Source organism: Linepithema humile, chromosome 1 (genome assembly GCF_040581485.1).
Source record: "Linepithema humile isolate Giens D197 chromosome 1, Lhum_UNIL_v1.0, whole genome shotgun sequence".
NCBI classification, from domain to species: Eukaryota; Metazoa; Arthropoda; class Insecta; order Hymenoptera; family Formicidae; genus Linepithema; species Linepithema humile.
Window position 1 is genome coordinate 14,429,599 of NC_090128.1, and position 72,089 is coordinate 14,501,687.

A 72,089-nucleotide genomic window follows, 5' to 3' on the forward strand; every position below is an offset into this window, starting at 1 on the left:
AATCCGCGACGACAGTGTCGCTTCTCGATACTTTAAAACGAGCAAGAAATTCAATTTCTTATATATTTCGATAGTACAGAGTCTGTAAATTAATTTGGTACCAAACACATACGAGCAACAAATTATTTCAACTAATTATAACGTTTTTAATCCGCGCCGTATCAATCCGCGACGACAAAGTGTCGCTTCTCGATACTTTAAAACGAGCAACAAATTCAGTTTCTTATTTTTTTGAATTGTATATTGTTCATAAATTAATTTGAGACCAGAAACATACGAAGAACAAATTATTTCAACTAATTATAACGTTTTTAATCCGCGCCGTATCAATCCGCGACGACAGTGTCGCTTCTCGATACTTTAAAACGAGCAACAAATTCAATTTCTTATATATTTCGAAAGTACAAAGTCTGTAAATTAATTTGAGACCAAAAACATACGAAGAACAAATTATTTCAATTAATTATAACGATTTTAATCCGCGCCGTATCAATCCGCGACGACAGTGTCGCTTCTCGATACTTTAAAACAAGACACAAATTCAATTTCTTATATATTTCGATAGTACAGAGTCTGTAAATTAATTTGGTACCGAACACATACGAGCAACAAATTATTTCAACTAATTATAACGTTTTTAATCCGCGCCGTATCAATCCGCGACGACAGTGTCGCTTCTCGATACTTTAAAACGAGCAACAAATTCAATTTCTTATATATTTCGATACTACAAAATCTGCATATAAATTTGGTACGAAAAACATACGAGCAACAAATTATTTCAACTAATTATAACGATTTTAATCCGCGCCGTATCAATCCGCGACGACAGTGTCGCTTCTCGATACTTTAAAACGAGCAACAAATTCAATTTCTTATATATTTCGATAGTACAGAGTCTGTAAATTAATTTGGCACCAAACACATACAAGCAACAAATTATTTCAACTAATTATAACGTTTTTAATCCGCGACGACAGTGTCGCTTCTCGATACTTTAAAACGAGCAACAAATTCAATTTCTTATATATTTCGATACTACAAAGTCTGTAAATTAATTTGAGACCAGAAACATACGAAGATCAAATTATTTCAACTAATTATAACGATTTTAATCCGCGCCGTATCAATCCGCGACGACAGTATCGCTTCTCGATACTTTAAAACGAGCAACAAATTCAATTTCTTATATATTTCGATAGTACAAAGTCTGTAAATTAATTTGGTACCAAACACATACGAGCAACAAATTATTTCAACTAATTATAACGTTTTTAATCCGCGCCGTATCAATCCGCGACGACAGTGTCGCTTCTCGATACTTTAAAACAAGCAACAAATTCAATTTCTTATATATTTCAATAGTACAAAGTCTGTAAATTAATTTGAGACTAAAAACATACGAAGAACAAATTATTTCAACTAATTATAACGATTTTAATCCGCGCCGTATCAATCCGCGACGACAGTGTCGCTTCTCGATACTTTAAAACGAGCAACAAATTCAATTTCTTATATATTTCGATAGTACAAAGTCTGTAAATTAATTTGAGACCTGAAACATACGAAGAACAAATTATTTCAACTAATTATAACGATTTTAATCCGCGCCGTATCAATCCGCGACGACAGTGTCGCTTCTCGATACTTTAAAACGAGCAACAAATTCAATTTTATATTTCGAAAGTACAGAGTCTGTAAATTAATTTGGTACCAAACACATACGAGCAACAAATTATTTCAACTAATTATAACGTTTTTAATCCGCGCCGTATCAATCCGCGACGAAGAGTGTCGCTTCTCGATACTTTAAAACGAGCAACAAATTCAATTTCTTATATATTTGGATAGTACAGAGTCTGTAAATTAATTTGGTACCAAACACATACGAGCAACTAATTATTTCAACTAATTATAACGTTTTTAATCCGCGCCGTATCAATCCGCGACGACAGTGTCGCTTCTCGATACTTTAAAACGAGCAACAAATTCAATTTTTTATATATTTCGATAGTACAGAGTCTGTAAATTAATTTGGTACCAAACACATACGAGCAACAAATTATTTCAACTAATTATAACGTTTTTAATCCGCGCCGTATCAATCCGCGACGACAGTGTCGCTTCTCGATACTTTAAAACGAGCAACAAATTCAATTTCTTATATATTTCGATAGTACAGAGTCTGTAAATTAATTTGTACCAAAAACATACGAGCAACAAATTATTTTAACTAATTATATCGTTTTTAATTCGCGCCATATCAATCCGCGAAGACAGTGTCGCTTCTCGATACTTTAAAACGAGCAACAAATTCAATTTCTTATATATTTCAATAGTACAGAGTCTGTAAATTAATTTGAGACCAGAAACATACGAAGAACAAATTATTTCAACTAATTATAACGATTTTAATCCGCGCCGTATCAATCCGCGACGACAGTGTCGCTTCTCGATACTTTAAAACGAGCAACAAATTCAATTTCTTATATATTTCGATACTACAAAGTCTGCAGATAAATTTGGTACCAAAAACATACGAGCAACAAATTATTTTAACTAATTATAACGTTTTTAATCCGCGCCGTATCAATCCGCGACGACAGTGTCGCTTCTCGATACTTTAAAACGAGCAACAAATTCAATTTCTTATATATTTCGATACTACAAAATCTGCAGATAAATTTGGTACGAAAAACATACGAGCAACAAATTATTTTAACTAATTATATCGTTTTTAATCCGCGCCATATCAATCCGCGACGACAGTGTCGCTTCTCGATACTTTAAAACGAGCAACAAATTCAATTTCTTATATATTTCGATAGTACAGAGTCTGTAAATTAATTTGGTACCAAACACATACGAGCAACAAATTATTTCATCTAATTATAACGTTTTTAATCCGCGCCGTATCAATCCGCGCCAACAGTGTCGCTTCTCGATACTTTAAAACGAGCAACAAATTCAATTTCTTATATATTTCGATAGTACAAAGTCTGTAAATTAATTTGAGACCAGAAACATGCGAAGAACAAATTATTTCAACTAATTATAACGTTTTTAATCCGCGCCGCATCAATCCGCGACGACAGTGTCGCTTCTCGATACTTTAAAACGAGCAACAAATTCAATTTTTTATATATTTCGATAGTACAGATTCTGTAAATTAATTTGGTACCAAACACATACGAGCAACAAATTATTTCAACTAATTATAACGTTTTTAATCCGCGCCGTATCAATCCGCGACGACAGTGTCGCTTCTCGATACTTTAAAACAAGCAACAAATTCAATTTCTTATATATTTCAATAGTACAAAGTCTGTAAATTAATTTGAGACCAAAAACATACGAAAAACAAATTATTTCAACTAATTATAACGATTTTAATCCGCGCCGTATCAATCCGCGACGACAGTGTCGCTTCTCGATATTTTAAAACGAGCAACAAATTCAATTTCTTATATATTTCGATAGTACAGAGTCTGTAAATTAATTTGGCACCAAACACATACGAGCAATAAATTATTTCAACTAATTATAACGTTTTTAATCTGCGCCGTATCAATCCGCGACGACAGTGTCGCTTCTCGATACTTTAAAACGAGCAACAAATTCAATTTCTTATATATTTCAATAGTACAAAGTCTGTAAATTAATTTGAGACCAAAAACAAACGAAGAACAAATTATTTCAACTAATTATAACGATTTTAATCCGCGCCGTATCAATCCGCGACGACAGTGTCGCTTCTCGATACTTTAAAACGAGCAACAAATTCAATTTCTTATATATTTCGATAGTACAGAGTCTGTAAATTAATTTGGCACCAAACACATACGAGCAACAAATTATTTCAACTAATTATAACGTTTTTAATCCGCGACGACAGTGTCGCTTCTCGATACTTTAAAACGAGCAAGAAATTCAATTTCTTATATATTTCGATAGTACAGAGTCTGTAAATTAATTTGGTACCAAACACATACGAGCAACAAATTATTTCAACTAATTATAACGTTTTTAATCCGCGCCGTATCAATCCGCGACGACAAAGTGTCGCTTCTCGATACTTTAAAACGAGCAACAAATTCAGTTTCTTATTTTTTTGAATTGTATATTGTTCATAAATTAATTTGAGACCAGAAACATACGAAGAACAAATTATTTCAACTAATTATAACGTTTTTAATCCGCGCCGTATCAATCCGCGACGACAGTGTCGCTTCTCGATACTTTAAAACGAGCAACAAATTCAATTTCTTATTTATTTCGATAGTACAAAGTCTGTAAATTAATTTGAGACCAAAAACATACGAAGAACAAATTATTTCAATTAATTATAACGATTTTAATCCGCGCCGTATCAATCCGCGACGACAGTGTCGCTTCTCGATACTTTAAAACAAGACACAAATTCAATTTCTTATATATTTCGATAGTACAGAGTCTGTAAATTAATTTGGTACCGAACACATACGAGCAACAAATTATTTCAACTAATTATAACGTTTTTAATCCGCGCCGTATCAATCCGCGACGACAGTGTCGCTTCTCGATACTTTAAAACGAGCAACAAATTCAATTTCTTATATATTTCGATACTACAAAATCTGCAGATAAATTTGGTACGAAAAACATACGAGCAACAAATTATTTTAACTAATTATATCGTTTTTAATCCGCGCCATATCAATCCGCGACGACAGTGTCGCTTCTCGATACTTTAAAACGAGCAACAAATTCAATTTCTTATATATTTCGATAGTACAGAGTCTGTAAATTAATTTGGTACCAAACACATACGAGCAACAAATTATTTCATTTAATTATAACGTTTTTAATCCGCGCCGTATCAATCCGCGCCAACAGTGTCGCTTCTCGATACTTTAAAACGAGCAACAAATTCAATTTCTTATATATTTTGATAGTACAAAGTCTGTAAATTAATTTGAGACCAGAAACATGCGAAGAACAAATTATTTCAACTAATTATAACGTTTTTAATCCGCGCCGCATCAATCCGCGACGACAGTGTCGCTTCTCGATACTTTAAAACGAGCAACAAATTCAATTTTTTATATATTTCGATAGTACAGATTCTGTAAATTAATTTGGTACCAAACACATACGAGCAACAAATTATTTCAACTAATTATAACGTTTTTAATCCGCGCCGTATCAATCCGCGACGACAGTGACGCTTCTCGATACTTTAAAACGAGCAACAAATTCAATTTCTTATATATTTCGATAGTACAAAATCTGTAAATTAATTTGAGACCAAAAACATACGAAGAACAAATTATTTCAACTAATTATAACGATTTTAATCCGCACCGTATCAATCCGCGACGACAGTGTCGCTTCTCGATACTTTAAAACGAGCAACAAATTCAATTTCTTATATATTTCGATAGTACAGAGTCTGTAAATTAATTTGGTACCAAACACATACGAGCAACAAATTATTTCAACTAATTATAACGTTTTTAATCCGCGCCGTATCAATCCGCGACGACAGTGTCGCTTCTCGATACTTTAAAACAAGCAACAAATTCAATTTCTTATATATTTCAATAGTACAAAGTCTGTAAATTAATTTGAAACCAAAAACATACGAAAAACAAATTATTTCAACTAATTATAACGATTTTAATCCGCGCCGTATCAATCCGCGACGACAGTGTCGCTTCTCGATATTTTAAAACGAGCAACAAATTCAATTTCTTATATATTTCGATAGTACAGAGTCTGTAAATTAATTTGGCACCAAACACATACGAGCAATAAATTATTTCAACTAATTATAACGTTTTTAATCTGCGCCGTATCAATCCGCGACGACAGTGTCGCTTCTCGATACTTTAAAACGAGCAACAAATTCAATTTCTTATATATTTCAATAGTACAAAGTCTGTAAATTAATTTGAGACCAAAAACAAACGAAGAACAAATTATTTCAACTAATTATAACGATTTTAATCCGCGCCGTATCAATCCGCGACGACAGTGTCGCTTCTCGATACTTTAAAACGAGCAACAAATTCAATTTCTTATATATTTCGATAGTACAGAGTCTGTAAATTAATTTGGCACCAAACACATACGAGCAACAAATTATTTCAACTAATTATAACGTTTTTAATCCGCGACGACAGTGTCGCTTCTCGATACTTTAAAACGAGCAACAAATTCAATTTCTTATATATTTCGATACTACAAAGTCTGTAAATTAATTTGAGACCAGAAACATACGAAGATCAAATTATTTCAACTAATTATAACGATTTTAATCCGCGCCGTATCAATCCGCGACGACAGTGTCGCTTCTCGATACTTTAAAACGAGCAACAAATTCAATTTCTTATATATTTCGATAGTACAAAGTCTGTAAATTAATTTGGTACCAAACACATACGAGCAACAAATTATTTCAACTAATTATAACGTTTTTAATCCGCGCCGTATCAATCCGCGACGACAGTGTCGCTTCTCGATACTTTAAAACGAGCAACAAATTCAATTTCTTATATATTTCGATAGTACAAAGTCTGTTAATTAATTTGAGACCAAAAACATACGAAGAACAAATTATTTCAACTAATTATAACGATTTTAATCCGCGCCGTATCAATCCGCGACGACAAAGAGTCGCTTCTCGATACTTTAAAACGAGCAACAAATTCAATTTCTTATATATTTCGATAGTACAAAGTCTGTAAATTAATTTGAGACCAAAAACATACGAAGAACAAATTATTTCAACTAATTATAACGATTTTAATCCGCGCCGTATCAATCCGCGACGACAGTGTCGCTTCTCGATACTTTAAAACGAGCAACAAATTCAATTTCTTATATATTTCGATAGTACAGAGTCTGTAAATTAATTTGGTACCAAACACATACGAGCAACAAATTATTTCAACTAATTATAACGTTTTTAATCCGCGCCGTATCAATCCGCGACGACAGTGTCGCTTCTCGATACTTTAAAACAAGCAACAAATTCAATTTCTTATATATTTCATGAGTACAAAGTCTGTAAATTAATTTGAGACTAAAAACATACGAAGAACAAATTATTTCAACTAATTATAACGATTTTAATCCGCGCCGTATCAATCCGCGACGACAGTGTCGCTTCTCGATACTTTAAAACGAGCAACAAATTCAATTTCTTATATATTTCGATAGTACAAAGTCTGTAAATTAATTTGAGACCTGAAACATACGAAGAACAAATTATTTCAACTAATTATAACGATTTTAATCCGCGCCGTATCAATCCGCGACGACAGTGTCGCTTCTCGATACTTTAAAACGAGCAACAAATTCAATTTTTTATATTTCGAAAGTACAGAGTCTGTAAATTAATTTGGTACCAAACACATACGAGCAACAAATTATTTCAACTAATTATAACGTTTTTAATCCGCGCCGTATCAATCCGCGACGAGTGTCGCTTCTCGATACTTTAAAACGAGCAACAAATTCAATTTCTTATATATTTGGATAGTACAGAGTCTGTAAATTAATTTGGTACCAAACACATACGAGCAACTAATTATTTCAACTAATTATAACGTTTTTAATCCGCGCCGTATCAATCCGCGACGACAGTGTCGCTTCTCGATACTTTAAAACGAGCAACAAATTCAATTTCTTATATATTTCAATAGTACAGAGTCTGTAAATTAATTTGGTACCAAACACATACGAGCAACAAATTATTTCAACTAATTATAACGTTTTTAATCCGCGCCGTATCAATCCGCGACGACAGTGTCGCTTCTCGATACTTTAAAACGAGCAACAAATTCAATTTCTTATATATTTCGATACTACAAAGTCTGCAGATAAATTTGGTACCAAAAACATACGAGCAACAAATTATTTTAACTAATTATATCGTTTTTAATCCGCGCCATATCAATCCGCGACGACAGTGTCGCTTCGCGATACTTTAAAACGAGCAAGAAATTCAATTTCTTATATATTTCGATAGTACAGAGTCTGTAAATTAATTTGGTACCAAACACATACGAGCAACAAATTATTTCAACTAATTATAACGTTTTTAATCCGCGCCGTATCAATCCGCGACGACAGTGTCGCTACTCGATACTTTAAAACGAGCAACAAATTTAATTTCTTATATATTTCGATAGTACAAAGTCTGTAAATTAATTTGAGACCAGAAACATACGAAGAACAAATTATTTCAACTAATTATAACGATTTTAATCCGCGCCGTATCAATCCGCGACGACAGTGTCGCTTCTCGATACTTTAAAACGAGCAACAAATTCAATTTCTTATATATTTCGATACTACAAAGTCTGCAGATAAATTTGGTACCAAAAACATACGAGCAACAAATTATTTTAACTAATTATATCGTTATTAATCCGCGCCATATCAATCCGCGACGACAGTGTCGCTTCTCGATACTTTAAAACGAGCAACAAATTCAATTTCTTATATATTTCGATAGTACCGTGTCTGTAAATTAATTTGGTACCAAACACATACGAGCAACAAATTATTTCAACTAATTATAACGTTTTTAATCCGCGCCGTATCAATCCGCGACGACAGTGTCGCTTCTCGATACTTTAAAACAAGCAACAAATTCAATTTCTTATATATTTCAATAGTACAAAGTCTGTAAATTAATTTAAGACCAAAAACATACGAAAAACAAATTATTTCAACTAATTATAACGATTTTAATCCGCGCCGTATCAATCCGCGACGACAGTGTCGCTTCTCGATACTTTAAAACGAGCAACAAATTCAATTTCTTATATATTTCGATAGTACAAAGTCTGTAAATTAATTTGGTACCAAACACATACGAGCAACAAATTATTTCAACTAATTATAACGTTTTTAATCCGCGCCGTATCAATCCGCGACGACAGTGTCGCTTCTCGATACTTTAAAACGAGCAACAAATTCAATTTCTTATATATTTCGATAGTACAAAGTCTGTAAATTAATTTGAGACCAAAAACATACGAAGAACAAATTATTTCAACTAATTATAACGATTTTAATCCGCGCCGTATCAATCCGCGACGACAAAGAGTCGCTTCTCGATACTTTAAAACGAGCAACAAATTCAATTTCTTATATATTTCGATAGTACAAAGTCTGTAAATTAATTTGAGACCAAAAACATACGAAGAACAAATTATTTCAACTAATTATAACGATTTTAATCCGCGCCGTATCAATCCGCGACGACAGTGTCGCTTCTCGATACTTTAAAACGAGCAACAAATTCAATTTCTTATATATTTCGATAGTACAGAGTCTGTAAATTAATTTGGTACCAAACACATACGAGCAACAAATTATTTCAACTAATTATAACGTTTTTAATCCGCGCCGTATCAATCCGCGACGACAGTGTCGCTTCTCGATACTTTAAAACAAGCAACAAATTCAATTTCTTATATATTTCATGAGTACAAAGTCTGTAAATTAATTTGAGACTAAAAACATACGAAGAACAAATTATTTCAACTAATTATAACGATTTTAATCCGCGCCGTATCAATCCGCGACGACAGTGTCGCTTCTCGATACTTTAAAACGAGCAACAAATTCAATTTCTTATATATTTCGATAGTACAAAGTCTGTAAATTAATTTGAGACCTGAAACATACGAAGAACAAATTATTTCAACTAATTATAACGATTTTAATCCGCGCCGTATCAATCCGCGACGACAGTGTCGCTTCTCGATACTTTAAAACGAGCAACAAATTCAATTTTTTATATTTCGAAAGTACAGAGTCTGTAAATTAATTTGGTACCAAACACATACGAGCAACAAATTATTTCAACTAATTATAACGTTTTTAATCCGCGCCGTATCAATCCGCGACGACAGTGTCGCTTCTCGATACTTTAAAACAAGCAACAAATTCAATTTCTTATATATTTCATGAGTACAAAGTCTGTAAATTAATTTGAGACTAAAAACATACGAAGAACAAATTATTTCAACTAATTATAACGATTTTAATCCGCGCCGTATCAATCCGCGACGACAGTGTCGCTTCTCGATACTTTAAAACGAGCAACAAATTCAATTTCTTATATATTTCGATAGTACAAAGTCTGTAAATTAATTTGAGACCTGAAACATACGAAGAACAAATTATTTCAACTAATTATAACGATTTTAATCCGCGCCGTATCAATCCGCGACGACAGTGTCGCTTCTCGATACTTTAAAACGAGCAACAAATTCAATTTTTTATATTTCGAAAGTACAGAGTCTGTAAATTAATTTGGTACCAAACACATACGAGCAACAAATTATTTCAACTAATTATAACGTTTTTAATCCGCGCCGTATCAATCCGCGACGAGTGTCGCTTCTCGATACTTTAAAACGAGCAACAAATTCAATTTCTTATATATTTGGATAGTACAGAGTCTGTAAATTAATTTGGTACCAAACACATACGAGCAACTAATTATTTCAACTAATTATAACGTTTTTAATCCGCGCCGTATCAATCCGCGACGACAGTGTCGCTTCTCGATACTTTAAAACGAGCAACAAATTCAATTTCTTATATATTTCAATAGTACAGAGTCTGTAAATTAATTTGGTACCAAACACATACGAGCAACAAATTATTTCAACTAATTATAACGTTTTTAATCCGCGCCGTATCAATCCGCGACGACAGTGTCGCTTCTCGATACTTTAAAACGAGCAACAAATTCAATTTCTTATATATTTCGATACTACAAAGTCTGCAGATAAATTTGGTACCAAAAACATACGAGCAACAAATTATTTTAACTAATTATATCGTTTTTAATCCGCGCCATATCAATCCGCGACGACAGTGTCGCTTCGCGATACTTTAAAACGAGCAAGAAATTCAATTTCTTATATATTTCGATAGTACAGAGTCTGTAAATTAATTTGGTACCAAACACATACGAGCAACAAATTATTTCAACTAATTATAACGTTTTTAATCCGCGCCGTATCAATCCGCGACGACAGTGTCGCTACTCGATACTTTAAAACGAGCAACAAATTTAATTTCTTATATATTTCGATAGTACAAAGTCTGTAAATTAATTTGAGACCAGAAACATACGAAGAACAAATTATTTCAACTAATTATAACGATTTTAATCCGCGCCGTATCAATCCGCGACGACAGTGTCGCTTCTCGATACTTTAAAACGAGCAACAAATTCAATTTCTTATATATTTCGATACTACAAAGTCTGCAGATAAATTTGGTACCAAAAACATACGAGCAACAAATTATTTTAACTAATTATATCGTTATTAATCCGCGCCATATCAATCCGCGACGACAGTGTCGCTTCTCGATACTTTAAAACGAGCAACAAATTCAATTTCTTATATATTTCGATAGTACCGTGTCTGTAAATTAATTTGGTACCAAACACATACGAGCAACAAATTATTTCAACTAATTATAACGTTTTTAATCCGCGCCGTATCAATCCGCGACGACAGTGTCGCTTCTCGATACTTTAAAACAAGCAACAAATTCAATTTCTTATATATTTCAATAGTACAAAGTCTGTAAATTAATTTAAGACCAAAAACATACGAAAAACAAATTATTTCAACTAATTATAACGATTTTAATCCGCGCCGTATCAATCCGCGACGACAGTGTCGCTTCTCGATACTTTAAAACGAGCAACAAATTCAATTTCTTATATATTTCGATACTACAAAGTCTGCAGATAAATTTGGTACCAAAAACATACGAACAACAAATTATTTCAACTAATTATAACGTTTTTAATCCGCGCCATATCAATCCGCGACGACAGTGTCGCTTCTCGATACTTTAAAACGAGCAAGAAATTCAATTTCTTATATATTTCGATAGTACAGAGTCTGTAAATTAATTTGGTACCAAACACATACGAGCAACAAATTATTTCAACTAATTATAACGTTTTTAATCCGCGCCGTATCAATCCGCGACGACAGTGTCGCTACTCGATACTTTAAAACGAGCAACAAATTTAATTTCTTATATATTTCGATAGTACAAAGTCTGTAAATTAATTTGAGACCAGAAACATACGAAGAACAAATTATTTCAACTAATTATAACGATTTTAATCCGCGCCGTATCAATCCGCGACGACAGTGTCGCTTCTCGATACTTTAAAACGAGCAACAAATTCAATTTCTTATATATTTCGATACTACAAAGTCTGCAGATAAATTTGGTACCAAAAACATACGAGCAACAAATTATTTTAACTAATTATATCGTTATTAATCCGCGCCATATCAATCCGCGACGACAGTGTCGCTTCTCGATACTTTAAAACGAGCAACAAATTCAATTTCTTATATATTTCGATAGTACCGTGTCTGTAAATTAATTTGGTACCAAACACATACGAGCAACAAATTATTTCAACTAATTATAACGTTTTTAATCCGCGCCGTATCAATCCGCGACGACAGTGTCGCTTCTCGATACTTTAAAACAAGCAACAAATTCAATTTCTTATATATTTCAATAGTACAAAGTCTGTAAATTAATTTAAGACCAAAAACATACGAAAAACAAATTATTTCAACTAATTATAACGATTTTAATCCGCGCCGTATCAATCCGCGACGACAGTGTCGCTTCTCGATACTTTAAAACGAGCAACAAATTCAATTTCTTATATATTTCGATAGTACAAAGTCTGTAAATTAATTTGGTACCAAACACATACGAGCAACAAATTATTTCAACTAATTATAACGTTTTTAATCCGCGCCGTATCAATCCGCGACGACAGTGTCGCTTCTCGATACTTTAAAACGAGCAACAAATTCAATTTCTTATATATTTCGATAGTACAAAGTCTGTAAATTAATTTGAGACCAAAAACATACGAAGAACAAATTATTTCAACTAATTATAACGATTTTAATCCGCGCCGTATCAATCCGCGACGACAAAGAGTCGCTTCTCGATACTTTAAAACGAGCAACAAATTCAATTTCTTATATATTTCGATAGTACAAAGTCTGTAAATTAATTTGAGACCAAAAACATACGAAGAACAAATTATTTCAACTAATTATAACGATTTTAATCCGCGCCGTATCAATCCGCGACGACAGTGTCGCTTCTCGATACTTTAAAACGAGCAACAAATTCAATTTCTTATATATTTCGATAGTACAGAGTCTGTAAATTAATTTGGTACCAAACACATACGAGCAACAAATTATTTCAACTAATTATAACGTTTTTAATCCGCGCCGTATCAATCCGCGACGACAGTGTCGCTTCTCGATACTTTAAAACAAGCAACAAATTCAATTTCTTATATATTTCATGAGTACAAAGTCTGTAAATTAATTTGAGACTAAAAACATACGAAGAACAAATTATTTCAACTAATTATAACGATTTTAATCCGCGCCGTATCAATCCGCGACGACAGTGTCGCTTCTCGATACTTTAAAACGAGCAACAAATTCAATTTTTTATATATTTCGATAGTACAAAGTCTGTAAATTAATTTGAGACCTGAAACATACGAAGAACAAATTATTTCAACTAATTATAACGATTTTAATCCGCGCCGTATCAATCCGCGACGACAGTGTCGCTTCTCGATACTTTAAAACGAGCAACAAATTCAATTTTTTATATTTCGAAAGTACAGAGTCTGTAAATTAATTTGGTACCAAACACATACGAGCAACAAATTATTTCAACTAATTATAACGTTTTTAATCCGCGCCGTATCAATCCGCGACGAGTGTCGCTTCTCGATACTTTAAAACGAGCAACAAATTCAATTTCTTATATATTTGGATAGTACAGAGTCTGTAAATTAATTTGGTACCAAACACATACGAGCAACTAATTATTTCAACTAATTATAACGTTTTTAATCCGCGCCGTATCAATCCGCGACGACAGTGTCGCTTCTCGATACTTTAAAACGAGCAACAAATTCAATTTCTTATATATTTCAATAGTACAGAGTCTGTAAATTAATTTGGTACCAAACACATACGAGCAACAAATTATTTCAACTAATTATAACGTTTTTAATCCGCGCCGTATCAATCCGCGACGACAGTGTCGCTTCTCGATACTTTAAAACGAGCAACAAATTCAATTTCTTATATATTTCGATAGTACAAAGTCTGTAAATTAATTTGAGACCAGAAACATACGAGCAACAAATTATTTCAACTAATTATAACGTTTTTAATCCGCGCCGTATCAATCCGCTACGACAGTGTCGCTTCTCGATACTTTAAAACGAGCAACAAATTCAATTTCTTATATATTTCAATAGTACAAAGTCTGTAAATTAATTTGAGACCAAAAACATACGAAGAACAAATTATTTCAACTAATTATAACGATTTTAATCCGCGCCGTATCAATCCGCGACGACAGTGTCGCTTCTCGATACTTTAAAACGAGCAACAAATTCAATTTTTTATATATTTCGATAGTACAGAGTCTGTAAATTAATTTGGTACCAAACACATACGAGCAACAAATTATTTCAACTAATTATAACGTTTTTAATCCGCGCCGTATCAATCCGCGACGACAGTGTCGCTTCTCGATACTTTAAAACGAGCAACAAATTCAATTTCTTATATATTTCGATAGTACAGAGTCTGTAAATTAATTTGTACCAAAAACATACGAGCAACAAATTATTTTAACTAATTATATCGTTTTTAATTCGCGCCATATCAATCCGCGACGACAGTGTCGCTTCTCGATACTTTAAAACGAGCAACAAATTCAATTTCTTATATATTTCAATAGTACAGAGTCTGTAAATTAATTTGAGACCAGAAACATACGAAGAACAAATTATTTCAACTAATTATAACGATTTTAATCCGCGCCGTATCAATCCGCGACGACAGTGTCGCTTCTCGATACTTTAAAACGAGCAACAAATTCAATTTCTTATATATTTCGATACTACAAAGTCTGCAGATAAATTTGGTACCAAAAACATACGAGCAACAAATTATTTTAACTAATTATATCGTTTTTAATCCGCGCCATATCAAACGACAGTGTCGCTTCGCGATACTTTAAAACGAGCAAGAAATTCAATTTCTTATATATTTCGATAGTACAGAGTCTGTAAATTAATTTGGTACCAAACACATACGAGCAACAAATTATTTCAACTAATTATAACGTTTTTAATCCGCGCCGTATCAATCCGCGACGACAGTGTCGCTACTCGATACTTTAAAACGAGCAACAAATTTAATTTCTTATATATTTCGATAGTACAAAGTCTGTAAATTAATTTGAGACCAGAAACATACGAAGAACAAATTATTTCAACTAATTATAACGATTTTAATCCGCGCCGTATCAATCCGCGACGACAGTGTCGCTTCTCGATACTTTAAAACGAGCAACAAATTCAATTTCTTATATATTTCGATACTACAAAGTCTGCAGATAAATTTGGTACCAAAAACATACGAGCAACAAATTATTTTAACTAATTATATCGTTATTAATCCGCGCCATATCAATCCGCGACGACAGTGTCGCTTCTCGATACTTTAAAACGAGCAACAAATTCAATTTCTTATATATTTCGATAGTACCGTGTCTGTAAATTAATTTGGTACCAAACACATACGAGCAACAAATTATTTCAACTAATTATAACGTTTTTAATCCGCGCCGTATCAATCCGCGACAACAGTGTCGCTTCTCGATACTTTAAAACAAGCAACAAATTCAATTTCTTATATATTTCAATAGTACAAAGTCTGTAAATTAATTTAAGACCAAAAACATACGAAAAACAAATTATTTCAACTAATTATAACGATTTTAATCCGCGCCGTATCAATCCGCGACGACAGTGTCGCTTCTCGATACTTTAAAACGAGCAACAAATTCAATTTCTTATATATTTCGATACTACAAAGTCTGCAGATAAATTTGGTACCAAAAACATACGAGCAACAAATTATTTTAACTAATTATATCGTTTTTAATCCGCGCCATATCAATCCGCGACGACAGTGTCGCTTCGCGATACTTTAAAACGAGCAAGAAATTCAATTTCTTATATATTTCGATAGTACAGAGTCTGTAAATTAATTTGGTACCGAACACATACGAGCAACAAATTATTTCAACTAATTATAACGTTTTTAATCCGCGCCGTATCAATCCGCGACGACAGTGTCGCTTCTCGATACTTTAAAACGAGCAACAAATTAAATTTCTTATATATTTCGATACTACAAAATCTGCAGATAAATTTGGTACGAAAAACATACGAGCAACAAATTATTTTAACTAATTATATCGTTTTTAATCCGCGCCATATCAATCCGCGACGACAGTGTCGCTTCTCGATACTTTAAAACGAGCAACAAATTCAATTTCTTATATATTTCGATAGTACAGAGTCTGTAAATTAATTTGGTACCAAACACATACGAGCAACAAATTATTTCATCTAATTATAACGTTTTTAATCCGCGCCGTATTAATCCGCGCCAACAGTGTCGCTTCTCGATACTTTAAAACGAGCAACAAATTCAATTTCTTATATATTTCGATAGTACAAAGTCTGTAAATTAATTTGAGACCAGAAACATGCGAAGAACAAATTATTTCAACTAATTATAACGTTTTTAATCCGCGCCGCATCAATCCGCGACGACAGTGTCGCTTCTCGATACTTTAAAACGAGCAACAAATTCAATTTTTTATATATTTCGATAGTACAGATTCTGTAAATTAATTTGGAACCAAACACATACGAGCAACAAATTATTTCAACTAATTATAACGTTTTTAATCCGCGCCGTATCAATCCGCGACGACAGTGACGCTTCTCGATACTTTAAAACGAGCAACAAATTCAATTTCTTATATATTTCGATAGTACAAAATCTGTAAATTAATTTGAGACCAAAAACATACGAAGAACAAATTATTTCAACTAATTATCACGATTTTAATCCGCACCGTATCAATCCGCGACGACAGTGTCGCTTCTCGATACTTTAAAACGAGCAACAAATTCAATTTCTTATATATTTTGATAGTACAGAGTCTGTAAATTAATTTGGTACCAAACACATACGAGCAACAAATTATTTCAACTAATTATAACGTTTTTAATCCGCGCCGTATCAATCCGCGACGACAGTGTCGCTTCTCGATACTTTAAAACAAGCAACAAATTCAATTTCTTATATATTTCAATAGTACAAAGTCTGTAAATTAATTTGAGACCAAAAACATACGAAAAACAAATTATTTCAACTAATTATAACGATTTTAATCCGCGCCGTATCAATCCGCGACGACAGTGTCGCTTCTCGATATTTTAAAACGAGCAACAAATTCAATTTCTTATATATTTCGATAGTACAGAGTCTGTAAATTAATTTGGCACCAAACACATACGAGCAATAAATTATTTCAACTAATTATAACGTTTTTAATCTGCGCCGTATCAATCCGCGACGACAGTGTCGCTTCTCGATACTTTAAAACGAGCAACAAATTCAATTTCTTATATATTTCAATAGTACAAAGTCTGTAAATTAATTTGAGACCAAAAACAAACGAAGAACAAATTATTTCAACTAATTATAACGATTTTAATCCGCGCCGTATCAATCCGCGACGACAGTGTCGCTTCTCGATACTTTAAAACGAGCAACAAATTCAATTTCTTATATATTTCGATAGTACAGAGTCTGTAAATTAATTTGGCACCAAACACATACGAGCAACAAATTATTTCAACTAATTATAACGTTTTTAATCCGCGACGACAGTGTCGCTTCTCGATACTTTAAAACGAGCAACAAATTCAATTTCTTATATATTTCGATACTACAAAGTCTGTAAATTAATTTGAGACCAGAAACATACGAAGATCAAATTATTTCAACTAATTATAACGATTTTAATCCGCGCCGTATCAATCCGCGACGACAGTGTCGCTTCTCGATACTTTAAAACGAGCAACAAATTCAATTTCTTATATATTTCGATAGTACAAAGTCTGTAAATTAATTTGGTACCAAACACATACGAGCAACAAATTATTTCAACTAATTATAACGTTTTTAATCCGCGCCGTATCAATCCGCGACGACAGTGTCGCTTCTCGATACTTTAAAACAAGCAACAAATTCAATTTCTTATATATTTCAATAGTACAAAGTCTGTAAATTAATTTGAGACTAAAAACATACGAAGAACAAATTATTTCAACTAATTATAACGATTTTAATCCGCGCCGTATCAATCCGCGACGACAGTGTCGCTTCTCGATATTTTAAAACGAGCAACAAATTCAATTTCTTATATATTTCGATAGTACAGAGTCTGTAAATTAATTTAGCACCAAACACATACGAGCAATAAATTATTTCAACTAATTATAACGTTTTTAATCTGCGCCGTATCAATCCGCGACGACAGTGTCGCTTCTCGATACTTTAAAACGAGCAACAAATTCAATTTCTTATATATTTCAATAGTACAAAGTCTGTAAATTAATTTGAGACCAAAAACAAACGAAGAACAAATTATTTCAACTAATTATAACGATTTTAATCCGCGCCGTATCAATCCGCGACGACAGTGTCGCTTCTCGATACTTTAAAACGAGCAACAAATTCAATTTCTTATATATTTCGATAGTACAGAGTCTGTAAATTAATTTGGCACCAAACACATACGAGCAACAAATTATTTCAACTAATTATAACGTTTTTAATCCGCGACGACAGTGTCGCTTCTCGATACTTTAAAACGAGCAAGAAATTCAATTTCTTATATATTTCGATAGTACAGAGTCTGTAAATTAATTTGGTACCAAACACATACGAGCAACAAATTATTTCAACTAATTATAACGTTTTTAATCCGCGCCGTATCAATCCGCGACGACAAAGTGTCGCTTCTCGATACTTTAAAACGAGCAACAAATTCAGTTTCTTATTTTTTTGAATTGTATATTGTTCATAAATTAATTTGAGACCAGAAACATACGAAGAACAAATTATTTCAACTAATTATAACGTTTTTAATCCGCGCCGTATCAATCCGCGACGACAGTGTCGCTTCTCGATACTTTAAAACAAGACACAAATTCAATTTCTTATATATTTCGATAGTACAAAGTCTGTAAATTAATTTGAGACCAAAAACATACGAAGAACAAATTATTTCAATTAATTATAACGATTTTAATCCGCGCCGTATCAATCCGCGACGACAGTGTCGCTTCTCGATACTTTAAAACAAGACACAAATTCAATTTCTTATATATTTCGATAGTACAGAGTCTGTAAATTAATTTGGTACCGAACACATACGAGCAACAAATTATTTCAACTAATTATAACGTTTTTAATCCGCGCCGTATCAATCCGCGACGACAGTGTCGCTTCTCGATACTTTAAAACGAGCAACAAATTCAATTTCTTATATATTTCGATACTACAAAATCTGCAGATAAATTTGGTACGAAAAACATACGAGCAACAAATTATTTTAACTAATTATATCGTTTTTAATCCGCGCCATATCAATCCGCGACGACAGTGTCGCTTCTCGATACTTTAAAACGAGCAACAAATTCAATTTCTTATATATTTCGATAGTACAGAGTCTGTAAATTAATTTGGTACCAAACACATACGAGCAACAAATTATTTCATCTAATTATAACGTTTTTAATCCGCGCCGTATCAATCCGCGCCAACAGTGTCGCTTCTCGATACTTTAAAACGAGCAACAAATTCAATTTCTTATATATTTCGATAGTACAAAGTCTGTAAATTAATTTGAGACCAGAAACATGCGAAGAACAAATTATTTCAACTAATTATAACGTTTTTAATCCGCGCCGCATCAATCCGCGACGACAGTGTCGCTTCTCGATACTTTAAAACGAGCAACAAATTCAATTTTTTATATATTTCGATAGTACAGATTCTGTAAATTAATTTGGTACCAAACACATACGAGCAACAAATTATTTCAACTAATTATAACGTTTTTAATCCGCGCCGTATCAATCCGCGACGACAGTGACGCTTCTCGATACTTTAAAACGAGCAACAAATTCAATTTCTTATATATTTCGATAGTACAAAATCTGTAAATTAATTTGAGACCAAAAACATACGAAGAACAAATTATTTCAACTAATTATAACGATTTTAATCCGCACCGTATCAATCCGCGACGACAGTGTCGCTTCTCGATACTTTAAAACGAGCAACAAATTCAATTTCTTATATATTTTGATAGTACAGAGTCTGTAAATTAATTTGGTACCAAACACATACGAGCAACAAATTATTTCAACTAATTATAACGTTTTTAATCCGCGCCGTATCAATCCGCGACGACAGTGTCGCTTCTCGATACTTTAAAACAAGCAACAAATTCAATTTCTTATATATTTCAATAGTACAAAGTCTGTAAATTAATTTGAGACCAAAAACATACGAAAAACAAATTATTTCAACTAATTATAACGATTTTAATCCGCGCCGTATCAATCCGCGACGACAGTGTCGCTTCTCGATATTTTAAAACGAGCAACAAATTCAATTTCTTATATATTTCGATAGTACAGAGTCTGTAAATTAATTTGGCACCAAACACATACGAGCAATAAATTATTTCAACTAATTATAACGTTTTTAATCTGCGCCGTATCAATCCGCGACGACAGTGTCGCTTCTCGATACTTTAAAACGAGCAACAAATTCAATTTCTTATATATTTCAATAGTACAAAGTCTGTAAATTAATTTGAGACCAAAAACAAACGAAGAACAAATTATTTCAACTAATTATAACGATTTTAATCCGCGCCGTATCAATCCGCGACGACAGTGTCGCTTCTCGATACTTTAAAACGAGCAACAAATTCAATTTCTTATATATTTCGATAGTAAAGAGTCTGTAAATTAATTTGGCACCAAACACATACGAGCAACAAATTATTTCAACTAATTATAACGTTTTTAATCCGCGACGACAGTGTCGCTTCTCGATACTTTAAAACGAGCAACAAATTCAATTTCTTATATATTTCGATACTACAAAGTCTGTAAATTAATTTGAGACCAGAAACATACGAAGATCAAATTATTTCAACTAATTATAACGATTTTAATCCGCGCCGTATCAATCCGCGACGACAGTGTCGCTTCTCGATACTTTAAAACGAGCAACAAATTCAATTTCTTATATATTTCGATAGTACAAAGTCTGTAAATTAATTTGGTACCAAACACATACGAGCAACAAATTATTTCAACTAATTATAACGTTTTTAATCCGCGCCGTATCAATCCGCGACGACAGTGTCGCTTCTCGATACTTTAAAACAAGCAACAAATTCAATTTCTTATATATTTCAATAGTACAAAGTCTGTAAATTAATTTGAGACTAAAAACATACGAAGAACAAATTATTTCAACTAATTATAACGATTTTAATCCGCGCCGTATCAATCCGCGACGACAGTGTCGCTTCTCGATACTTTAAAACGAGCAACAAATTCAATTTCTTATATATTTCGATAGTACAAAGTCTGTAAATTAATTTGAGACCTGAAACATACGAAGAACAAATTATTTCAACTAATTATAACGATTTTAATCCGCGCCGTATCAATCCGCGACGACAGTGTCGCTTCTCGATACTTTAAAACGAGCAACAAATTCAATTTCTTATATATTTGGATAGTACAGAGTCTGTAAATTAATTTGGTACCAAACACATACGAGCAACTAATTATTTCAACTAATTATAACGTTTTTAATCCGCGCCGTATCAATCCGCGACGACAGTGTCGCTTCTCGATACTTTAAAACGAGCAACAAATTCAATTTCTTATATATTTCGATAGTGCAGAGTCTGTAAATTAATTTGTACCAAAAACATACGAGCAACAAATTATTTTAACTAATTATATCGTTTTTAATTCGCGCCATATCAATCCGCGACGACAGTGTCGCTTCTCGATACTTTAAAACGAGCAACAAATTCAATTTCTTATATATTTCAATAGTACAGAGTCTGTAAATTAATTTGAGACCAGAAACATACGAAGAACAAATTATTTCAACTAATTATAACGATTTTAATCCGCGCCGTATCAATCCGCGACGACAGTGTCGCTTCTCGATACTTTAAAACGAGCAACAAATTCAATTTCTTATATATTTCGATACTACAAAGTCTGCAGATAAATTTGGTACCAAAAACATACGAGCAACAAATTATTTTAACTAATTATATCGTTTTTAATCCGCGCCATATCAATCCGCGACGACAGTGTCGCTTCTCGATACTTTAAAACGAGCAAGAAATTCAATTTCTTATATATTTCGATAGTACAGAGTCTGTAAATTAATTTGGTACCAAACACATACGAGCAACAAATTATTTCAACTAATTATAACGTTTTTAATCCGCGCCGTATCAATCCGCGACGACAAAGTGTCGCTTCTCGATACTTTAAAACAAGACACAAATTCAATTTCTTATATATTTCGATAGTACAGAGTCTGTAAATTAATTTGGTACCGAACACATACGAGCAACAAATTATTTCAACTAATTATAACGTTTTTAATCCGCGCCGTATCAATCCGCGACGACAGTGTCGCTTCTCGATACTTTAAAACGAGCAACAAATTCAATTTCTTATATATTTCGATACTACAAAATCTGCAGATAAATTTGGTACGAAAAACATACGAGCAACAAATTATTTTAACTAATTATATCGTTTTTAATCCGCGCCATATCAATCCGCGACGACAGTGTCGCTTCTCGATACTTTAAAACGAGCAACAAATTCAATTTCTTATATATTTCGATAGTACAGAGTCTGTAAATTAATTTGGTACGAAACACATACGAGCAACAAATTATTTCATCTAATTATAACGTTTTTAATCCGCGCCGTATCAATCCGCGCCAACAGTGTCGCTTCTCGATACTTTAAAACGAGCAACAAATTCAATTTCTTATATTTCGAAAGTACAGAGTCTGTAAATTAATTTGGTACCAAACACATACGAGCAACAAATTATTTCAACTAATTATAACGTTTTTAATCCGCGCCGTATCAATCCGCGACGAGTGTCGCTTCTCGATACTTTAAAACGAGCAACAAATTCAATTTCTTATATATTTGGATAGTACAGAGTCTGTAAATTAATTTGGTACCAAACACATACGAGCAACTAATTATTTCAACTAATTATAACGTTTTTAATCCGCGCCGTATCAATCCGCGACGACAGTGTCGCTTCTCGATACTTTAAAACGAGCAACAAATTCAATTTCTTATATATTTCAATAGTACAGAGTCTGTAAATTAATTTGGTACCAAACACATACGAGCAACAAATTATTTCAACTAATTATAACGTTTTTAATCCGCGCCGTATCAATCCGCGACGACAGTGTCGCTTCTCGATACTTTAAAACGAGCAACAAATTCAATTTCTTATATATTTCGATAGTACAAAGTCTGTAAATTAATTTGAGACCAGAAACATACGAGCAACAAATTATTTCAACTAATTATAACGTTTTTAATCCGCGCCGTATCAATCCGCTACGACAGTGTCGCTTCTCGATACTTTAAAACGAGCAACAAATTCAATTTCTTATATATTTCAATAGTACAAAGTCTGTAAATTAATTTGAGACCAAAAACATACGAAGAACAAATTATTTCAACTAATTATAACGATTTTAATCCGCGCCGTATCAATCCGCGACGACAGTGTCGCTTCTCGATACTTTAAAACGAGCAACAAATTCAATTTTTTATATATTTCGATAGTACAGAGTCTGTAAATTAATTTGGTACCAAACACATACGAGCAACAAATTATTTCAACTAATTATAACGTTTTTAATCCGCGCCGTATCAATCCGCGACGACAGTGTCGCTTCTCGATACTTTAAAACGAGCAACAAATTCAATTTCTTATATATTTCGATAGTACAGAGTCTGTAAATTAATTTGTACCAAAAACATACGAGCAACAAATTATTTTAACTAATTATATCGTTTTTAATTCGCGCCATATCAATCCGCGACGACAGTGTCGCTTCTCGATACTTTAAAACGAGCAACAAATTCAATTTCTTATATATTTCAATAGTACAGAGTCTGTAAATTAATTTGAGACCAGAAACATACGAAGAACAAATTATTTCAACTAATTATAACGATTTTAATCCGCGCCGTATCAATCCGCGACGACAGTGTCGCTTCTCGATACTTTAAAACGAGCAACAAATTCAATTTCTTATATATTTCGATACTACAAAGTCTGCAGATAAATTTGGTACCAAAAACATACGAGCAACAAATTATTTTAACTAATTATATCGTTATTAATCCGCGCCATATCAATCCGCGACGACAGTGTCGCTTCTCGATACTTTAAAACGAGCAACAAATTCAATTTCTTATATATTTCGATAGTACAGTGTCTGTAAATTAATTTGGTACCAAACACATACGAGCAACAAATTATTTCAACTAATTATAACGTTTTTAATCCGCGCCGTATCAATCCGCGACGACAGTGTCGCTTCTCGATACTTTAAAACAAGCAACAAATTCAATTTCTTATATATTTCAATAGTACAAAGTCTGTAAATTAATTTAAGACCAAAAACATACGAAAAACAAATTATTTCAACTAATTATAACGATTTTAATCCGCGCCGTATCAATCCGCGACGACAGTGTCGCTTCTCGATACTTTAAAACGAGCAACAAATTCAATTTCTTATATATTTCGATAGTACAGAGTCTGTAAATTAATTTGGCACCAAACACATACGAGCAATAAATTATTTCAACTAATTATAACGTTTTTAATCTGCGCCGTATCAATCCGCGACGACAGTGTCGCTTCTCGATACTTTAAAACGAGCAACAAATTCAATTTCTTATATATTTCAATAGTACAAAGTCTGTAAATTAATTTGAGACCAAAAACAAACGAAGAACAAATTATTTCAACTAATTATAACGATTTTAATCCGCGCCGTATCAATCCGCGACGACAGTGTCGCTTCTCGATACTTTAAAACGAGCAACAAATTCAATTTCTTATATATTTCGATAGTACAAAGTCTGTAAATTAATTTGGTACCAAACACATACGAGCAACAAATTATTTCAACTAATTATAACGTTTTTAATCCGCGCCGTATCAATCCGCGACGACAGTGTCGCTTCTCGATACTTTAAAACGAGCAACAAATTCAATTTCTTATATATTTCGATAGTACAAAGTCTGTAAATTAATTTGAGACCAGAAACATACGAGCAACAAATTATTTCAACTAATTATAACGTTTTTAATCCGCGCCGTATCAATCCGCTACGACAGTGTCGCTTCTCGATACTTTAAAACGAGCAACAAATTCAATTTCTTATATATTTCAATAGTACAAAGTCTGTAAATTAATTTGAGACCAAAAACATACGAAGAACAAATTATTTCAACTAATTATAACGATTTTAATCCGCGCCGTATCAATCCGCGACGACAGTGTCGCTTCTCGATACTTTAAAACAAGCAACAAATTCAATTTTTTATATATTTCGATAGTACAGAGTCTGTAAATTAATTTGGTACCAAACACATACGAGCAACAAATTATTTCAACTAATTATACCGTTTTTAATCCGCGCCGTATCAATCCGCGACGACAGTGTCGCTTCTCGATACTTTAAAACGAGCAACAAATTCAATTTCTTATATATTTCGATAGTACAGAGTCTGTAAATTAATTTGTACCAAAAACATACGAGCAACAAATTATTTTAACTAATTATATCGTTTTTAATTCGCGCCATATCAATCCGCGACGACAGTGTCGCTTCTCGATACTTTAAAACGAGCAACAAATTCAATTTCTTATATATTTCAATAGTACAGAATCTGTAAATTAATTTGAGACCAGAAACATACGAAGAACAAATTATTTCAACTAATTATAACGATTTTAATCCGCGCCGTATCAATCCGCGACGACAGTGTCGCTTCTCGATACTTTAAAACGAGCAACAAATTCAATTTCTTATATATTTCGATACTACAAAGTCTGCAGATAAATTTGGTACCAAAAACATACGAGCAACAAATTATTTCAACTAATTATAACGTTTCTAATCCGCGCCGTATCAATCCGCGACGACAGTGTCGCTTCTCGATACTTTAAAACGAGCAACAAATTCAATTTCTTATATATTTCGATAGTACAGAGTCTGTAAATTAATTTGGCACCAAACACATACGAGCAATAAATTATTTCAACTAATTATAACGTTTTTAATCTGCGCCGTATCAATCCGCGACGACAGTGTCGCTTCTCGATACTTTAAAACGAGCAACAAATTCAATTTCTTATATATTTCAATAGTACAAAGTCTGTAAATTAATTTGAGACCAAAAACATACGAAGAACAAATTATTTCAACTAATTATAACGATTTTAATCCGCGCCGTATCAATCCGCGACGACAGTGTCGCTTCTCGATACTTTAAAACGAGCAACAAATTCAATTTTTTATATATTTCGATAGTACAGAGTCTGTAAATTAATTTGGTACCAAACACATACGAGCAACAAATTATTTCAACTAATTATAACGTTTTTAATCCGCGCCGTATCAATCCGCGACGACAGTGTCGCTTCTCGATACTTTAAAACGAGCAACAAATTCAATTTCTTATATATTTCGATAGTACAGAGTCTGTAAATTAATTTGTACCAAAAACATACGAGCAACAAATTATTTTAACTAATTATATCGTTTTTAATTCGCGCCATATCAATCCGCGACGACAGTGTCGCTTCTCGATACTTTAAAACGAGCAACAAATTCAATTTCTTATATATTTCAATAGTACAGAGTCTGTAAATTAATTTGAGACCAGAAACATACGAAGAACAAATTATTTCAACTAATTATAACGATTTTAATCCGCGCCGTATCAATCCGCGACGACAGTGTCGCTTCTCGATACTTTAAAACGAGCAACAAATTCAATTTCTTATATATTTCGATACTACAAAGTCTGCAGATAAATTTGGTACCAAAAACATACGAGCAACAAATTATTTTAACTAATTATATCGTTTTTAATCCGCGCCATATCAATCCGCGACGACAGTGTCGCTTCGCGATACTTTAAAACGAGCAAGAAATTCAATTTCTTATATATTTCGATAGTACAGAGTCTGTAAATTAATTTGGTACCGAACACATACGAGCAACAAATTATTTCAACTAATTATAACGTTTTTAATCCGCGCCGTATCAATCCGCGACGACAGTGTCGCTTCTCGATACTTTAAAACGAGCAACAAATTAAATTTCTTATATATTTCGATACTACAAAATCTGCAGATAAATTTGGTACGAAAAACATACGAGCAACAAATTATTTTAACTAATTATATCGTTTTTAATCCGCGCCATATCAATCCGCGACGACAGTGTCGCTTCTCGATACTTTAAAACGAGCAACAAATTCAATTTCTTATATATTTCGATAGTACAGAGTCTGTAAATTAATTTGGTACCAAACACATACGAGCAACAAATTATTTCATCTAATTATAACGTTTTTAATCCGCGCCGTATTAATCCGCGCCAACAGTGTCGCTTCTCGATACTTTAAAACGAGCAACAAATTCAATTTCTTATATATTTCGATAGTACAAAGTCTGTAAATTAATTTGAGACCAGAAACATGCGAAGAACAAATTATTTCAACTAATTATAACGTTTTTAATCCGCGCCGCATCAATCCGCGACGACAGTGTCGCTTCTCGATACTTTAAAACGAGCAACAAATTCAATTTTTTATATATTTCGATAGTACAGATTCTGTAAATTAATTTGGTACCAAACACATACGAGCAACAAATTATTTCAACTAATTATAACGTTTTTAATCCGCGCCGTATCAATCCGCGACGACAGTGACGCTTCTCGATACTTTAAAACGAGCAACAAATTCAATTTCTTATATATTTCGATAGTACAAAGTCTGTAAATTAATTTGAGACCAAAAACATACGAAGAACAAATTATTTCAACTAATTATAACGATTTTAATCCGCACCGTATCAATCCGCGACGACAGTGTCGCTTCTCGATACTTTAAAACGAGCAACAAATTCAATTTCTTATATATTTCGATAGTACAGAGTCTGTAAATTAATTTGGTACCAAACACATACGAGCAACAAATTATTTCAACTAATTATAACGTTTTTAATCCGCGCCGTATCAATCCGCGACGACAGTGTCGCTTCTCGATACTTTAAAACAAGCAACAAATTCAATTTCTTATATATTTCAATAGTACAAAGTCTGTAAATTAATTTGAGACCAAAAACATACGAAAAACAAATTATTTCAACTAATTATAACGATTTTAATCCGCGCCGTATCAATCCGCGACGACAGTGTCGCTTCTGGATATTTTAAAACGAGCAACAAATTCAATTTCTTATATATTTCGATAGTACAGAGTCTGTAAATTAATTTGGTACCAAACACATACGAGCAACAAATTATTTCAACTAATTATAACGTTTTTAATCCGCGCCGTATCAATCCGCGACGACAAAGTGTCGCTTCTCGATACTTTAAAACGAGCAACAAATTCAGTTTCTTATTTTTTTGAATTGTATATTGTTCATAAATTAATTTGAGACCAGAAACATACGAAGAACAAATTATTTCAACTAATTATAACGTTTTTAATCCGCGCCGTATCAATCCGCGACGACAGTGTCGCTTCTCGATACTTTAAAACGAGCAACAAATTCAATTTCTTATATATTTCGATAGTACAAAGTCTGTAAATTAATTTGAGACCAAAAACATACGAAGAACAAATTATTTCAATTAATTATAACGATTTTAATCCGCGCCGTATCAATCCGCGACGACAGTGTCGCTTCTCGATACTTTAAAACAAGACACAAATTCAATTTCTTATATATTTCGATAGTACAGAGTCTGTAAATTAATTTGGTACCGAACACATACGAGCAACAAATTATTTCAACTAATTATAACGTTTTTAATCCGCGCCGTATCAATCCGCGACGACAGTGTCGCTTCTCGATACTTTAAAACGAGCAACAAATTCAATTTCTTATATATTTCGATACTACAAAATCTGCAGATAAATTTGGTACGAAAAACATACGAGCAACAAATTATTTTAACTAATTATATCGTTTTTAATCCGCGCCATATCAATCCGCGACGACAGTGTCGCTTCTCGATACTTTAAAACGAGCAACAAATTCAATTTCTTATATATTTCGATAGTACAGAGTCTGTAAATTAATTTGGTACCGAACACATACGAGCAACAAATTATTTCAACTAATTATAACGTTTTTAATCCGCGCCGTATCAATCCGCGACGACAGTGTCGCTTCTCGATACTTTAAAACGAGCAACAAATTCAATTTCTTATATATTTCGATAGTACAGAGTCTGTAAATTAATTTGGTACCGAACACATACGAGCAACAAATTATTTTAACTAATTATATCGTTTTTAATCCGCGCCATATCAATCCGCGACGACAGTGTCGCTTCTCGATACTTTAAAACGAGCAACAAATTCAATTTCTTATATATTTCGATAGTACAGAGTCTGTAAATTAATTTGGTACCAAACACATACGAGCAACAAATTATTTCATCTAATTATAACGTTTTTAATCCGCGCCGTATCAATCCGCGCCAACAGTGTCGCTTCTCGATACTTTAAAACGAGCAACAAATTCAATTTCTTATATATTTCGATAGTACAAAGTCTGTAAATTAATTTGAGACCAGAAACATGCGAAGAACAAATTATTTCAACTAATTATAACGTTTTTAATCCGCGCCGCATCAATCCGCGACGACAGTGTCGCTTCTCGATACTTTAAAACGAGCAACAAATTCAATTTTTTATATATTTCGATAGTACAGATTCTGTAAATTAATTTGGTACCAAACACATACGAGCAACAAATTATTTCAACTAATTATAACGTTTTTAATCCGCGCCGTATCAATCCGCGACGACAGTGACGCTTCTCGATACTTTAAAACGAGCAACAAATTCAATTTCTTATATATTTCGATAGTACAAAATCTGTAAATTAATTTGAGACCAAAAACATACGAAGAACAAATTATTTCAACTAATTATAACGATTTTAATCCGCACCGTATCAATCCGCGACGACAGTGTCGCTTCTCGATACTTTAAAACGAGCAACAAATTCAATTTCTTATATATTTTGATAGTACAGAGTCTGTAAATTAATTTGGTACCAAACACATACGAGCAACAAATTATTTCAACTAATTATAACGTTTTTAATCCGCGCCGTATCAATCCGCGACGACAGTGTCGCTTCTCGATACTTTAAAACAAGCAACAAATTCAATTTCTTATATATTTCAATAGTACAAAGTCTGTAAATTAATTTGAGACCAAAAACATACGAAAAACAAATTATTTCAACTAATTATAACGATTTTAATCCGCGCCGTATCAATCCGCGACGACAGTGTCGCTTCTCGATATTTTAAAACGAGCAACAAATTCAATTTCTTATATATTTCGATAGTACAGAGTCTGTAAATTAATTTGGCACCAAACACATACGAGCAATAAATTATTTCAACTAATTATAACGTTTTTAATCTGCGCCGTATCAATCCGCGACGACAGTGTCGCTTCTCGATACTTTAAAACGAGCAACAAATTCAATTTCTTATATATTTCAATAGTACAAAGTCTGTAAATTAATTTGAGACCAAAAACAAACGAAGAACAAATTATTTCAACTAATTATAACGATTTTAATCCGCGCCGTATCAATCCGCGACGACAGTGTCGCTTCTCGATACTTTAAAACGAGCAACAAATTCAATTTCTTATATATTTCGATAGTACAGAGTCTGTAAATTAATTTGGCACCAAACACATACGAGCAACAAATTATTTCAACTAATTATAACGTTTTTAATCCGCGACGACAGTGTCGCTTCTCGATACTTTAAAACGAGCAACAAATTCAATTTCTTATATATTTCGATACTACAAAGTCTGTAAATTAATTTGAGACCAGAAACATACGAAGATCAAATTATTTCAACTAATTATAACGATTTTAATCCGCGCCGTATCAATCCGCGACGACAGTGTCGCTTCTCGATACTTTAAAACGAGCAACAAATTCAATTTCTTATATATTTCGATAGTACAAAGTCTGTAAATTAATTTGGTACCAAACACATACGAGCAACAAATTATTTCAACTAATTATAACGTTTTTAATCCGCGCCGTATCAATCCGCGACGACAGTGTCGCTTCTCGATACTTTAAAACAAGCAACAAATTCAATTTCTTATATATTTCAATAGTACAAAGTCTGTAAATTAATTTGAGACTAAAAACATACGAAGAACAAATTATTTCAACTAATTATAACGATTTTAATCCGCGCCGTATCAATCCGCGACGACAGTGTCGCTTCTCGATACTTTAAAACGAGCAACAAATTCAATTTCTTATATATTTCGATAGTACAAAGTCTGTAAATTAATTTGAGACCTGAAACATACGAAGAACAAATTATTTCAACTAATTATAACGATTTTAATCCGCGCCGTATCAATCCGCGACGACAGTGTCGCTTCTCGATACTTTAAAACGAGCAACAAATTCAATTTTTTATATTTCGAAAGTACACAGAGTCTGTAAATTAATTTGGTACCAAACACATACGAGCAACAAATTATTTCAACTAATTATAACGTTTTTAATCCGCGCCGTATCAATCCGCGACGAGTGTCGCTTCTCGATACTTTAAAACGAGCAACAAATTCAATTTCTTATATATTTGGATAGTACAGAGTCTGTAAATTAATTTGGTACCAAACACATACGAGCAACAAATTATTTCAACTAATTATAACGTTTTTAATCCGCGCCGTATCAATCCGCGACGACAGTGTCGCTTCTCGATACTTTAAAACGAGCAACAAATTCAATTTTTTATATATTTCGATAGTACAGAGTCTGTAAATTAATTTGGTACCAAACACATACGAGCAACAAATTATTTCAACTAATTATAACGTTTTTAATCCGCGCCGTATCAATCCGCGACGACAGTGTCGCTTCTCGATACTTTAAAACGAGCAACAAATTCAATTTTTTATATATTTCGATAGTACAGAGTCTGTAAATTAATTTGGTACCAAACACATACGAGCAACAAATTATTTCAACTAATTATAACGTTTTTAATCCGCGCCGTATCAATCCGCGACGACAGTGTCGCTTCTCGATACTTTAAAACGAGCAACAAATTCAATTTCTTATATATTTCGATAGTACAAAATCTGTAAATTAATTTGAGACCAAAAACATACGAAGAACAAATTATTTCAACTAATTATAACGATTTTAATCCGCACCGTATCAATCCGCGACGACAGTGTCGCTTCTCGATACTTTAAAACGAGCAACAAATTCAATTTCTTATATATTTTGATAGTACAGAGTCTGTAAATTAATTTGGTACCAAACACATACGAGCAACAAATTATTTCAACTAATTATAACGTTTTTAATCCGCGCCGTATCAATCCGCGACGACAGTGTCGCTTCTCGATACTTTAAAACAAGCAACAAATTCAATTTCTTATATATTTCAATAGTACAAAGTCTGTAAATTAATTTGAGACCAAAAACATACGAAAAACAAATTATTTCAACTAATTATAACGATTTTAATCCGCGCCGTATCAATCCGCGACGACAGTGTCGCTTCTCGATATTTTAAAACGAGCAACAAATTCAATTTCTTATATATTTCGATAGTACAGAGTCTGTAAATTAATTTGGCACCAAACACATACGAGCAATAAATTATTTCAACTAATTATAACGTTTTTAATCTGCGCCGTATCAATCCGCGACGACAGTGTCGCTTCTCGATACTTTAAAACGAGCAACAAATTCAATTTCTTATATATTTCAATAGTACAAAGTCTGTAAATTAATTTGAGACCAAAAACAAACGAAGAACAAATTATTTCAACTAATTATAACGATTTTAATCCGCGCCGTATCAATCCGCGACGACAGTGTCGCTTCTCGATACTTTAAAACGAGCAACAAATTCAATTTCTTATATATTTCGATAGTACAGAGTCTGTAAATTAATTTGGCACCAAACACATACGAGCAACAAATTATTTCAACTAATTATAACGTTTTTAATCCGCGACGACAGTGTCGCTTCTCGATACTTTAAAACGAGCAACAAATTCAATTTCTTATATATTTCGATACTACAAAGTCTGTAAATTAATTTGAGACCAGAAACATACGAAGATCAAATTATTTCAACTAATTATAACGATTTTAATCCGCGCCGTATCAATCCGCGACGACAGTGTCGCTTCTCGATACTTTAAAACGAGCAACAAATTCAATTTCTTATATATTTCGATAGTACAAAGTCTGTAAATTAATTTGGTACCAAACACATACGAGCAACAAATTATTTCAACTAATTATAACGTTTTTAATCCGCGCCGTATCAATCCGCGACGACAGTGTCGCTTCTCGATACTTTAAAACAAGCAACAAATTCAATTTCTTATATATTTCAATAGTACAAAGTCTGTAAATTAATTTGAGACTAAAAACATACGAAGAACAAATTATTTCAACTAATTATAACGATTTTAATCCGCGCCGTATCAATCCGCGACGACAGTGTCGCTTCTCGATACTTTAAAACGAGCAACAAATTCAATTTCTTATTATATTTCGATAGTACAAAGTCTGTAAATTAATTTGAGACCTGAAACATACGAAGAACAAATTATTTCAACTAATTATAACGATTTTAATCCGCGCCGTATCAATCCGCGACGACAGTGTCGCTTCTCGATACTTTAAAACGAGCAACAAATTCAATTTTTTATATTTCGAAAGTACAGAGTCTGTAAATTAATTTGGTACCAAACACATACGAGCAACAAATTATTTCAACTAATTATAACGTTTTTAATCCGCGCCGTATCAATCCGCGACGAGTGTCGCTTCTCGATACTTTAAAACGAGCAACAAATTCAATTTCTTATATATTTGGATAGTACAGAGTCTGTAAATTAATTTGGTACCAAACACATACGAGCAACTAATTATTTCAACTAATTATAACGTTTTTAATCCGCGCCGTATCAATCCGCGACGACAGTGTCGCTTCTCGATACTTTAAAACGAGCAACAAATTCAATTTTTTATATATTTCGATAGTACAGAGTCTGTAAATTAATTTGGTACCAAACACATACGAGCAACAAATTATTTCAACTAATTATAACGTTTTTAATCCGCGCCGTATCAATCCGCGACGACAGTGTCGCTTCTCGATACTTTAAAACGAGCAACAAATTCAATTTCTTATATATTTCGATAGTACAGAGTCTGTAAATTAATTTGTACCAAAAACATACGAGCAACAAATTATTTTAACTAATTATATCGTTTTTTAATTCGCGCCATATCAATCCGCGACGACAGTGTCGCTTCTCGATACTTTAAAACGAGCAACAAATTCAATTTCTTATATATTTCAATAGTACAGAGTCTGTAAATTAATTTGAGACCAGAAACATACGAAGAACAAATTATTTCAACTAATTATAACGATTTTAATCCGCGCCGTATCAATCCGCGACGACAGTGTCGCTTCTCGATACTTTAAAACGAGCAACAAATTCAATTTCTTATATATTTCGATACTACAAAGTCTGCAGATAAATTTGGTACCAAAAACATACGAGCAACAAATTATTTTAACTAATTATATCGTTTTTAATCCGCGCCATATCAATCCGCGACGACAGTGTCGCTTCTCGATACTTTAAAACGAGCAAGAAATTCAATTTCTTATATATTTCGATAGTACAGAGTCTGTAAATTAATTTGGTACCAAACACATACGAGCAACAAATTATTTCAACTAATTATAACGTTTTTAATCCGCGCCGTATCAATCCGCGACGACAAAGTGTCGCTTCTCGATACTTTAAAACAAGACACAAATTCAATTTCTTATATATTTCGATAGTACAGAGTCTGTAAATTAATTTGGTACCGAACACATACGAGCAACAAATTATTTCAACTAATTATAACGTTTTTAATCCGCGCCGTATCAATCCGCGACGACAGTGTCGCTTCTCGATACTTTAAAACGAGCAACAAATTCAATTTCTTATATATTTATACTACAAAATTGCAGATAAATTTGGTACGAAAAACATACGAGCAACAAATTATTTTAACTAATTATATGTTTTTAATCCGCGCCATATCAATCCGCGACGACAGTTCGCTTCTCGATACTTTAAAACGCAACAAATTTAATTTCTTATATACGAGCAACAAATTATTTCAAATTATTTCATCTAATTATAACGTTTTTAATCCGCGCCGTATCCGCGCCAAAGTGTCGCTGCTCGATACTTTAAAACGAGCAACAAATTCAATTTCTTATATATTTCGATAGTACAAAGTCTGTAAATTAATTTGAGACCAAAAACATACGAAAAACAAATTATTTCAACTAATTATAACGATTTTAATCCGCGCCGTATCAATCCGCGACGACAGTGTCGCTTCTCGATATTTTAAAACGAGCAACAAATTCAATTTCTTATATATTTCGATAGTACAGAGTCTGTAAATTAATTTGGCACCAAACACATACGAGCAATAAATTATTTCAACTAATTATAACGTTTTTAATCTGCGCCGTATCAATCCGCGACGACAGTGTCGCTTCTCGATACTTTAAAACGAGCAACAAATTCAATTTCTTATATATTTCAATAGTACAAAGTCTGTAAATTAATTTGAGACCAAAAACAAACGAAGAACAAATTATTTCAACTAATTATAACGATTTTAATCCGCGCCGTATCAATCCGCGACGACAGTGTCGCTTCTCGATACTTTAAAACGAGCAACAAATTCAATTTCTTATATATTTCGATAGTACAGAGTCTGTAAATTAATTTGGCACCAAACACATACGAGCAACAAATTATTTCAACTAATTATAACGTTTTTAATCCGCGACGACAGTGTCGCTTCTCGATACTTTAAAACGAGCAAGAAATTCAATTTCTTATATATTTCGATAGTACAGAGTCTGTAAATTAATTTGGTACCAAACACATACGAGCAACAAATTATTTCAACTAATTATAACGTTTTTAATCCGCGCCGTATCAATCCGCGACGACAAAGTGTCGCTTCTCGATACTTTAAAACGAGCAACAAATTCAGTTTCTTATTTTTTTGAATTGTATATTGTTCATAAATTAATTTGAGACCAGAAACATACGAAGAACAAATTATTTCAACTAATTATAACGTTTTTAATCCGCGCCGTATCAATCCGCGACGACAGTGTCGCTTCTCGATACTTTAAAACGAGCAACAAATTCAATTTCTTATTTATTTCGATAGTACAAAGTCTGTAAATTAATTTGAGACCAAAAACATACGAAGAACAAATTATTTCAATTAATTATAACGATTTTAATCCGCGCCGTATCAATCCGCGACGACAGTGTCGCTTCTCGATACTTTAAAACAAGACACAAATTCAATTTCTTATATATTTCGATAGTACAGAGTCTGTAAATTAATTTGGTACCGAACACATACGAGCAACAAATTATTTCAACTAATTATAACGTTTTTAATCCGCGCCGTATCAATCCGCGACGACAGTGTCGCTTCTCGATACTTTAAAACGAGCAACAAATTCAATTTCTTATATATTTCGATACTACAAAATCTGCAGATAAATTTGGTACGAAAAACATACGAGCAACAAATTATTTTAACTAATTATATCGTTTTTAATCCGCGCCATATCAATCCGCGACGACAGTGTCGCTTCTCGATACTTTAAAACGAGCAACAAATTCAATTTCTTATATATTTCGATAGTACAGAGTCTGTAAATTAATTTGGTACCAAACACATACGAGCAACAAATTATTTCATCTAATTATAACGTTTTTAATCCGCGCCGTATCAATCCGCGCCAACAGTGTCGCTTCTCGATACTTTAAAACGAGCAACAAATTCAATTTCTTATATATTTCGATAGTACAAAGTCTGTAAATTAATTTGAGACCAGAAACATGCGAAGAACAAATTATTTCAACTAATTATAACGTTTTTAATCCGCGCCGTATCAATCCGCGACGACAGTGACGCTTCTCGATACTTTAAAACGAGCAACAAATTCAATTTCTTATATATTTCGATAGTACAAAATCTGTAAATTAATTTGAGACCAAAAACATACGAAGAACAAATTATTTCAACTAATTATAACGATTTTAATCCGCACCGTATCAATCCGCGACGACAGTGTCGCTTCTCGATACTTTAAAACGAGCAACAAATTCAATTTCTTATATATTTCGATAGTACAGAGTCTGTAAATTAATTTGGTACCAAACACATACGAGCAACAAATTATTTCAACTAATTATAACGTTTTTAATCCGCGCCGTATCAATCCGCGACGACAGTGTCGCTTCTCGATATTTTAAAACAAGCAACAAATTCAATTTCTTATATATTTCAATAGTACAAAGTCTGTAAATTAATTTGAAACCAAAAACATACGAAAAACAAATTATTTCAACTAATTATAACGATTTTAATCCGCGCCGTATCAATCCGCGACGACAGTGTCGCTTCTCGATATTTTAAAACGAGCAACAAATTCAATTTCTTATATATATCGATAGTACAGAGTCTGTAAATTAATTTGGCACCAAACACATACGAGCAATAAATTATTTCAACTAATTATAACGTTTTTAATCTGCGCCGTATCAATCCGCGACGACAGTGTCGCTTCTCGATACTTTAAAACGAGCAACAAATTCAATTTCTTATATATTTCAATAGTACAAAGTCTGTAAATTAATTTGAGACCAAAAAAACAAACGAAGAACAAATTATTTCAACTAATTATAACGATTTTAATCCGCGCCGTATCAATCCGCGACGACAGTGTCGCTTCTCGATACTTTAAAACGAGCAACAAATTCAATTTCTTATATATTTCGATAGTACAGAGTCTGTAAATTAATTTGGCACCAAACACATACGAGCAACAAATTATTTCAACTAATTATAACGTTTTTAATCCGCGACGACAGTGTCGCTTCTCGATACTTTAAAACGAGCAACAAATTCAATTTCTTATATATTTCGATACTACAAAGTCTGTAAATTAATTTGAGACCAGAAACATACGAAGATCAAATTATTTCAACTAATCATAACGTTTTTATTCCGCGCCGTATCAATCCGCGACGACAGTGTCGCTTCTCGATACTTTAAAACGAGCAACAAATTCAATTTCTTATATATTTCGATAGTACAAAGTCTGTAAATTAATTTGGTACCAAACACATACGAGCAACAAATTATTTCAACTAATTATAACGTTTTTAATCCGCGCCGTATCAATCCGCGACGACAGTGTCGCTTCTCGATACTTTTAAAACGAGCAACAAATTCAATTTCTTATATATTTCGATAGTACAAAGTCTGTAAATTAATTTGAGACCAAAAACATACGAAGAACAAATTATTTCAACTAATTATAACGATTTTAATCCGCGCCGTATCAATCCGCGACGACAAAGTGTCGCTTCTCGATACTTTAAAACGAGCAACAAATTCAATTTCTTATATATTTCGATAGTACAAAGTCTGTAAATTAATTTGAGACCAAAAACATACGAAGAACAAATTATTTCAACTAATTATAACGATTTTAATCCGCGCCGTATCAATCCGCGACGACAGTGTCGCTTCTCGATACTTTAAAACGAGCAACAAATTCAATTTCTTATATATTTCGATAGTACAGAGTCTGTAAATTAATTTGGTACCAAACACATACGAGCAACAAATTATTTCAACTAATTATAACGTTTTTAATCCGCGCCGTATCAATCCGCGACGACAGTGTCGCTTCTCGATACTTTAAAACAAGCAACAAATTCAATTTCTTATATATTTCATGAGTACAAAGTCTGTAAATTAATTTGAGACTAAAAACATACGAAGAACAAATTATTTCAACTAATTATAACGATTTTAATCCGCGCCGTATCAATCCGCGACGACAGTGTCGCTTCTCGATACTTTAAAACGAGCAACAAATTCAATTTCTTATATATTTCGATAGTACAAAGTCTGTAAATTAATTTGAGACCTGAAACATACGAAGAACAAATTATTTCAACTAATTATAACGGTTTTAATCCGCGCCGTATCAATCCGCGACGACAGTGTCGCTTCTCGATACTTTAAAACGAGCAACAAATTCAACTTTTTATATTTCGAAAGTACAGAGTCTGTAAATTAATTTGGTACCAAACACATACGAGCAACAAATTATTTCAACTAATTATAACGTTTTTAATCCGCGCCGTATCAATCCGCGACGAGTGTCGCTTCTCGATACTTTAAAACGAGCAACAAATTCAATTTCTTATATATTTGGATAGTACAGAGTCTGTAAATTAATTTGGTACCAAACACATACGAGCAACTAATTATTTCAACTAATTATAACGTTTTTAATCCGCGCCGTATCAATCCGCGACGACAGTGTCGCTTCTCGATACTTTAAAACGAGCAACAAATTCAATTTCTTATATATTTCGATAGTACAGAGTCTGTAAATTAATTTGGTACCAAACACATACGAGCAACAAATTATTTCAACTAATTATAACGTTTTTAATCCGCGCCGTATCAATCCGCGACGACAGTGTCGCTTCTCGATACTTTAAAACGAGCAACAAATTCAATTTTTTATATATTTCGATAGTACAGAGTCTGTAAATTAATTTGGTACCAAACACATACGAGCAACAAATTATTTCAACTAATTATAACGTTTTTAATCCGCGCCGTATCAATCCGCGACGACAGTGTCGCTTCTCGATACTTTAAAACGAGCAACAAATTCAATTTCTTATATATTTCGATAGTACAGAGTCTGTAAATTAATTTGTACCAAAAACATACGAGCAACAAATTATTTTAACTAATTATATCGTTTTTAATTCGCGCCATATCAATCCGCGACGACAGTGTCGCTTCTCGATACTTTAAAACGAGCAACAAATTCAATTTCTTATATATTTCAATAGTACAGAGTCTGTAAATTAATTTGAGACCAGAAACATACGAAGAACAAATTATTTCAACTAATTATAACGATTTTAATCCGCGCCGTATCAATCCGCGACGACAGTGTCGCTTCTCGATACTTTAAAACGAGCAACAAATTCAATTTCTTATATATTTCGATACTACAAAGTCTGCAGATAAATTTGGTACCAAAAACATACGAGCAACAAATTATTTTAACTAATTATATCGTTTTTAATCCGCGCCATATCAATCCGCGACGACAGTGTCGCTTCTCGATACTTTAAAACGAGCAAGAAATTCAATTTCTTATATATTTCGATAGTACAGAGTCTGTAAATTAATTTGGTACCAAACACATACGAGCAACAAATTATTTCAACTAATTATAACGTTTTTAATCCGCGCCGTATCAATCCGCGACGACAAAGTGTCGCTTCTCGATACTTTAAAACAAGACACAAATTCAATTTCTTATATATTTCGATAGTACAGAGTCTGTAGATAAACTTGGTACCGAACACATACGAGCAACAAATTATTTCAACTAATTATAACGTTTTTAATCCGCGCCGTATCAATCCGCGACGACAGTGTCGCTTCTCGATACTTTAAAACGAGCAACAAATTCAATTTCTTATATATTTCGATACTACAAAATCTGCAGATAAATTTGGTACGAAAAACATACGAGCAACAAATTATTTTAACTAATTATATCGTTTTTAATCCGCGCCATATCAATCCGCGACGACAGTGTCGCTTCTCGATACTTTAAAACGAGCAACAAATTCAATTTCTTATATATTTCGATAGTACAGAGTCTGTAAATTAATTTGGTACGAAACACATACGAGCAACAAATTATTTCATCTAATTATAACGTTTTTAATCCGCGCCGTATCAATCCGCGCCAACAGTGTCGCTTCTCGATACTTTAAAACGAGCAACAAATTCAATTTCTTATATATTTCGATAGTACAAAGTCTGTAAATTAATTTGAGACCAAAAACATACGAAAAACAAATTATTTCAACTAATTATAACGATTTTAATCCGCGCCGTATCAATCCGCGACGACAGTGTCGCTTCTCGATATTTTAAAACGAGCAACAAATTCAATTTCTTATATATTTCGATAGTACAGAGTCTGTAAATTAATTTGGCACCAAACACATACGAGCAATAAATTATTTCAACTAATTATAACGTTTTTAATCTGCGCCGTATCAATCCGCGACGACAGTGTCGCTTCTCGATACTTTAAAACGAGCAACAAATTCAATTTCTTATATATTTCAATAGTACAAAGTCTGTAAATTAATTTGAGACCAAAAACAAACGAAGAACAAATTATTTCAACTAATTATAACGATTTTAATCCGCGCCGTATCAATCCGCGACGACAGTGTCGCTTCTCGATACTTTAAAACGAGCAACAAATTCAATTTCTTATATATTTCGATAGTACAGAGTCTGTAAATTAATTTGGCACCAAACACATACGAGCAACAAATTATTTCAACTAATTATAACGTTTTTAATCCGCGACGACAGTGTCGCTTCTCGATACTTTAAAACGAGCAAGAAATTCAATTTCTTATATATTTCGATAGTACAGAGTCTGTAAATTAATTTGGTACCAAACACATACGAGCAACAAATTATTTCAACTAATTATAACGTTTTTAATCCGCGCCGTATCAATCCGCGACGACAAAGTGTCGCTTCTCGATACTTTAAAACGAGCAACAAATTCAGTTTCTTATTTTTTTGAATTGTATATTGTTCATAAATTAATTTGAGACCAGAAACATACGAAGAACAAATTATTTCAACTAATTATAACGTTTTTAATCCGCGCCGTATCAATCCGCGACGACAGTGTCGCTTCTCGATACTTTAAAACGAGCAACAAATTCAATTTCTTATTTATTTCGATAGTACAAAGTCTGTAAATTAATTTGAGACCAAAAACATACGAAGAACAAATTATTTCAATTAATTATAACGATTTTAATCCGCGCCGTATCAATCCGCGACGACAGTGTCGCTTCTCGATACTTTAAAACAAGACACAAATTCAATTTCTTATATATTTCGATAGTACAGAGTCTGTAAATTAATTTGGTACCGAACACATACGAGCAACAAATTATTTCAACTAATTATAACGTTTTTAATCCGCGCCGTATCAATCCGCGACGACAGTGTCGCTTCTCGATACTTTAAAACGAGCAACAAATTCAATTTCTTATATATTTCGATACTACAAAATCTGCAGATAAATTTGGTACGAAAAACATACGAGCAACAAATTATTTTAACTAATTATATCGTTTTTAATCCGCGCCATATCAATCCGCGACGACAGTGTCGCTTCTCGATACTTTAAAACGAGCAACAAATTCAATTTCTTATATATTTCGATAGTACAGAGTCTGTAAATTAATTTGGTACCAAACACATACGAGCAACAAATTATTTCATCTAATTATAACGTTTTTAATCCGCGCCGTATCAATCCGCGCCAACAGTGTCGCTTCTCGATACTTTAAAACGAGCAACAAATTCAATTTCTTATATATTTCGATAGTACAAAGTCTGTAAATTAATTTGAGACCAGAAACATGCGAAGAACAAATTATTTCAACTAATTATAACGTTTTTAATCCGCGCCGTATCAATCCGCGACGACAGTGACGCTTCTCGATACTTTAAAACGAGCAACAAATTCAATTTCTTATATATTTCGATAGTACAAAATCTGTAAATTAATTTGAGACCAAAAACATACGAAGAACAAATTATTTCAACTAATTATAACGATTTTAATCCGCACCGTATCAATCCGCGACGACAGTGTCGCTTCTCGATACTTTAAAACGAGCAACAAATTCAATTTCTTATATATTTCGATAGTACAGAGTCTGTAAATTAATTTGGTACCAAACACATACGAGCAACAAATTATTTCAACTAATTATAACGTTTTTAATCCGCGCCGTATCAATCCGCGACGACAGTGTCGCTTCTCGATATTTTAAAACAAGCAACAAATTCAATTTCTTATATATTTCAATAGTACAAAGTCTGTAAATTAATTTGAAACCAAAAACATACGAAAAACAAATTATTTCAACTAATTATAACGATTTTAATCCGCGCCGTATCAATCCGCGACGACAGTGTCGCTTCTCGATATTTTAAAACGAGCAACAAATTCAATTTCTTATATATATCGATAGTACAGAGTCTGTAAATTAATTTGGCACCAAACACATACGAGCAATAAATTATTTCAACTAATTATAACGTTTTTAATCTGCGCCGTATCAATCCGCGACGACAGTGTCGCTTCTCGATACTTTAAAACGAGCAACAAATTCAAATTCTTATATATTTCAATAGTACAAAGTCTGTAAATTAATTTGAGACCAAAAACAAACGAAGAACAAATTATTTCAACTAATTATAACGATTTTAATCCGCGCCGTATCAATCCGCGACGACAGTGTCGCTTCTCGATACTTTAAAACGAGCAACAAATTCAATTTCTTATATATTTCGATAGTACAGAGTCTGTAAATTAATTTGGCACCAAACACATACGAGCAACAAATTATTTCAACTAATTATAACGTTTTTAATCCGCGACGACAGTGTCGCTTCTCGATACTTTAAAACGAGCAACAAATTCAATTTCTTATATATTTCGATACTACAAAGTCTGTAAATTAATTTGAGACCAGAAACATACGAAGATCAAATTATTTCAACTAATTATAACGATTTTAATCCGCGCCGTATCAATCCGCGACGACAGTGTCGCTTCTCGATACTTTAAAACGAGCAACAAATTCAATTTCTTATATATTTCGATAGTACAAAGTCTGTAAATTAATTTGGTACCAAACACATACGAGCAACAAATTATTTCAACTAATTATAACGTTTTTAATCCGCGCCGTATCAATCCGCGACGACAGTGTCGCTTCTCGATACTTTAAAACGAGCAACAAATTCAATTTCTTATATATTTCGATAGTACAAAGTCTGTAAATTAATTTGAGACCAAAAACATACGAAGAACAAATTATTTCAACTAATTATAACGATTTTAATCCGCGCCGTATCAATCCGCGACGACAAAGTGTCGCTTCTCGATACTTTAAAACGAGCAACAAATTCAATTTCTTATATATTTCGATAGTACAAAGTCTGTAAATTAATTTGAGACCAAAAACATACGAAGAACAAATTATTTCAACTAATTATAACGATTTTAATCCGCGCCGTATCAATCCGCGACGACAGTGTCGCTTCTCGATACTTTTTTAAAACGAGCAACAAATTCAATTTCTTATATATTTCGATAGTACAGAGTCTGTAAATTAATTTGGTACCAAACACATACGAGCAACAAATTATTTCAACTAATTATAACGTTTTTAATCCGCGCCGTATCAATCCGCGACGACAGTGTCGCTTCTCGATACTTTAAAACAAGCAACAAATTCAATTTCTTATATATTTCATGAGTACAAAGTCTGTAAATTAATTTGAGACTAAAAACATACGAAGAACAAATTATTTCAACTAATTATAACGATTTTAATCCGCGCCGTATCAATCCGCGACGACAGTGTCGCTTCTCGATACTTTAAAACGAGCAACAAATTCAATTTCTTATATATTTCGATAGTACAAAGTCTGTAAATTAATTTGAGACCTGAAACATACGAAGAACAAATTATTTCAACTAATTATAACGATTTTAATCCGCGCCGTATCAATCCGCGACGACAGTGTCGCTTCTCGATACTTTAAAACGAGCAACAAATTCAATTTTTTATATTTCGAAAGTACAGAGTCTGTAAATTAATTTGGTACCAAACACATACGAGCAACAAATTATTTCAACTAATTATAACGTTTTTAATCCGCGCCGTATCAATCCGCGACGAGTGTCGCTTCTCGATACTTTAAAACGAGCAACAAATTCAATTTCTTATATATTTGGATAGTACAGAGTCTGTAAATTAATTTGGTACCAAACACATACGAGCAACTAATTATTTCAACTAATTATAACGTTTTTAATCCGCGCCGTATCAATCCGCGACGACAGTGTCGCTTCTCGATACTTTAAAACGAGCAACAAATTCAATTTCTTATATATTTCAATAGTACAGAGTCTGTAAATTAATTTGGTACCAAACACATACGAGCAACAAATTATTTCAACTAATTATAACGTTTTTAATCCGCGCCGTATCAATCCGCGACGACAGTGTCGCTTCTCGATACTTTAAAACGAGCAACAAATTCAATTTCTTATATATTTCGATAGTACAAAGTCTGTAAATTAATTTGAGACCAGAAACATACGAGCAACAAATTATTTCAACTAATTATAACGTTTTTAATCCGCGCCGTATCAATCCGCTACGACAGTGTCGCTTCTCGATACTTTAAAACGAGCAACAAATTCAATTTCTTATATATTTCAATAGTACAAAGTCTGTAAATTAATTTGAGACCAAAAACATACGAAGAACAAATTATTTCAACTAATTATAACGATTTTAATCCGCGCCGTATCAATCCGCGACGACAGTGTCGCTTCTCGATACTTTAAAACGAGCAACAAATTCAATTTTTTATATATTTCGATAGTACAGAGTCTGTAAATTAATTTGGTACCAAACACATACGAGCAACAAATTATTTCAACTAATTATAACGTTTTTAATCCGCGCCGTATCAATCCGCGACGACAGTGTCGCTTCTCGATACTTTAAAACGAGCAACAAATTCAATTTCTTATATATTTCGATAGTACAGAGTCTGTAAATTAATTTGTACCAAAAACATACGAGCAACAAATTATTTTAACTAATTATATCGTTTTTAATTCGCGCCATATCAATCCGCGACGACAGTGTCGCTTCTCGATACTTTAAAACGAGCAACAAATTCAATTTCTTATATATTTCAATAGTACAGAGTCTGTAAATTAATTTGAGACCAGAAACATACGAAGAACAAATTATTTCAACTAATTATAACGATTTTTAATCCGCGCCGTATCAATCCGCGACGACAGTGTCGCTTCTCGATACTTTAAAACGAGCAACAAATTCAATTTCTTATATATTTCGATACTACAAAGTCTGCAGATAAATTTGGTACCAAAAACATACGAGCAACAAATTATTTTAACTAATTATATCGTTTTTAATCCGCGCCATATCAATCCGCGACGACAGTGTCGCTTCGCGATACTTTAAAACGAGCAAGAAATTCAATTTCTTATATATTTCGATAGTACAGAGTCTGTAAATTAATTTGGTACCAAACACATACGAGCAACAAATTATTTCAACTAATTATAACGTTTTTAATCCGCGCCGTATCAATCCGCGACGACAGTGCTCGCTACTCGATACTTTAAAACGAGCAACAAATTTAATTTCTTATATATTTCGATAGTACAAAGTCTGTAAATTAATTTGAGACCAGAAACATACGAAGAACAAATTATTTCAACTAATTATAACGATTTTAATCCGCGCCGTATCAATCCGCGACGACAGTGTCGCTTCTCGATACTTTAAAACGAGCAACAAATTCAATTTCTTATATATTTCGATACTACAAAGTCTGCAGATAAATTTGGTACCAAAAACATACGAGCAACAAATTATTTTAACTAATTATATCGTTATTAATCCGCGCCATATCAATCCGCGACGACAGTGTCGCTTCTCGATACTTTAAAACGAGCAACAAATTCAATTTCTTATATATTTCGATAGTACAGTGTCTGTAAATTAATTTGGTACCAAACACATACGAGCAACAAATTATTTCAACTAATTATAACGTTTTTAATCCGCGCCGTATCAATCCGCGACGACAGTGTCGCTTCTCGATACTTTAAAACAAGCAACAAATTCAATTTCTTATATATTTCAATAGTACAAAGTCTGTAAATTAATTTAAGACCAAAAACATACGAAAAACAAATTATTTCAACTAATTATAACGATTTTAATCCGCGCCGTATCAATCCGCGACGACAGTGTCGCTTCTCGATACTTTAAAACGAGCAACAAATTCAATTTCTTATATATTTCGATAGTACAGAGTCTGTAAATTAATTTGGCACCAAACACATACGAGCAATAAGTGATTTCAACTAATTATAACGTTTTTAATCTGCGCCGTATCAATCCGCGACGACAGTGTCGCTTCTCGATACTTTAAAACGAGCAACAAATTCAATTTCTTATATATTTCAATAGTACAAAGTCTGTAAATTAATTTGAGACCAAAAACATACGAAGAACAAATTATTTCAACTAATTATAACGATTTTAATCCGCGCCGTATCAATCCGCGACGACAGTGTCGCTTCTCGATACTTTAAAACGAGCAACAAATTCAATTTTTTATATATTTCGATAGTACAGAGTCTGTAAATTAATTTGGTACCAAACACATACGAGCAACAAATTATTTCAACTAATTATAACGTTTTTAATCCGCGCCGTATCAATCCGCGACGACAGTGTCGCTTCTCGATACTTTAAAACGAGCAACAAATTCAATTTCTTATATATTTCGATAGTACAGAGTCTGTAAATTAATTTGTACCAAAAACATACGAGCAACAAATTATTTTAACTAATTATATCGTTTTTAATTCGCGCCATATCAATCCGCGACGACAGTGTCGCTTCTCGATACTTTAAAACGAGCAACAAATTCAATTTCTTATATATTTCAATAGTACAGAGTCTGTAAATTAATTTGAGACCAGAAACATACGAAGAACAAATTATTTCAACTAATTATAACGATTTTAATCCGCGCCGTATCAATCCGCGACGACAGTGTCGCTTCTCGATACTTTAAAACGAGCAACAAATTCAATTTCTTATATATTTCGATACTACAAAGTCTGCAGATAAATTTGGTACCAAAAACATACGAGCAACAAATTATTTTAACTAATTATATCGTTTTTAATCCGCGCCATATCAATCCGCGACGACAGTGTCGCTTCGCGATACTTTAAAACGAGCAAGAAATTCAATTTCTTATATATTTCGATAGTACAGAGTCTGTAAATTAATTTGGTACCAAACACATACGAGCAACAAATTATTTCAACTAATTATAACGTTTTTAATCCGCGCCGTATCAATCCGCGACGACAGTGTCGCTACTCGATACTTTAAAACGAGCAACAAATTTAATTTCTTATATATTTCGATAGTACAAAGTCTGTAAATTAATTTGAGACCAGAAACATACGAAGAACAAATTATTTCAACTAATTATAACGATTTTAATCCGCGCCGTATCAATCCGCGACGACAGTGTCGCTTCTCGATACTTTAAAACGAGCAACAAATTCAATTTCTTATATATTTCGATACTACAAAGTCTGCAGATAAATTTGGTACCAAAAACATACGAGCAACAAATTATTTTAACTAATTATATCGTTTTTAATCCGCGCCATATCAATCCGCGACGACAGTGTCGCTTCTCGATACTTTAAAACGAGCAACAAATTCAATTTCTTATATATTTCGATAGTACAGTGTCTGTAAATTAATTTGGTACCAAACACATACGAGCAACAAATTATTTCAACTAATTATAACGTTTTTAATCCGCGCCGTATCAATCCGCGACGACAGTGTCGCTTCTCGATACTTTAAAACAAGCAACAAATTCAATTTCTTATATATTTCAATAGTACAAAGTCTGTAAATTAATTTAAGACCAAAAACATACGAAAAACAAATTATTTCAACTAATTATAACGATTTTAATCCGCGCCGTATCAATCCGCGACGACAGTGTCGCTTCTCGATACTTTAAAACGAGCAACAAATTCAATTTCTTATATATTTCGATAGTACAGAGTCTGTAAATTAATTTGGCACCAAACACATACGAGCAATAAATTATTTCAACTAATTATAACGTTTTTAATCTGCGCCGTATCAATCCGCGACGACAGTGTCGCTTCTCGATACTTTAAAACGAGCAACAAATTCAATTTCTTATATATTTCGATACTACAAAGTCTGTAAATTAATTTGAGACCAGAAACATACGAAGATCAAATTATTTCAACTAATTATAACGATTTTAATCCGCGCCGTATCAATCCGCGACGACAGTGTCGCTTCTCGATACTTTAAAACGAGCAACAAATTCAATTTCTTATATATTTCGATAGTACAAAGTCTGTAAATTAATTTGAGACCAAAAACATACGAAAAACAAATTATTTCAACTAATTATAACGATTTTAATCCGCGCCGTATCAATCCGCGACGACAGTGTCGCTTCTCGATACTTTAAAACGAGCAACAAATTCAATTTCTTATATATTTCGATAGTACAGAGTCTGTAAATTAATTTGGTACCAAACACATACGAGCAACAAATTATTTCAACTAATTATAACGTTTTTAATCCGCGCCGTATCAATCCGCGACGACAGTGTCGCTTCTCGATACTTTAAAACAAGCAACAAATTCAATTTCTTATATATTTCATGAGTACAAAGTCTGTAAATTAATTTGAGACTAAAAACATACGAAGAACAAATTATTTCAACTAATTATAACGATTTTAATCCGCGCCGTATCAATCCGCGACGACAGTGTCGCTTCTCGATACTTTAAAACGAGCAACAAATTCAATTTCTTATATATTTCGATAGTACAGTGTCTGTAAATTAATTTGGTACCAAACACATACGAGCAACAAATTATTTCAACTAATTATAACGTTTTTAATCCGCGCCGTATCAATCCGCGACGACAGTGTCGCTTCTCGATACTTTAAAACAAGCAACAAATTCAATTTCTTATATATTTCAATAGTACAAAGTCTGTAAATTAATTTAAGACCAAAAACATACGAAAAACAAATTATTTCAACTAATTATAACGATTTTAATCCGCGCCGTATCAATCCGCGACGACAGTGTCGCTTCTCGATACTTTAAAACGAGCAACAAATTCAATTTCTTATATATTTCGATAGTACAGAGTCTGTAAATTAATTTGGCACCAAACACATACGAGCAATAAATTATTTCAACTAATTATAACGTTTTTAATCTGCGCCGTATCAATCCGCGACGACAGTGTCGCTTCTCGATACTTTAAAACGAGCAACAAATTCAATTTCTTATATATTTCGATAGTACAAAGTCTGTAAATTAATTTGAGACCTGAAACATACGAAGAACAAATTATTTCAACTAATTATAACGATTTTAATCCGCGCCGTATCAATCCGCGACGACAGTGTCGCTTCTCGATACTTTAAAACGAGCAACAAATTCAATTTTTTATATTTCGAAAGTACAGAGTCTGTAAATTAATTTGGTACCAAACACATACGAGCAACAAATTATTTCAACTAATTATAACGTTTTTAATTCGCGCCGTATCAATCCGCGACGAGTGTCGCTTCTCGATACTTTAAAACGAGCAACAAATTCAATTTCTTATATATTTGGATAGTACAGAGTCTGTAAATTAATTTGGTACCAAACACATACGAGCAACTAATTATTTCAACTAATTATAACGTTTTTAATCCGCGCCGTATCAATCCGCGACGACAGTGTCGCTTCTCGATACTTTAAAACGAGCAACAAATTCAATTTCTTATATAGTTCAATAGTACAGAGTCTGTAAATTAATTTGGTACCAAACACATACGAGCAACAAATTATTTCAACTAATTATAACGTTTTTAATCCGCGCCGTATCAATCCGCGACGACAGTGTCGCTTCTCGATACTTTAAAACGAGCAACAAATTCAATTTCTTATATATTTCGATAGTACAAAGTCTGTAAATTAATTTGAGACCAGAAACATACGAGCAACAAATTATTTCAACTAATTATAACGTTTTTAATCCGCGCCGTATCAATCCGCTACGACAGTGTCGCTTCTCGATACTTTAAAACGAGCAACAAATTCAATTTCTTATATATTTCAATAGTACAAAGTCTGTAAATTAATTTGAGACCAAAAACATACGAAGAACAAATTACTTCAACTAATTATAACGATTTTAATCCGCGCCGTATCAATCCGCGACGACAGTGTCGCTTCTCGATACTTTAAAACGAGCAACAAATTCAATTTTTTATATATTTCGATAGTACAGAGTCTGTAAATTAATTTGGTACCAAACACATACGAGCAACAAATTATTTCAACTAATTATAACGTTTTTAATCCGCGCCGTATCAATCCGCGACGACAGTGTCGCTTCTCGATACTTTAAAACGAGCAACAAATTCAATTTCTTATATATTTCGATAGTACAGAGTCTGTAAATTAATTTGTACCAAAAACATACGAGCAACAAATTATTTTAACTAATTATATCGTTTTTAATTCGCGCCATATCAATCCGCGACGACAGTGTCGCTTCTCGATACTTTAAAACGAGCAACAAATTCAATTTCTTATATATTTCAATAGTACAGAGTCTGTAAATTAATTTGAGACCAGAAACATACGAAGAACAAATTATTTCAACTAATTATAACGATTTTAATCCGCGCCGTATCAATCCGCGACGACAGTGTCGCTTCTCGATACTTTAAAACGAGCAACAAATTCAATTTCTTATATATTTCGATACTACAAAGTCTGCAGATAAATTTGGTACCAAAAACATACGAGCAACAAATTATTTTAACTAATTATATCGTTATTAATCCGCGCCATATCAATCCGCGACGACAGTGTCGCTTCTCGATACTTTAAAACGAGCAACAAATTCAATTTCTTATATATTTCGATAGTACAGTGTCTGTAAATTAATTTGGTACCAAACACATACGAGCAACAAATTATTTCAACTAATTATAACGTTTTTAATCCGCGCCGTATCAATCCGCGACGACAGTGTCGCTTCTCGATACTTTAAAACAAGCAACAAATTCAATTTCTTATATATTTCAATAGTACAAAGTCTGTAAATTAATTTAAGACCAAAAACATACGAAAAACAAATTATTTCAACTAATTATAACGATTTTAATCCGCGCCGTATCAATCCGCGACGACAGTGTCGCTTCTCGATACTTTAAAACGAGCAACAAATTCAATTTCTTATATATTTCGATAGTACAGAGTCTGTAAATTAATTTGGCACCAAACACATACGAGCAATAAATTATTTCAACTAATTATAACGTTTTTAATCTGCGCCGTATCAATCCGCGACGACAGTGTCGCTTCTCGATACTTTAAAACGAGCAACAAATTCAATTTCTTATATATTTCAATAGTACAAAGTCTGTAAATTAATTTGAGACCAAAAACATACGAAGAACAAATTATTTCAACTAATTATAACGATTTTAATCCGCGCCGTATCAATCCGCGACGACAGTGTCGCTTCTCGATACTTTAAAACGAGCAACAAATTCAATTTTTTATATATTTCGATAGTACAGAGTCTGTAAATTAATTTGGTACCAAACACATACGAGCAACAAATTATTTTAACTAATTATATCGTTTTTAATCCGCGCCATATCAATCCGCGACGACAGTGTCGCTTCGCGATACTTTAAAACGAGCAAGAAATTCAATTTCTTATATATTTCGATAGTACAGAGTCTGTAAATTAATTTGGTACCAAACACATACGAGCAACAAATTATTTCAACTAATTATAACGTTTTTAATCCGCGCCGTATCAATCCGCGACGACAGTGTCGCTACTCGATACTTTAAAACGAGCAACAAATTTAATTTCTTATATATTTCGATAGTACAAAGTCTGTAAATTAATTTGAGACCAGAAACATACGAAGAACAAATTATTTCAACTAATTATAACGATTTTAATCCGCGCCGTATCAATCCGCGACGACAGTGTCGCTTCTCGATACTTTAAAACGAGCAACAAATTCAATTTCTTATATATTTCGATACTACAAAGTCTGCAGATAAATTTGGTACCAAAAACATACGAGCAACAAATTATTTTAACTAATTATATCGTTTTTAATCCGCGCCATATCAATCCGCGACGACAGTGTCGCTTCTCGATACTTTAAAACGAGCAACAAATTCAATTTCTTATATATTTCGATAGTACAGTGTCTGTAAATTAATTTGGTACCAAACACATACGAGCAACAAATTATTTCAACTAATTATAACGTTTTTAATCCGCGCCGTATCAATCCGCGACGACAGTGTCGCTTCTCGATACTTTAAAACAAGCAACAAATTCAATTTCTTATATATTTCAATAGTACAAAGTCTGTAAATTAATTTAAGACCAAAAACATACGAAAAACAAATTATTTCAACTAATTATAACGATTTTAATCCGCGCCGTATCAATCCGCGACGACAGTGTCGCTTCTCGATACTTTAAAACGAGCAACAAATTCAATTTCTTATATATTTCGATAGTACAGAGTCTGTAAATTAATTTGGCACCAAACACATACGAGCAATAAATTATTTCAACTAATTATAACGTTTTTAATCTGCGCCGTATCAATCCGCGACGACAGTGTCGCTTCTCGATACTTTAAAACGAGCAACAAATTCAATTTCTTATATATTTCGATACTACAAAGTCTGTAAATTAATTTGAGACCAGAAACATACGAAGATCAAATTATTTCAACTAATTATAACGATTTTAATCCGCGCCGTATCAATCCGCGACGACAGTGTCGCTTCTCGATACTTTAAAACGAGCAACAAATTCAATTTCTTATATATTTCGATAGTACAAAGTCTGTAAATTAATTTGAGACCAAAAACATACGAAAAACAAATTATTTCAACTAATTATAACGATTTTAATCCGCGCCGTATCAATCCGCGACGACAGTGTCGCTTCTCGATACTTTAAAACGAGCAACAAATTCAATTTCTTATATATTTCGATAGTACAGAGTCTGTAAATTAATTTGGTACCAAACACATACGAGCAACAAATTATTTCAACTAATTATAACGTTTTTAATCCGCGCCGTATCAATCCGCGACGACAGTGTCGCTTCTCGATACTTTAAAACAAGCAACAAATTCAATTTCTTATATATTTCATGAGTACAAAGTCTGTAAATTAATTTGAGACTAAAAACATACGAAGAACAAATTATTTCAACTAATTATAACGATTTTAATCCGCGCCGTATCAATCCGCGACGACAGTGTCGCTTCTCGATACTTTAAAACGAGCAACAAATTCAATTTCTTATATATTTCGATAGTACAGTGTCTGTAAATTAATTTGGTACCAAACACATACGAGCAACAAATTATTTCAACTAATTATAACGTTTTTAATCCGCGCCGTATCAATCCGCGACGACAGTGTCGCTTCTCGATACTTTAAAACAAGCAACAAATTCAATTTCTTATATATTTCAATAGTACAAAGTCTGTAAATTAATTTAAGACCAAAAACATACGAAAAACAAATTATTTCAACTAATTATAACGATTTTAATCCGCGCCGTATCAATCCGCGACGACAGTGTCGCTTCTCGATACTTTAAAACGAGCAACAAATTCAATTTCTTATATATTTCGATAGTACAGAGTCTGTAAATTAATTTGGCACCAAACACATACGAGCAATAAATTATTTCAACTAATTATAACGTTTTTAATCTGCGCCGTATCAATCCGCGACGACAGTGTCGCTTCTCGATACTTTAAAACGAGCAACAAATTCAATTTCTTATATATTTCGATAGTACAAAGTCTGTAAATTAATTTGAGACCTGAAACATACGAAGAACAAATTATTTCAACTAATTATAACGATTTTAATCCGCGCCGTATCAATCCGCGACGACAGTGTCGCTTCTCGATACTTTAAAACGAGCAACAAATTCAATTTTTTATATTTCGAAAGTACAGAGTCTGTAAATTAATTTGGTACCAAACACATACGAGCAACAAATTATTTCAACTAATTATAACGTTTTTAATTCGCGCCGTATCAATCCGCGACGAGTGTCGCTTCTCGATACTTTAAAACGAGCAACAAATTCAATTTCTTATATATTTGGATAGTACAGAGTCTGTAAATTAATTTGGTACCAAACACATACGAGCAACTAATTATTTCAACTAATTATAACGTTTTTAATCCGCGCCGTATCAATCCGCGACGACAGTGTCGCTTCTCGATACTTTAAAACGAGCAACAAATTCAATTTCTTATATAGTTCAATAGTACAGAGTCTGTAAATTAATTTGGTACCAAACACATACGAGCAACAAATTATTTCAACTAATTATAACGTTTTTAATCCGCGCCGTATCAATCCGCGACGACAGTGTCGCTTCTCGATACTTTAAAACGAGCAACAAATTCAATTTCTTATATATTTCGATAGTACAAAGTCTGTAAATTAATTTGAGACCAGAAACATACGAGCAACAAATTATTTCAACTAATTATAACGTTTTTAATCCGCGCCGTATCAATCCGCTACGACAGTGTCGCTTCTCGATACTTTAAAACGAGCAACAAATTCAATTTCTTATATATTTCAATAGTACAAAGTCTGTAAATTAATTTGAGACCAAAAACATACGAAGAACAAATTACTTCAACTAATTATAACGATTTTAATCCGCGCCGTATCAATCCGCGACGACAGTGTCGCTTCTCGATACTTTAAAACGAGCAACAAATTCAATTTTTTATATATTTCGATAGTACAGAGTCTGTAAATTAATTTGGTACCAAACACATACGAGCAACAAATTATTTCAACTAATTATAACGTTTTTAATCCGCGCCGTATCAATCCGCGACGACAGTGTCGCTTCTCGATACTTTAAAACGAGCAACAAATTCAATTTCTTATATATTTCGATAGTACAGAGTCTGTAAATTAATTTGTACCAAAAACATACGAGCAACAAATTATTTTAACTAATTATATCGTTTTTAATTCGCGCCATATCAATCCGCGACGACAGTGTCGCTTCTCGATACTTTAAAACGAGCAACAAATTCAATTTCTTATATATTTCAATAGTACAGAGTCTGTAAATTAATTTGAGACCAGAAACATACGAAGAACAAATTATTTCAACTAATTATAACGATTTTAATCCGCGCCGTATCAATCCGCGACGACAGTGTCGCTTCTCGATACTTTAAAACGAGCAACAAATTCAATTTCTTATATATTTCGATACTACAAAGTCTGCAGATAAATTTGGTACCAAAAACATACGAGCAACAAATTATTTTAACTAATTATATCGTTATTAATCCGCGCCATATCAATCCGCGACGACAGTGTCGCTTCTCGATACTTTAAAACGAGCAACAAATTCAATTTCTTATATATTTCGATAGTACAGTGTCTGTAAATTAATTTGGTACCAAACACATACGAGCAACAAATTATTTCAACTAATTATAACGTTTTTAATCCGCGCCGTATCAATCCGCGACGACAGTGTCGCTTCTCGATACTTTAAAACAAGCAACAAATTCAATTTCTTATATATTTCAATAGTACAAAGTCTGTAAATTAATTTAAGACCAAAAACATACGAAAAACAAATTATTTCAACTAATTATAACGATTTTAATCCGCGCCGTATCAATCCGCGACGACAGTGTCGCTTCTCGATACTTTAAAACGAGCAACAAATTCAATTTCTTATATATTTCGATAGTACAGAGTCTGTAAATTAATTTGGCACCAAACACATACGAGCAATAAATTATTTCAACTAATTATAACGTTTTTAATCTGCGCCGTATCAATCCGCGACGACAGTGTCGCTTCTCGATACTTTAAAACGAGCAACAAATTCAATTTCTTATATATTTCAATAGTACAAAGTCTGTAAATTAATTTGAGACCAAAAACATACGAAGAACAAATTATTTCAACTAATTATAACGATTTTAATCCGCGCCGTATCAATCCGCGACGACAGTGTCGCTTCTCGATACTTTAAAACGAGCAACAAATTCAATTTTTTATATATTTCGATAGTACAGAGTCTGTAAATTAATTTGGTACCAAACACATACGAGCAACAAATTATTTCAACTAATTATAACGTTTTTAATCCGCGCCGTATCAATCCGCGACGACAGTGTCGCTTCTCGATACTTTAAAACGAGCAACAAATTCAATTTCTTATATATTTCGATAGTACAGAGTCTGTAAATTAATTTGTACCAAAAACATACGAGCAACAAATTATTTTAACTAATTATATCGTTTTTAATTCGCGCCATATCAATCCGCGACGACAGTGTCGCTTCTCGATACTTTAAAACAGTGCTCGGAATTAGTCTGAACATTTCAGCCGATTTCCGTGGTATACGCCTCCTTTCCTCTCCTTACCGCGCGCGCCGCAGCCGCTAAGGCCAGCGCCGCCGAGCGTTAGGAGCGACACTATCTGATTATGAGTGGGTTCTTTTCCCTATTTATTAAAATTTAAAAAAATGTATTAAAATTTATTAAAAATAAATTTTTTATTTTTAAATTTATTAAGTGGAAATATTTCAATAGATTTCCACGTCACCCATGAGATACTAATGCTGACGCGTTTTTTTTTAAATGGTTTCCCCCGTAGACCTATTCCACTAAAGATAAAAATAAATTTTTAATTAAAAAAAAAATATATATGTAAAAGAGATTTTCTTAATTAGATTTTCTTAGCCTTTTATGAGAATGAACAATTGATGCAATAATGTAGATAAAAACCACTTTTTGAAAAACGTGTCAGTATTAGTACCTCATGGGTGACGTAGAAATCTATTGAAATATTTCCACTTAATAAATTTAAAAAAAAATTTATTTTTAATAAATTTTAATAAATTTTTTTAAATTTTAATAAATAGGGAGAAGAACCTACTCATAGAACCTAATCAGATAGTGCCGCTCCTAACGCTCGGCGGCGCTGGCCCTAGCGGCTGCGGCGCGCGCGGTAAGGAGAGGAAAGGAGGCGTATACCACGGAAATCGGCTGAAATGTTCAGACTAATTCCGAGCACTGCTTTAAAACGAGCAACAAATTCAATTTCTTATATATTTCAATAGTACAGAGTCTGTAAATTAATTTGAGACCAGAAACATACGAAGAACAAATTATTTCAACTAATTATAACGATTTTAATCCGCGCCGTATCAATCCGCGACGACAGTGTCGCTTCTCGATACTTTAAAACGAGCAACAAATTCAATTTCTTATATATTTCGATACTACAAAGTCTGCAGATAAATTTGGTACCAAAAACATACGAGCAACAAATTATTTTAACTAATTATATCGTTTTTAATCCGCGCCATATCAATCCGCGACGACAGTGTCGCTTCGCGATACTTTAAAACGAGCAAGAAATTCAATTTCTTATATATATCGATAGTACAGAGTCTGTAAATTAATTTGGTACCAAACACATACGAGCAACAAATTATTTCAACTAATTATAACGTTTTTAATCCGCGCCGTATCAATCCGCGACGACAGTGTCGCTACTCGATACTTTAAAACGAGCAACAAATTTAATTTCTTATATATTTCGATAGTACAAAGTCTGTAAATTAATTTGAGACCAGAAACATACGAAGAACAAATTATTTCAACTAATTATAACGATTTTAATCCGCGCCGTATCAATCCGCGACGACAGTGTCGCTTCTCGATACTTTAAAACGAGCAACAAATTCAATTTCTTATATATTTCGATACTACAAAGTCTGCAGATAAATTTGGTACCAAAAACATACGAGCAACAAATTATTTTAACTAATTATATCGTTTTTAATCCGCGCCATATCAATCCGCGACGACAGTGTCGCTTCTCGATACTTTAAAACGAGCAACAAATTCAATTTCTTATATATTTCGATAGTACAGTGTCTGTAAATTAATTTGGTACCAAACACATACGAGCAACAAATTATTTCAACTAATTATAACGTTTTTAATCCGCGCCGTATCAATCCGCGACGACAGTGTCGCTTCTCGATACTTTAAAACAAGCAACAAATTCAATTTCTTATATATTTCAATAGTACAAAGTCTGTAAATTAATTTAAGACCAAAAACATACGAAAAACAAATTATTTCAACTAATTATAACGATTTTAATCCGCGCCGTATCAATCCGCGACGACAGTGTCGCTTCTCGATACTTTAAAACGAGCAACAAATTCAATTTCTTATATATTTCGATAGTACAGAGTCTGTAAATTAATTTGGCACCAAACACATACGAGCAATAAATTATTTCAACTAATTATAACGTTTTTAATCTGCGCCGTATCAATCCGCGACGACAGTGTCGCTTCTCGATACTTTAAAACGAGCAACAAATTCAATTTCTTATATATTTCAATAGTACAAAGTCTGTAAATTATTTTGAGACCAAAAACATACGAAGAACAAATTATTTCAACTAATTATAACGATTTTAATCCGCGCCGTATCAATCCGCGACGACAGTGTCGCTTCTCGATACTTTAAAACGAGCAACAAATTCAATTTCTTATATATTTCGATAGTACAAAGTCTGTAAATTAATTTGGTACCAAACACATACGAGCAACAAATTATTTCAACTAATTATAACGTTTTTAATCCGCGCCGTATCAATCCGCGACGACAGTGTCGCTTCTCGATACTTTAAAACGAGCAACAAATTCAATTTCTTATATATTTCGATAGTACAAAGTCTGTAAATTAATTTGAGACCAGAAACATACGAGCAACAAATTATTTCAACTAATTATAACGTTTTTAATCCGCGCCGTATCAATCCGCTACGACAGTGTCGCTTCTCGATACTTTAAAACGAGCAACAAATTCAATTTCTTATATATTTCGATAGTACAAAGTCTGTAAATTAATTTGAGACCAAAATAATACGAAGAACGAATTATTTCAACTAATTATAACGTTTTTAATCCGCGCCGTATCAATCCGCGACGACAGTGTCGCTTCTCGATACTTTAAAACGAGCAACAAATTCAATTTCTTATATATTTCGATACTACAAAGTCTGCAGATAAATTTGGTACCAAAAACATACGAGCAACAAATTATTTTAACTAATTATATCGTTTTTAATTCGCGCCATATCAATCCGCGACGATAGTGTCGCTTCTCGATACTTTAAAACGAGCAACAAATTCAATTTCTTATATATATCAATAGTACAGAGTCTGTAAATTAATTTGAGACCAGAAACATACGAAGAACAAATTATTTCAACTAATTATAACGATTTTAATCCGCGCCGTATCAATCCGCGACGACAGTGTCGCTTCTCGATACTTTAAAACGAGCAACAAATTCAATTTCTTATATATTTCGATAGTACAGAGTCTGTAAATTAATTTGGCACCAAACACATACGAGCAATAAATTATTTCAACTAATTATAACGTTTTTAATCTGCGCCGTATCAATCCGCGACGACAGTGTCGCTTCTCGATACTTTAAAACGAGCAACAAATTCAATTTCTTATATATTTCAATAGTACAAAGTCTGTAAATTAATTTGAGACCAAAAACAAACGAAGAACAAATTATTTCAACTAATTATAACGATTTTAATCCGCGCCGTATCAATCCGCGACGACAGTGTCGCTTCTCGATACTTTAAAACGAGCAACAAATTCAATTTCTTATATATTTCGATACTACAAAGTCTGCAGATAAATTTGGTACCAAAAACATACGAGCAACAAATTATTTTAACTAATTATATCGTTTTTAATCCGCGCCATATCAATCCGCGACGACAGTGTCGCTTCTCGATACTTTAAAACGAGCAACAAATTCAATTTCTTATATATTTCGATAGTACAGTGTCTGTAAATTAATTTGGTACCAAACACATACGAGCAACAAATTATTTCAACTAATTATAACGTTTTTAATCCGCGCCGTATCAATCCGCGACGACAGTGTCGCTTCTCGATACTTTAAAACAAGCAACAAATTCAATTTCTTATATATTTCAATAGTACAAAGTCTGTAAATTAATTTAAGACCAAAAACATACGAAAAACAAATTATTTCAACTAATTATAACGATTTTAATCCGCGCCGTATCAATCCGCGACGACAGTGTCGCTTCTCGATACTTTAAAACGAGCAACAAATTCAATTTCTTATATATTTCGATAGTACAGAGTCTGTAAATTAATTTGGCACCAAACACATACGAGCAATAAATTATTTCAACTAATTATAACGTTTTTAATCTGCGCCGTATCAATCCGCGACGACAGTGTCGCTTATCGATACTTTAAAACGAGCAACAAATTCAATTTCTTATATATTTCGATACTACAAAGTCTGCAGATAAATTTGGTACCAAAAACATACGAGCAACAAATTATTTTAACTAATTATATCGTTTTTAATCCGCGCCATATCAATCCGCGACGACAGTGTCGCTTCTCGATACTTTAAAACGAGCAACAAATTCAATTTCTTATATATTTCGATAGTACAGTGTCTGTAAATTAATTTGGTACCAAACACATACGAGCAACAAATTATTTCAACTAATTATAACGTTTTTAATCCGCGCCGTATCAATCCGCGACGACAGTGTCGCTTCTCGATACTTTAAAACAAGCAACAAATTCAATTTCTTATATATTTCAATAGTACAAAGTCTGTAAATTAATTTAAGACCAAAAACATACGAAAAACAAATTATTTCAACTAATTATAACGATTTTAATCCGCGCCGTATCAATCCGCGACGACAGTGTCGCTTCTCGATACTTTAAAACGAGCAACAAATTCAATTTCTTATATATTTCGATAGTACAGAGTCTGTAAATTAATTTGGCACCAAACACATACGAGCAATAAATTATTTCAACTAATTATAACGTTTTTAATCTGCGCCGTATCAATCCGCGACGACAGTGTCGCTTCTCGATACTTTAAAACGAGCAACAAATTCAATTTCTTATATATTTCAATAGTACAAAGTCTGTAAATTAATTTGAGACCAAAAACATACGAAGAACAAATTATTTCAACTAATTATAACGATTTTAATCCGCGCCGTATCAATCCGCGACGACAGTGTCGCTTCTCGATACTTTAAAACGAGCAACAAATTCAATTTCTTATATATTTCGATAGTACAGAGTCTGTAAATTAATTTGGCACCAAACACATACGAGCAACAAATTATTTCAACTAATTATAACGTTTTTAATCCGCGACGACAGTGTCGCTTCTCGATACTTTAAAGCCGAGCAACAAATTCAATTTCTTATATATTTCGATACTACAAAGTCTGTAAATTAATTTGAGACCAGAAACATACGAAGAACAAATTATTTCAACTAATTATAACGATTTTAATCCGCGCCGTATCAATCCGCGACGACAGTGTCGCTTCTCGATACTTTAAAACGAGCAACAAATTCAATTTCTTATATATTTCGATAGTACAAAGTCTGTAAATTAATTTGAGACCAGAAACATACGAGCAACAAATTATTTCAACTAATTATAACGTTTTTAATCCGCACGCCGTATCAATCCGCTACGACAGTGTCGCTTCTCGATACTTTAAAACGAGCAACAAATTCAATTTCTTATATATTTCAATAGTACAAAGTCTGTAAATTAATTTGAGACCAAAAACATACGAAGAACAAATTACTTCAACTAATTATAACGATTTTAATCCGCGCCGTATCAATCCGCGACGACAGTGTCGCTTCTCGATACTTTAAAACGAGCAACAAATTCAATTTTTTATATATTTCGATAGTACAGAGTCTGTAAATTAATTTGGTACCAAACACATACGAGCAACAAATTATTTCAACTAATTATAACGTTTTTAATCCGCGCCGTATCAATCCGCGACGACAGTGTCGCTTCTCGATACTTTAAAACGAGCAACAAATTCAATTTCTTATATATTTCGATAGTACAGAGTCTGTAAATTAATTTGTACCAAAAACATACGAGCAACAAATTATTTTAACTAATTATATCGTTTTTAATTCGCGCCATATCAATCCGCGACGACAGTGTCGCTTCTCGATACTTTAAAACGAGCAACAAATTCAATTTCTTATATATTTCAATAGTACAGAGTCTGTAAATTAATTTGAGACCAGAAACATACGAAGAACAAATTATTTCAACTAATTATAACGATTTTAATCCGCGCCGTATCAATCCGCGACGACAGTGTCGCTTCTCGATACTTTAAAACGAGCAACAAATTCAATTTCTTATATATTTCGATACTACAAAGTCTGCAGATAAATTTGGTACCAAAAACATACGAGCAACAAATTATTTTAACTAATTATATCGTTTTTAATCCGCGCCATATCAATCCGCGACGACAGTGTCGCTTCGCGATACTTTAAAACGAGCAAAAATTCAATTTCTTATATATTTCGATAGTACAGAGTCTGTAAATTAATTTGGTACCAAACACATACGAGCAACAAATTATTTCAACTAATTATAACGTTTTTTTAATCCGCGCCGTATCAATCCGCGACGACAGTGTCGCTACTCGATACTTTAAAACGAGCAACAAATTTAATTTCTTATATATTTCGATAGTACAAAGTCTGTAAATTAATTTGAGACCAGAAACATACGAAGAACAAATTATTTCAACTAATTATAACGATTTTAATCCGCGCCGTATCAATCCGCGACGACAGTGTCGCTTCTCGATACTTTAAAACGAGCAACAAATTCAATTTCTTATATATTTCGATACTACAAAGTCTGCAGATAAATTTGGTACCAAAAACATACGAGCAACAAATTATTTTAACTAATTATATCGTTATTAATCCGCGCCATATCAATCCGCGACGACAGTGTCGCTTCTCGATACTTTAAAACGAGCAACAAATTCAATTTCTTATATATTTCGATAGTACAGTGTCTGTAAATTAATTTGGTACCAAACACATACGAGCAACAAATTATTTCAACTAATTATAACGTTTTTAATCCGCGCCGTATCAATCCGCGACGACAGTGTCGCTTCTCGATACTTTAAAACAAGCAACAAATTCAATTTCTTATATATTTCAATAGTACAAAGTCTGTAAATTAATTTAAGACCAAAAACATACGAAAAACAAATTATTTCAACTAATTATAACGATTTTAATCCGCGCCGTATCAATCCGCGACGACAGTGTCGCTTCTCGATACTTTAAAACGAGCAACAAATTCAATTTCTTATATATTTCGATAGTACAGAGTCTGTAAATTAATTTGGCACCAAACACATACGAGCAATAAATTATTTCAACTAATTATAACGTTTTTAATCTGCGCCGTATCAATCCGCGACGACAGTGTCGCTTCTCGATACTTTAAAACGAGCAACAAATTCAATTTCTTATATATTTCAATAGTACAAAGTCTGTAAATTAATTTGAGACCAAAAACATACGAAGAACAAATTATTTCAACTAATTATAACGATTTTAATCCGCGCCGTATCAATCCGCGACGACAGTGTCGCTTCTCGATACTTTAAAACGAGCAACAAATTCAATTTTTTATATATTTCGATAGTACAGAGTCTGTAAATTAATTTGGTACCAAACACATACGAGCAACAAATTATTTCAACTAATTATAACGTTTTTAATCCGCGCCGTATCAATCCGCGACGACAGTGTCGCTTCTCGATACTTTAAAACGAGCAACAAATTCAATTTCTTATATATTTCGATAGTACAGAGTCTGTAAATTAATTTGTACCAAAAACATACGAGCAACAAATTATTTTAACTAATTATATCGTTTTTAATTCGCGCCATATCAATCCGCGACGACAGTGTCGCTTCTCGATACTTTAAAACGAGCAACAAATTCAATTTCTTATATATTTCAATAGTACAGAGTCTGTAAATTAATTTGAGACCAGAAACATACGAAGAACAAATTATTTCAACTAATTATAACGATTTTAATCCGCGCCGTATCAATCCGCGACGACAGTGTCGCTTCTCGATACTTTAAAACGAGCAACAAATTCAATTTCTTATATATTTCGATACTACAAAGTCTGCAGATAAATTTGGTACCAAAAACATACGAGCAACAAATTATTCTAACTAATTATATCGTTTTTAATCCGCGCCATATCAATCCGCGACGACAGTGTCGCTTCGCGATACTTTAAAACGAGCAAGAAATTCAATTTCTTATATATATCGATAGTACAGAGTCTGTAAATTAATTTGGTACCAAACACATACGAGCAACAAATTATTTCAACTAATTATAACGTTTTTAATCCGCGCCGTATCAATCCGCGACGACAGTGTCGCTACTCGATACTTTAAAACGAGCAACAAATTTAATTTCTTATATATTTCGATAGTACAAAGTCTGTAAATTAATTTGAGACCAGAAACATACGAAGAACAAATTATTTCAACTAATTATAACGATTTTAATCCGCGCCGTATCAATCCGCGACGACAGTGTCGCTTCTCGATACTTTAAAACGAGCAACAAATTCAATTTCTTATATATTTCGATACTACAAAGTCTGCAGATAAATTTGGTACCAAAAACATACGAGCAACAAATTATTTTAACTAATTATATCGTTTTTAATCCGCGCCATATCAATCCGCGACGACAGTGTCGCTTCTCGATACTTTAAAACGAGCAACAAATTCAATTTCTTATATATTTCGATAGTACAGTGTCTGTAAATTAATTTGGTACCAAACACATACGAGCAACAAATTATTTCAACTAATTATAACGTTTTTAATCCGCGCCGTATCAATCCGCGACGACAGTGTCGCTTCTCGATACTTTAAAACAAGCAACAAATTCAATTTCTTATATATTTCAATAGTACAAAGTCTGTAAATTAATTTAAGACCAAAAACATACGAAAAACAAATTATTTCAACTAATTATAACGATTTTAATCCGCGCCGTATCAATCCGCGACGACAGTGTCGCTTCTCGATACTTTAAAACGAGCAACAAATTCAATTTCTTATATATTTCGATAGTACAGAGTCTGTAAATTAATTTGGCACCAAACACATACGAGCAATAAATTATTTCAACTAATTATAACGTTTTTAATCCGCGCCGTATCAATCCGCGACGACAGTGTCGCTTCTCGATACTTTAAAACAAGCAACAAATTCAATTTCTTATATATTTCAATAGTACAAAGTCTGTAAATTAATTTAAGACCAAAAACATACGAAAAACAAATTATTTCAACTAATTATAACGATTTTAATCCGCGCCGTATCAATCCGCGACGACAGTGTCGCTTCTCGATACTTTAAAACGAGCAACAAATTCAATTTCTTATATATTTCGATAGTACAGAGTCTGTAAATTAATTTGGCACCAAACACATACGAGCAATAAATTATTTCAACTAATTATAACGTTTTTAATCTGCGCCGTATCAATCCGCGACGACAGTGTCGCTTCTCGATACTTTAAAACGAGCAACAAATTCAATTTCTTATATATTTCAATAGTACAAAGTCTGTAAATTATTTTGAGACCAAAAACATACGAAGAACAAATTATTTCAACTAATTATAACGATTTTAATCCGCGCCGTATCAATCCGCGACGACAGTGTCGCTTCTCGATACTTTAAAACGAGCAACAAATTCAATTTCTTATATATTTCGATAGTACAAAGTCTGTAAATTAATTTGGTACCAAACACATACGAGCAACAAATTATTTCAACTAATTATAACGTTTTTAATCCGCGCCGTATCAATCCGCGACGACAGTGTCGCTTCTCGATACTTTAAAACGAGCAACAAATTCAATTTCTTATATATTTCGATAGTACAAAGTCTGTAAATTAATTTGAGACCAGAAACATACGAGCAACAAATTATTTCAACTAATTATAACGTTTTTAATCCGCGCCGTATCAATCCGCTACGACAGTGTCGCTTCTCGATACTTTAAAACGAGCAACAAATTCAATTTCTTATATATTTCGATAGTACAAAGTCTGTAAATTAATTTGAGACCAAAATAATACGAAGAACGAATTATTTCAACTAATTATAACGTTTTTAATCCGCGCCGTATCAATCCGCGACGACAGTGTCGCTTCTCGATACTTTAAAACGAGCAACAAATTCAATTTCTTATATATTTCGATACTACAAAGTCTGCAGATAAATTTGGTACCAAAAACATACGAGCAACAAATTATTTTAACTAATTATATCGTTTTTAATTCGCGCCATATCAATCCGCGACGATAGTGTCGCTTCTCGATACTTTAAAACGAGCAACAAATTCAATTTCTTATATATATCAATAGTACAGAGTCTGTAAATTAATTTGGGACCAGAAACATACGAAGAACAAATTATTTCAACTAATTATAACGATTTTAATCCGCGCCGTATCAATCCGCGACGACAGTGTCGCTTCTCGATACTTTAAAACGAGCAACAAATTCAATTTCTTATATATTTCGATAGTACAGAGTCTGTAAATTAATTTGGCACCAAACACATACGAGCAATAAATTATTTCAACTAATTATAACGTTTTTAATCTGCGCCGTATCAATCCGCGACGACAGTGTCGCTTCTCGATACTTTAAAACGAGCAACAAATTCAATTTCTTATATATTTCAATAGTACAAAGTCTGTAAATTAATTTGAGACCAAAAACAAACGAAGAACAAATTATTTCAACTAATTATAACGATTTTAATCCGCGCCGTATCAATCCGCGACGACAGTGTCGCTTCTCGATACTTTAAAACGAGCAACAAATTCAATTTCTTATATATTTCGATACTACAAAGTCTGCAGATAAATTTGGTACCAAAAACATACGAGCAACAAATTATTTTAACTAATTATATCGTTTTTAATCCGCGCCATATCAATCCGCGACGACAGTGTCGCTTCTCGATACTTTAAAACGAGCAACAAATTCAATTTCTTATATATTTCGATAGTACAGTGTCTGTAAATTAATTTGGTACCAAACACATACGAGCAACAAATTATTTCAACTAATTATAACGTTTTTAATCCGCGCCGTATCAATCCGCGACGACAGTGTCGCTTCTCGATACTTTAAAACAAGCAACAAATTCAATTTCTTATATATTTCAATAGTACAAAGTCTGTAAATTAATTTAAGACCAAAAACATACGAAAAACAAATTATTTCAACTAATTATAACGATTTTAATCCGCGCCGTATCAATCCGCGACGACAGTGTCGCTTCTCGATACTTTAAAACGAGCAACAAATTCAATTTCTTATATATTTCGATAGTACAGAGTCTGTAAATTAATTTGGCACCAAACACATACGAGCAATAAATTATTTCAACTAATTATAACGTTTTTAATCTGCGCCGTATCAATCCGCGACGACAGTGTCGCTTATCGATACTTTAAAACGAGCAACAAATTCAATTTCTTATATATTTCGATACTACAAAGTCTGCAGATAAATTTGGTACCAAAAACATACGAGCAACAAATTATTTTAACTAATTATATCGTTTTTAATCCGCGCCATATCAATCCGCGACGACAGTGTCGCTTCTCGATACTTTAAAACGAGCAACAAATTCAATTTCTTATATATTTCGATAGTACAGTGTCTGTAAATTAATTTGGTACCAAACACATACGAGCAACAAATTATTTCAACTAATTATAACGTTTTTAATCCGCGCCGTATCAATCCGCGACGACAGTGTCGCTTCTCGATACTTTAAAACAAGCAACAAATTCAATTTCTTATATATTTCAATAGTACAAAGTCTGTAAATTAATTTAAGACCAAAAACATACGAAAAACAAATTATTTCAACTAATTATAACGATTTTAATCCGCGCCGTATCAATCCGCGACGACAGTGTCGCTTCTCGATACTTTAAAACGAGCAACAAATTCAATTTCTTATATATTTCGATAGTACAGAGTCTGTAAATTAATTTGGCACCAAACACATACGAGCAATAAATTATTTCAACTAATTATAACGTTTTTAATCTGCGCCGTATCAATCCGCGACGACAGTGTCGCTTCTCGATACTTTAAAACGAGCAACAAATTCAATTTCTTATATATTTCAATAGTACAAAGTCTGTAAATTAATTTGAGACCAAAAACATACGAAGAACAAATTATTTCAACTAATTATAACGATTTTAATCCGCGCCGTATCAATCCGCGACGACAGTGTCGCTTCTCGATACTTTAAAACGAGCAACAAATTCAATTTCTTATATATTTCGATAGTACAGAGTCTGTAAATTAATTTGGCACCAAACACATACGAGCAACAAATTATTTCAACTAATTATAACGTTTTTAATCCGCGACGACAGTGTCGCTTCTCGATACTTTAAAACGAGCAACAAATTCAATTTCTTATATATTTCGATACTACAAAGTCTGTAAATTAATTTGAGACCAGAAACATACGAAGAACAAATTATTTCAACTAATTATAACGATTTTAATCCGCGCCGTATCAATCCGCGACGACAGTGTCGCTTCTCGATACTTTAAAACGAGCAACAAATTCAATTTCTTATATATTTCGATAGTACAAAGTCTGTAAATTAATTTGAGACCAGAAACATACGAGCAACAAATTATTTCAACTAATTATAACGTTTTTAATCCGCGCCGTATCAATCCGCTACGACAGTGTCGCTTCTCGATACTTTAAAACGAGCAACAAATTCAATTTCTTATATATTTCAATAGTACAAAGTCTGTAAATTAATTTGAGACCAAAAACATACGAAGAACAAATTACTTCAACTAATTATAACGATTTTAATCCGCGCCGTATCAATCCGCGACGACAGTGTCGCTTCTCGATACTTTAAAACGAGCAACAAATTCAATTTTTTATATATTTCGATAGTACAGAGTCTGTAAATTAATTTGGTACCAAACACATACGAGCAACAAATTATTTCAATTAATTATAACGTTTTTAATCCGCGCCGTATCAATCCGCGACGACAGTGTCGCTTCTCGATACTTTAAAACGAGCAACAAATTCAATTTCTTATATATTTCGATAGTACAGAGTCTGTAAATTAATTTGTACCAAAAACATACGAGCAACAAATTATTTTAACTAATTATATCGTTTTTAATTCGCGCCATATCAATCCGCGACGACAGTGTCGCTTCTCGATACTTTAAAACGAGCAACAAATTCAATTTCTTATATATTTCAATAGTACAGAGTCTGTAAATTAATTTGAGACCAGAAACATACGAAGAACAAATTATTTCAACTAATTATAACGATTTTAATCCGCGTTGTATCAATCCGCGACGACAGTGTCGCTTCTCGATACTTTAAAACGAGCAACAAATTCGAATTTCTTATATATTTCGATACTACAAAGTTCTGCAGATAAATTTGGTACCAAAAATATACGAGCAACAAATTATTTTAACTAATTATATCGTTTTTAATCCGCGCCATATCAATCCGCGACGACAGTGTCGCTTCGCGATACTTTAAAACGAGCAAGAAATTCAATTTCTTATATATTTCGATAGTACAGAGTCTGTAAATTAATTTGGTACCAAACACATACGAGCAACAAATTATTTCAACTAATTATAACGTTTTTAATCCGCGCCGTATCAATCCGCGACGACAGTGTCGCTACTCGATACTTTAAAACGAGCAACAAATTTAATTTCTTATATATTTCGATAGTACAAAGTCTGTAAATTAATTTGAGACCAGAAACATACGAAGAACAAATTATTTCAATTAATTATAACGATTTTAATCCGCGCCGTATCAATCCGCGACGACAGTGTCGCTTCTCGATACTTTAAAACGAGCAACAAATTCAATTTCTTATATATTTCGATACTACAAAGTCTGCAGATAAATTTGGTACCAAAAACATACGAGCAACAAATTATTTTAACTAATTATATCGTTATTAATCCGCGCCATATCAATCCGCGACGACAGTGTCGCTTCTCGATACTTTAAAACGAGCAACAAATTCAATTTCTTATATATTTCGATAGTACAGTGTCTGTAAATTAATTTGGTACCAAACACATACGAGCAACAAATTATTTCAACTAATTATAACGTTTTTAATCCGCGCCGTATCAATCCGCGACGACAGTGTCGCTTCTCGATACTTTAAAACAAGCAACAAATTCAATTTCTTATATATTTCAATAGTACAAAGTCTGTAAATTAATTTAAGACCAAAAACATACGAAAAACAAATTATTTCAACTAATTATAACGATTTTAATCCGCGCCGTATCAATCCGCGACGACAGTGTCGCTTCTCGATACTTTAAAACGAGCAACAAATTCAATTTCTTATATATTTCGATAGTACAGAGTCTGTAAATTAATTTGGCACCAAACACATACGAGCAATAAATTATTTCAACTAATTATAACGTTTTTAATCTGCGCCGTATCAATCCGCGACGACAGTGTCGCTTCTCGATACTTTAAAACGAGCAACAAATTCAATTTCTTATATATTTCAATAGTACAAAG